This window comes from Trichosurus vulpecula, chromosome 1 (genome assembly GCF_011100635.1).
Source record: "Trichosurus vulpecula isolate mTriVul1 chromosome 1, mTriVul1.pri, whole genome shotgun sequence".
NCBI classification, from domain to species: Eukaryota; Metazoa; Chordata; class Mammalia; order Diprotodontia; family Phalangeridae; genus Trichosurus; species Trichosurus vulpecula.
In genome coordinates, this window is record NC_050573.1 from 452,395,161 (window position 1) to 452,467,249 (window position 72,089).

The 72,089-nt window shown below is 36.7% G+C and overlaps 1 pseudogene; it reads right to left on the minus strand.

Moving 5' to 3' along the window:
* Positions 1-8,048: 8,048 nt before the first annotated feature.
* On the minus strand, positions 8,049-36,891 carry LOC118839743 (annotated as a pseudogene).
* Positions 36,892-72,089: the final 35,198 nt, after the last annotated feature.

Sequence of the window (72,089 nt, forward strand, 5' to 3'; positions counted from 1 at the left end):
TGAACTTGTAAGACAGTGTACTCCAGACAATTGAGGGAATGTTTTATTGAAAGTTTTTTTGGTACTATGTTACTTTGTTTTAATTTCTTGACCTCCTTAGTAATTACAATTTATAAAAGGTAAATCCAAAGATCCACTTCACAATTTAGAATGGTGGATTTTTTTTAACATTAGTAGTATTTATAGCTGCTATATCAGGGTACCTAGAAAACTAAATTAGGAATTAGATTAATTGAGCATAGAAGATGAGCTAATAAAATGAAATAATCTTATAGATTATTTAATTGAGTTTATGATGATATCTAGCAATTTATCTTTATTGCACAATAGAATACACATTTCTAGTAAGTACAATACTTCTGTCTTTCAAATAAAGTTTCTCTTCCTTTCTTGGATGTGGCTAGAAACTTACTAACCATGTTTTTAAAAATTATATATTTCCCTTACCACCACTCTGGGAAACAGGGATTAGATATATTATGATACCCATAGTAAGGCAGTGAAGTTCTGGGTGGACAAATAACTTGACTCTTTGAAATAGGGAAAATCATTATTTGTATCTTAGAAACATAGCACAGGCCCTGTAATATCGTAGGAGCTAAACAAATGCTTGCTGATTGATTTATTGATTGATGCTCCTGGTCACACAACTAAGTATTAAGAAGAATTTAAAAGCAAATCACCTGAGCCCATGCCAAATGCACTTTTCCTACTCCACAGTGCTTTTGATACCATATTTTGCTGCTTCTGATATATTCTTTATTAAATGCCTTTTAAAAATGTATTCCTTGTCATTCTCCTCAAATGTCTTTGTTATAAAAGTAAAACCAAATGCTACATTTTCCATGATAATAACATATCTCACCTTAATTTCATTTTAAATGAATTTCTTTCTTTTTAGGGAAGCACCCAAGACTACAATTAATGAATTATCTTAACAGCAATAGATTATCATTCATCTCTAAACTGGGAGACTCCTCCCTGGGAATAATTCACAGATAGGCTGAATAGGTTAATTAGAAATAAGTGGTTTGGGCAAAGTGATAATACATGTTTATATAGTCAACGCAAAATCCAAATACAATATATCCCACATAGTAAGACATAGAGTTAAAAAAGTCACTTCCTTTAAAAAAAAGTAGTGAGAATCAAAACAAAAGCATAGGATTAGTTATCTTTGAATAAAGAAATTACATTATTCAAAAAAATGAAACTCATACTATAATTAGTAAGAAACAAAAAAGAATTAACACAGAGAAAATACAAATGAGCAGAACATGAATTCCTGCTAGAGATACATTGCAAAAAAGATAACACATGTATGAAAGACCTAATAGGACCAGCAACAATTCATAGAAAATACTAATATTGCATTGGGATACCCTTTGTGTTTAAGCCAACCAATTCTTTTTAATTTTGCATTTTCTAATTACATGTAAAAATTATTTTAACATTTGTTTTTTAAATGTTGATTTCCAAATTCTTTTCCTCCCTTCACTTCCCCCTTTTTGAAAAGGGAAGCAATTTGATATGTACTATGCATAGCAGTCATGCAAAATATATTTCAATGTTAGCCATGTAGTAAAAGAAAACAAAAAAAAATAAAAGTATGCTTCAATTTGCATTCAGACTCTATCAGTTCTTTGTTTGAATGTAGATAGCAAATTTCTTCATAATAAGTTCTTCAAAATTGTCGTTAATAATTATAGCCCAAATTGCTTTCCAGAATGGTTAGACCATTCTCCATTCTACCAACAACGTATTAGTGTTTCATTATTTCCACATCCTTTGCAACATTTATAATTTTCTTTTTCTGTCATATCAGTTTGATAGGTGTGATGTGGTACCTAAGATTTATTTTAATTTGAATATTCTAATCAATAGTAATTTAGAACATTTTTCATATGACTATAGATAGCTTTGATTTCTCCTTCTAAAAACTGCCTCTTCACATCTTTTGAAGAGTTGTCAATTGTGGAATAACTTATATTCTTATAAATTTGACTCAGTTCTCTATATATTTGAAAAAAGAGTCCTTTATCAGAGAAACTTGCTGTAAATTTTCCCCCAGATTTCTATTTGCCTACTAATCTTGGCTGCATTGGTTTTATTTGTGCAAAAACTTTTTTTAACTAAATGTAATCAAAACTATTTTACTATCTATTTTATCTATTAACGTAATGCTATCTATCTCTTGCTTGATAAAAAAAATTATTTCTTTAGGCACAGATATAAAAGGTAAAGTATTACAAATTTCCTGATGGTACCACCCTTTTCTAAAATTCCATTCAACTTATTAATTTCTTTCTTGTTTGTGCCGAGTCAAGATTGTGGAGAAAAGGCAGGGACTTGTCTAAGCTTTCCCCAATTCCTCTCCAAAGAACTTTAAAATAATGCCTCAAAATGAAATCTGAAGTGGCAAAACCTACAAAAGTACAGGGTAAACCATTTTTGCAGACCACAATAACTTAGGAGTTCAGGAGGAAAAATTTTCCCACCTGCACGAAAACAGAGTGCAGTCCAGTGTAGGCCAAGATAGCACCAGTCAGCAGCTCAGAAATCCAACAGCAGGCCTTAGAGGCAACTGAATCAGGAGCAGCAGTTTCAAGAACTCTCAGAATACAGATGATAAGGAGGTTAAACTCACCAAAAGGACATTAAAAGGGTCCCTTTTCTGGCACTGGGCATAGGAATTTGTTTCATTGTCCATGCTCAGATCCAGGTCACAATCCTAGGTCACAGTTCCAGAGTGAGGAGGAGCTCTAACACACCAAAGCTTATAGGTGCAAGAGAACCGGCGATCCTGGTTATAATTCCAAGGTGGAAAATAGTGTTTGTTGATGCTCACAGACAAGAGCACAGGCAAGTAGATTAATAAGCACAATTATCTTTATATCTTATGACTTTAGAAGAACTGAAAACATACAGACCACACAGAATTAGCTCTGAAAACAATTGCACACACACACACACACACACACAAATCTCTAAAGCTTGGAACAGTATTGCCTCCTCCTCAGAGCACAGCTCATATTTGTCATAAAGTTAAAAGTCCAGAGATAGGTGGAAAAAATGAGCAATCAATGAAACAGACCTTTCACATAGAAAGTTAGTATAATGATAGGGGAAATCAAAACATAAACTTAGAAGATAACGAAGTCAAAGCTGCTGCATCCAAAACCTAACAGAAAAATATGAATTGGTCTTAATCCCAAAAAGAATTTGTGGAGGAGCTCAAAAAGAATTTCAAAAGTCAAATAAGAGAGGTAGAGGGAAAAAGGTAAAAGAAATGAGAATGATGCAAGAAAAAACATGAAAAAAGTCAACCACTTAGTGAAGGAAGAATGAAAAATACTAAAGAAAATAACACCTTAAGAACCAGAATAGGCAAAAAAAAAATTAAAAAGGCACAACAATCCACTGAAGAGAAAAACTCATTAAAAAGTAGAATTGTACAAATGGGGAAAAAAGATATAGAAAAGTTCACTGAAGAAAATAATTCCTTAAAAATCAGAATTAGCAAGTTGAAGCAAATGACTCCATGAGACTTCAAGAAAAAATAAAACAAAGTTTAAACATGGGAAAAAAACAATTGAAAGAAATGTGAAATATTTCAAAAACAACTGACCTGGAAAAATAGATTTAGGAGAGGTAATATAAGAATATTGAAAGCCACGATTAAAAAAAAAAAAGCCTAGATGTCACCTTTCAAGAAATTATTGCGAAAAACTGTCCAGGTACCCTAGAAGCAGAGGTTTAAATAGAAATTTAATGATTTCACTTATCATCTTCTTAAAGAGATTCCAGATAAAAAGATAAAGCCTATGGGGGGTGGAGCCAAAATGGAGGCTGGAAAGCAGGGACTGGCCTAAAGCTCTCCCCCAGGACCCTCCGAACACCTATAAAAATGGCTCTGAACAAATTTTACAACTGAGGAACCCACAAAATAGCAGAGGGAAGCAGGGCTGCAGCCCAGGACAGCCTGGATGGTCGCTGGGTAAGGTCTATCACACAGAGCTGGGAGCAGAGCTGAGCAGAGCCCAGAGTGGGCTGCACCCAGACCAACCAGACCAGGAGCTGGGCAGAACAGGCTCTAGCACCCTGAATCAGTGAGCTGTGGCAGTTACCAGTCTTCTTAACACACAAACACCAAAGACAACAGAGAAGGTTAGTGGGAAAAAAACTGCAGGGACAGAGTGAAAGGAGTTCTCGGTTTGGACACTGCCCCAGGGGTGGCAGGGGTGGTGCAGCTACAGAACTACAGCTGCAGTTGCTTCTGGCCCCAGGCACACCTGGTGGGAGGAATTAAGTGGCAGATCAGAGTGGGAGTGCAGGGCCTGCTCAGATCTCAGTCTTGGTCCTGGTTGGCAGTTCTTGGGGGAGGAGGAGCAATGGTGTGGCAGAGTTTGCTGTGTAGAAATAGCTCTGAAAACAGCGGCGCAACCCCTCAAGCTTGGGACAAAGTACTCTCTATTCTACAAGCAATCACACTCCAACAAAAATCTCAAGGGTCAAGCAGTGGGCTGGGAACATGGCCAGGCAGCAAAAATGGACTCAGATTCAGACTCAGACTTTGGAATCATTCTTTGGTGACAAAGAAGACCAAAACATACAGCCAGAAGAAGTCAACAAAGTCAAAGAGCCTACATCAAAAGCCTCCAAGAAAAACATGAATTGGTCTCAGGCCACGGACAACCTCAAAAGGATTTGGAAAAGCAAGTTTGAGAAGTAAAGGAAAAATTGGGATGAGAAATGAGAATGATGCAAGAAAACCATGAAAAACAAGTCAATGACTTGCTAAAGGAGACCCAAAAAATACTGAAAAAAATATATTGAAGAAAACAACACTTTAAAAAACAGACTAACTCAAATGGCAAAAGAGCTCCAAAAAGCCGATGAGGAAAAGAATGCCTTGAAAGGCAGAATTAGCCAAATGGAAAAGGAGGTCCAAAAGACCACTGAAGAAAATATCACCTAAAAATGAGATTGGAGCAAGTGGAAGCTAGTTACTTTAGGAGACGTCGAGATATTATAAAACGGAACCAAAGGAATGAAAAAATGGAAGACAATGTAAAATATCTCATTGGAAAAACCACTGACCTGGAGAATAGATCCAGGAGAGATAATTTAAAAATTATTGGACTACCTGAAAGCCATGATCAAAAAAAGAGCCTAGACATAACCTTTCAAGAAATTAGGGCACAGGGTGGGTTTTATATGAAGGGGTGATATCTAAAAAAATAAAATAAATTTAAGGGGTGAGAGAGGAATATATTGAGAAAGGGAGAAAGGGAGAGATAGAATGGGGTAAATTATCTAACATAAAAGTTGCAAGAAAAAGCAGTTCTGTAGGAAGGGAAGAGGGGGCAGGTGAGGGGGAATGTGTGAGTCTTGCTCTCAGCAGATTTGACCTGAGGGGGGAATAACATACACACTGAATTGGGTATCTTACCCCACAGGAAAGAAGGAGGAAGGAGATAAAAAAGGGGGGATGATAGAAGTGAGGGCAGATGGGGGAGGAGGTAATAAAAAGCAAACACTTTTGAAAAGGGATAGGGTCAAGGGAGAAAATTGAACAAAGGGGGATAGGATAGGAGGGAGCAAAATATAGTTAGTTTTTCACAGCATGCATATTGTGGAAGGGTTTTACATAATGATACACAGGTGGCCTGTGTTTAATTGCTTTCCTTCTTAGGGAGGGTGGGTGGGGAGGGAAGAGGGGAAAGAATTTGGAACTCAAAGTTTTAAAAGCAGATGTTCAAAAAAAATTTTGCATGCAACTAGGAAATAAGATATACAGGCAATGGGGCATAGAAGTCTATCTTGCCTTACAAAAAGTAAGGGAAAAGGGGATGGGGGGAGTGGGGTGACAGAAGGGAGGGCTGACTGGGGAATGGGGAAACCAGAATATATGCCATTTTGGAGTGGGGTGGAGGGTAGAAATGGGGAAAAAAAATTTGTAATTCAACTCTTGTGGAAATCAATGTTGAAAACTAAAAATATTAAATAATTTTAAAAAAGAGATTCCAAAATGAAAATTTTCAGGAATATTATAGCCAAATTTCAGAGTTTCCAGGTCACAGAGAAAATATTGCAAGCAGCCGGAAATAAACAATTCAGCTGTCATGAAGCCACAGTCATGATAACACAAGATTTTGCAACTTCTATGTTAAAGGATCAGAGGACTTGGAATATGATATTCTGGTGGGCAAATGAGCTAGAAGCATAACCAAGAATCACCAACAAAATTGCACGTAATCCTTTGGGGGAAATAGGGGGCTTTCAAGCATTCCTAAAATGAGCAGAGTTGCATAGAAATTTTGACTTTCAAATATTAGACTCAAGAGAAACATAAAAAGGTAAACAGGAAAGAGATAAGGGATTCAATAAGGAATTCAATAAGGTTGAAGTATTTACACTCCTATATGGGAAGATGATACTTGTAACTCCTAAGAACTTTATCATTATTAGGGCAGTTAAAATAGTATACATAGACAGAAGGCACAGGTGTGATTTGAATATGATGGGATGATATCTAAAAAAATAAAATTAAGGGGGAAAATAGAGGAATTCACTGGGAGAAAGGGAAAAGGTGAAGTAGTGGGACTAATTATCTCTTGAGAGTTGTGAAAGAATTTTACCCTATAGGAAAGTAAGAGGGGAAGGAGATGGAAAAAGAGATGCTGCTAAAAGGGAAGGTGGATTGTGGGAAGTGGTAGTCAGAAACAAAACACTTTGAAAATGAAGTGTCAAAAAAAAGATTGCAGGATAGATGGGGAAACAAGATAGAGGGAAATACATAATAATCATACTATGAAAAAAAATTACATCAACTTTCCCTAATAAAGGCTTCATTTCTCAAATAAATAGAGAATAGAGTCAAATTTATAAGAATACATGCCATTCCCCAATTAATAAATAGTCAAAGGATATGAGCAAATAGTTTGCAGATGAAGCAATCAAGGCTATCTATAGTCATATGAAAAAACTCTTCTAAAACACTATTGACTGGAGAAATACAAATTAAAAAAAAAACCTCAGAGGTTCTACACCACAGTTATCAGATTGGCTGACATGACAGAAACAGAAAATTACAAATATTGGAGATGATGTGGGGAAATTGAAATACTGATGCATTGTTGATGGGTTTGTAAAGTATTTCAGCCATTTTGGAGAGAAATTTGGAACTACGCCCAAAAGGCTATAAAATCATTCATACTCTGACCCAGAAATGCTTCTATTAGGTCTGTATCCTGAAGAGATAAAAAAACAAAAAAAAAAGAAAGAAAAGGGACCTATACGCTGAGAAATATTTGTGGCAAAAAATTGGAAATTGAGGTGATGTCCATCAATTGGAAAATGGCTGAAAAAGTTGTGGCATATTATTGTGATGGAATACTATTGTGCTATAAGACTTGATGAGCAGGATGCTCTCAGAAAAACCTGGAAAGCCCTGCATGTTGTAATGTAAAGTGAAATGAGAACATAATGGGATATGAGAACACCCAGGAGATCATAGTACATGGTAACAGTGATATGTATGAATGACTTAGCTATTCTCAGCAATTCAATAATCCAAGACAATTCCAAAGCACTTTCTATGATGAAAAATGCTACCCACCTCCAGAGAAAGAACTGATGGAGTCTGAATGTAGATTGAAACATATTTTTGTGTGTGTGTGTGTTTCCAGAAGAGAAATTTAATCTAATTCACATACTTCTAGGTACATTAATAACCAGAATGTGGCCACTGAAAAAAGTTATAAGGTCAATTGCCTCCCAGCTTTACTTGGCCCAGGACTCCAAAATAAAAATCAATGCTCCTTATTCTCTACACAAAACTAGTTTTAAAAAGTGGAAGGTCTAGGAAGCTATACATAAAAAGCAATAGTGAAAGAGGGGATAAGATGTGGGAAAAACAGAATCCCATCCCAGAGTGGGGGAAGGGGAGGGGGCCTCTAAAGTACCCCCTGCTGATCTTTGGGGTCATGACTTGGAAGGAGAAAGCTGTCAGCTCTGAGCTTAATTCTTCTCAAAGAAAACCCCTCTCAGGGCCTCAGGCTGCTTGGGGGGCCACCGGTGATTTCCGTGGCTTTGGAGGCTGTCAGCCTGGGCATTGTGGAAGGCCTGAGGCCAACGCTGTCCCCACACCAGGCATCAGAGGGCCCTGGAGCAAGCACCGTGGGAATGATGCACTCGTTTGAGCAGGCATCTAGTAGGACAGAGAAGGAAAAAAGGAAGGAAGAAGGGAGGAGGGTAAGGAAGGGCAGATTCCCCCATGAAACAAGATGCCCTTGGGAGTGTGTGGAGGGTGGGTTGCGTCTGGGGGTTTGAGGAGAGGTCAGAAGTAGTGAGGACTATCATGCAGCCAACCTGGAGCAAAAGAGGAATCAGGTAACCACCTGGTTCCTGAGGCAGCAAACAGACAGGGGGTTTGGGATTCTACACACAATTAACTAGCGGACACTGACTGCCTTACTCTTGCTCCAGCCCTCGGGGTCCCAGCAGAGGAACTATTCTCCATGGCTCTCTGCAGATTTCTCATCTGCTTGGCCACAGACAGAAAGAAGCAAGCTCCCTCTCTCCCTCCCGGCATAAGCAAGACTCAAGGGCTCATGGGTATGAATTTTGCCCTAATACCTGTGGGGAGAAATGTCCTCTCTGCACTATCACACCCTGGTTAGGGTAGTTTCCAAGCCCAAGGAAGAGACGAAGGAAAGGAGTAAGGGAAGGCTAGGAAAATAACTCATCATCACCTGTAGTGTTCACACTTAGGGCACCAGGGCCTGGGCCGGAGTGTTGAGGTTGTGACTTGCTCCTTTGGAAACAGAACAGAGGAGGTTGGTGAAGAGAGAAAGGGCGAAACCAACAGACAGAGAAAGGAAGAGAGGTGGCTCTGGAATACTTCACACTGCCTCCCATTACTGAGCCTCTGCCACTGTCTGTGCTTGGGGGCCTCAGGCTCCGCTTTGGAGAAGTTCATTGCCAGGAAGTGCCTCTGGAGATACCGTACCCACTCCTCCTCGATGGAGAGGGGACCCTGGAACTCCACTTCGCAGAACCTGCACTTCAGAGTGTAGATGTTGCGCAAAAACTTCACCAAAGAGGTCCGGGGAGGGCGGGGGACCAGTGAGGACACAGGCGGCTGCCGCACTTCTTCCAGCTTCCGCTGAAACTGACTGGCTTCCTCACCCCGAGACGAGGCTGTATCCAGAGGTCCGGCTGGTCTGCGCTCACACTTATCCATATTCTACCGCTGGTGTTCCTCTGCCTTAACCCAAGCCGGGGGTGAGGAAGTCAGGGGTCGCTCCCCACCATCTCCAATCCGGCCGGCTTCCCCAGGTCCTAGCTCACCCCCCGCGTTCTCGTTCATCGGGGTGAGGCTGTTGGGAGCCAAGGTGAGGGGCACTCGTCCGTTCCCACCTCGCCCACGGCCTGAGTTACGGAACTTCTTGGTGAAGGGCCGGCCGCCCTGGATATAGCTTCGGTAGGCCCCCACCTTCTGGGGAGCCGTTGACACGCCATTCTGCCATTCTGTCAGCCCAAACTGTCACAGGTGAGCCCGAGCGTGGCTGGCCAGGGCCTTACGATTCTCAAAATAGAAGCCGCACAGCTCACAACAGGCCTCGCCGGAAGCATGTGATCTTTTGTCATGACCGGTCTTGGTCTTGAAGGGCAGCTCCCCAGAGAGAGGTCGCCCTTGGGGCAGCGGCCGCTCGGCCGTCATGGGGGTAGACGGCTCGGTGGCAAGAGGCGAGAGGCTCGTCTCCCGGGGCACGTGGGCAAGGCCAGGCCCGGATCTGCAGGACAAGCGGCCTGAAGCCCCTTCCCGGGAGCTCTGGGCCCGTCTCCACCCGGGGGTGAGGGCAGTCCACCCGCGGCAGTTTCCTTCTCGATGAGCCGCGGTTCGGCCGCCTTCTTCAGGACCTCTCGAAGAGTGTCGATGGGCGAACCATTAACTGACCACTGGGTCACCCCCATCTGCCGCAGGTGGGAGCGGGCGTGGCTAGACAGGCCCTTGCTGTTCTCAAAGACCTCGCCGCAGAACTCGCAGCGCGTGTCCCTGGCTGGCTCCGGGACGGCTGGGAGATGGAGAGGAGGAAGCTCCGTGTCCGGGGCCCGGAATGTGCCGGCGGTGGACGGATCCTGCTTCCCCCAAAGGCTGGCCTCGGCCGGCGCCCTCGCTCTGGGCTTCTTGGCGGGCGGTGGGGAGAGCAGGGAGAAGGCCACAGCCGAGGGCCGCAGACAGACAGTCTCTGCCAGCCCCTTGGGCTCCGCTGGGAGGCGGGCCAGGGAGCCGTCGCTCTGGAGGGGCTCGGGAAGCTCGTCTACGGGGGATCACTCGGCCTCCGGATCGCTCACTCCCACGTGGCGCAGGTGGGCCCCGGTGTGACTGGACAGGCCCTTTGTGGTCTCAAACCAGGCCCCGCACACTTGGCAATCAAGCCCTCCGTCCGAATCGCTATCTAGAATGAGGTTCAGGGGCCCCTCATCCTTTGACTGGAGCCACTGCGCCTGCGGGGGGCCTGACGCGGGGCTCGGGGGCAGCTCGGGGCTCTCGGGCTGGGGGGGACCCCCAAAGGGCAGGCGGCACCTTCTGGAGGAGAGGGGAGTCCGGTGGGTGGGAGAGGCCCCTAGATGAGAACCCGGGGGGCGACTCGGTGGCTTTGTCGATGGGGGGATCGGGGCCTCCGTCAGTCAGCAGACCTGGGCAGGGGGAGGCAGCGGCCGCCTCCTTGGAGAAGCCGGCTTTCTTGGCCCGGGGTGGGGGCGGGGGGCCGCAGTCCGGTCCTCCTTTCTGCTTCATCAGCGCGCACAGCAGGGTCATGGAAGCCCCGCTGCTATCAGACTCCGCCACGCCCAGCCGCCGCAGCTGGGAGCGCGCATGGTTAAAGAGGCCCTGCCGGGTCTCAAAACAAGCGCTCCACACCTCACACACTGTCTGATCCGGGGTCTTGGGAGCCGGGGCCCGTGTTTGCTCCCATGGGGGTTCCCTGGAGACACCTCGTTACCTAACCTGTTGGTGGTCTGCTCCAGCGGCCCGGGTGGAAGAGCGCCCTTCTTTGGGAGCGGGGGTGAGGTCTGCTCCACAGCCGCCATCTCTTCTTCCTCAGAGGCCAGAACCAGTGCGACCCCCGGGCCTGGGCCTGCTCCAGCTCCCGGCCCCGGCTTGGGCCTGTCCCTCGGTGGCAGGAGCGGTGGCTCGCGGGAGCAGCTGAAACATACTTTTTTAAAAGTTTATTTTTCTTGTTTATTTTGTCTGATTTTGTTCATTACATGACAAATATGGAAATATGTTTTGTGTATAACCTATGTCAGATTGCTTAGTGTCATACAAAGCAGTAAGGTAAGAGAGAGAATTTGGAATTCAAAATATTTTAAAAATGAGTGTTAAAAAATTTACATTTAATTGGGGGAAATTATTAAAATATACAAAAAAATACCCTCCTTATTTTTTTAAGTTAGATTTATCTAGTTCTGAGAGGGAAAATTGAGGTCTCCCATTAGTATACTTTTACTGTTTATTTCCTTGTGTAATTCATTTAACTTTTCATATAAGAATTTGGATGCTAAACCATTGGATACATATATTTTAGTATTGACATGACTTCATTGTCTATGGCATCTTTTAGCAAAATGTAGTTTCCCTGCTTATCTCTTTAAATTCGATCTATTTTTTTGCTTTTACTTTGTCTGAGATGATTATTACTACCCCTGCTTATTTTTTTCTTCAGCTTCAGCATAATAGATTCTGCTCCAGACATTTTACTCTGAGTGTCTCTCTGCTTCAAATGTGTTTTCTGCAAACAACATATTATAAAATTCTAGTGTGCCTCTGTTTTATGGGTGAGTCCATCCCATTCACATTCATAGTTATGATAACTTACTGTGTCTTTCCATCCTGTTTTTTTCTGCTTCCACCCATCTCTCTCTCTCTCTCTCTCTCTCTCTCTCTCTCTCTCTCTCTCTCTCTCGCTCTCAGTCTCTCCACTTTCACTTTGTCCCTCCTCAAAAGTGTTTTCCTTCTGACCATCACCCTCCCTCTATTAGTCCACCACCCTTATTTCATCTCCTATCTCTCTCATTTCCCTGTAGGATAAGATAAATTTCTATACTCAGATGAGTCTATATTTTATTCCCTCTTTAAGCCAATTCCAAGGAAAGTAAGGTTCAAGTGTTGCTACATTCCATCTTTCCCTCCACTATTAATGTTCTTTCATGCCTCTTTTGTGGGAAATAATTTACCCCATTCTTCCAATGCAACCCGTCATAGTCAACTCATACCTGTTTTTTCTGTCTATATATACTCTTTACTAATGATAAAGCTCTTAGGAGTTACATATATTAACTTCACCATTACTGAATCCCTTATGATTTCAGTTTTGCAATTACCTTTTTAATGCTTCTCTTGAGATTTGTATTTGCAAATCATCCAAGTGGAATATAATCGAAAACACTTCTATGAGCTGTCTCTTGAATATGTGTGCAAGCTTCAGGAAATCCAAGAAAGAAAAAAAGGTTGAGTTTGTGGAACCAATGCTATCATTCTTAGAGGGAACATTCACGTTCTATCAGCTCTAATGTTTTCATCAGGAATGCTTGAAAGTTCTCTGTTTCATTAAATATTCATTTCCCCCCAAAGGATTATAATCAATTTTTTGTTAGATCCTATGCCTGCCATAATATCATCCCAAGCCCTCTGATCTTTTCATGTAGAAGCTTCTAAATCTTGTGTGATCCAAAATGTAGCACCATGAATTGTTTCTCTCTGGCTGCTTGCAAAGTTTTCTCTGAGAGCACGGAGCTCTGGAATTGGGCTATAATTGTCCTGGGAGTTTTCATGTAGGGATCTATTTCAGTAGGTGATTTGGTGGATTCTTCTTGCCTGAAGTTTCTGTATTCTATTATTTAATATTTTTTAGTTTTCAGCATTGATTTCCACAAGATTTTGAGTTACAAATTTTCTCCCCATTCCTACCACCCACCCACTCCAAGTTAGCATATATTCTGATTTCCTCATACCCCAGTGGGCCCTCCCTTCTGTCACTACACCCCCCCCTATCCCTTTTCCCCTTACTTGTAGGGCAAGATAGACTTCTATGCCCCATTGCCTTTATATCTTATTTCCCAGTTGCATGCAAAAACAACTTTTTTTTTCCAACATCTGCTTTTAAAACTTTGAGTTCCAAGTTCTCTCCCCTCTTCCCTTCCTACCCACCCTCCCTAAAAAGGCAAACAGTTCAACATAGGCCACACATGTATCATTATGTGAAACACTTCCACAATACTCATATTGTGAAAGGCTAACTATATTTCCCTCCATTCTATCCTGTCCCCTTTACTCAATTTTATCCCTTGACCCTGTCCCTTTTCAAAAGTTTTTGCTTTTGTTTACCTCCTCCCCACATCTGCCCTCCCTTCTGTCATCCCCACTTTTTTATCTGCTTCCCCCTACTTTCCCGTGGGGTAAGATACCCAATTGAGTGTGTATGTTATTCGCTCCTCAAGTCAAATATGACGAGAGCAAGATTTACTCATTCCCTTTCACCTGCCCCCTCTTCCCTTTCAACAGAACTGCTTTCTCTTGCCACTTTTATGGGAGATAATTTACCCCATTCTGTCTCTCCTTTTCTTCCTCTCTCAATGTATTCCTCTCCCACCCCTTAATTTTATTTCATTTTCAGATATCATCCCTTCATATTCAATTCACATTGTACCCTCTGTAATAAACAAAATGTAAGCAAAATAGTTCAACTTTAGTAAGTCCCTTATGATTTCTCTTTCTTGTTTACCTTTTCATGCTTCTCTTGGTTCTTGTGTTTGAAAGTCAGATTTTCTATTCCGCTCTGGTCTTTTCACTGAGAAAGCTTGAAAGCCCTCTATTTTATTGAAAGTCTATATTTTGCCTTGGAGCATGATACTCAGTTTTGCTGGGTAGGTGATTCTTGCTTTTACTCCTAGCTCCATTGACCTCTGGAATATCGTATTCCAAGCCCTTCGATCTCTTAATGTAGAAGCTGCCAGATCTTGGGTTAGTCTGATTGGGTTTCCACAATACTCAAATTATTTCTTTCTGGCTGCTTGCAGTATTTTCTCCTTGATCTGGGAGCTCTGGAATTTGGTGACAATATTCCTCAGAGATTTCTTTTTGGGATCTTTTTCAAGAGGTGATCAGTGGATTCTTTCAATTTCTATTTTACCCTCTGGTTCTAGACTATCACGGCAATTTTCCTTGATAATTTCTTGAAAGTTGATGTCTAGGCTCTTTTTTTGAGATTTTTGATTTTTACTTTACAACACTCAGTTCCACATAATTTTGAGTTCAAGATTTTCTTCCCCCCTCCCCCTTTCCTCCCTCCCCAAGACAGCTTGGAATCCAGTATATCTTCTACAAATAACTTCGCATTGAACTTATTTACACAATAGTCAAGTTGTAAAGAATTATGACCAAGGGAATGAATCATGAGAAAGAAGTAACAAAACCAAAAGCCGAAAAACAAAAAACAAAAGAGAAAAAAAAAGAACAAAGAGGGGGAAAATGGGGAGCATAAAGTGTGCCTCAATCTGCATTCAGAATCCATAGTTCTTTCTCTGGATATAGATAGCTCTCTCCATCATGAGTCCTTTGGAGTTCTCTTTGCACCTTGTATTGCTGAGAAGAGTGAAGTCTATCAGGGTTAGTCATCACAGAATCCATATATCTGTGGTTGTGTATAATGTTTTCCTGGTTCTGCTCCACTCGCTCAGCACTATATTGGGTAGGTATTTCCAGGTTATTATGAAGTCCATATCATCCCCATTTCTCATAGCACAATAGTATACCTTTACATTCATATACCACAACTTGTTCAGCCATTCCTCAATTGATGAGCATCCCCTTGATTTCCAATTCGTTGCTACTACAAAAAGAACTGCTCTAAATATTTTTGTACATATGATTCCTTTTCCCACTTTGTGATCTCTTTGGGATACAACCCTAGATGTGGTATTGCTGGGTCAAAGGATATGAAGATGTATATAGCCCTTTGGGCATAGTTCCAAATTGCTCTCCAGAATGTCTGGATCAGTTCACATCTCCACCAGCATTATAACAGTGTTCCAATTTTTCCCACATCCTCTCCAGCATTTAGCATTTTCCTTTATTTTTCATTTTAGCCAATCTGACAGGAGAGATGTGGTAACTAAGAGATGTTTTGATTTGCATTTCTTTAATCAGTAGTGATTTAGAGCATTTTTTCATATGCCTATAGGTATCTTTCATTTATTCCTCTGAAAACTGACTGTTCATATCCTTTGACCATTTCTCAATTGGGGAATGACTTGTATTCCTATAAATTAGGCTCAGTTGCCTGTATATTTTAGAGATGTGGCCTTTATCAGAGACACTGCTTGTAAAGATTTTCACCATATTTTCTGCTTCCCTCCCAATCTTTGTTGCATTGCCTTTGTTAAACAAAAGCTTTTCAATTTAACATAATCAAACTTACCCATTTTGCATTTTGTAAAGCTCTCTGTCTCTTGTTGTGTCGTGAATTCTTTGCTTTTTCATAAATCTGATAGGTACACTATTCCTTGCTCTCCCAAATTGCTTACAGTATGAGCCTTTATTCCTAAATCATGAGACCATTTTGACTATTTTGGTATATGGTGTAAGATATTGGACTATGCCCAGTTTCTGCCCTACCATTTTCCAATTTTCCCAGCAATTTTTGTGTAATAGTGAATTCTTAGCCCAGAAGCTGGATTCTTTGGGTTTATCAAAGAGTATATTGCTATAGTCGTTGACTGCTGTGTCTTGTGTACCTATCCTATTCCACTGATCCATGACTCTGTTTCTTAGCCAGTACCAGGTAGTTTTGATGACTGCTGCTTTATAGTACAGTTTAGTATCTGGTATGGCTAGGCCACCTTCCCTAGCATTTCTTTTCATTAATTCCCTAGATATTCTAGACCTCTTGTTCTTCTAGATGAATTTTGTTATTATTTTATCCAGCTCTTTAAAATAATTTTCGGTAGTTTGATTGGTATGGCACTGAATAGATAAATTATTTTAGGTAAAATTGTCATTTTTATTATATTAGCTCAGCATAACCATGAGCAACTGATATTTTTCCATTTATTTAGATCTGACTTTATTCACGTGAAAACTGTTTCATAATTATGTTCACATAGGCCCTGGGTTTGTCTTGGCAGATAGGCACTCAAATGTTTTATAGTGTCTACAGTATCTTTGAATGGAATTTCTCTTTCTATCTCTTGCTGTTGAGCTTTGTTAATAATGTATAGGAATGCCAAGGATTTATGTGGGTTTATTTTATATCCTACAACTTTGCTAAAGTTTGCTGAAGGTTTTATTTTGCTAAAGGTTTTATTTATTAGGTTAATAGTTTTCTTGATTTCCATTTCATTAATCTCTCCTTTGATTTTCAGTATTTCTAATTTGGCTTTTTAATTAGGGATTTTCAATTTGTTCTTTTTGTAGCTTTTTCAGTTGCATGCCCAATTCATTGATCCCCTTTTTCTCTATTTTATTCATGTAAGCATTTAGAAATATAAAACTTCCCCTAAGAACTGCTTTTGCTGCATCCCATTAGTTTTGGTATGTTGTCTCATTATTATCATTCCAGTAGTTTTTTACTTGATTCTCTAGGATTCTCTAAGTAAATCATCATATCATCTACAAAAAGTGATAATTTAGTTTCTTCTTTGCCTATTCTAATTCCTTCATTTTCTTTTTCTTCTCTCATTGCTACAGCTAACATTTCTAGTAGCAAATTGAATAGTAGGGGTGATAATGGACATCCTTATTTCACCCCTGATCTTATTGGGAATGCATCTAGCTTATCCCCATTACAAGTAATGCTTGTTGATAATTTTAGGTAGGTGCTATTTATAATTTTAAGGAAGGCTCCATTTATTCCTATGCTTTCTAGTGTTTTTAATAGGAATGAACGTTGTATTTCATCAAAGGCTTTTTCTGTGTCTATTGAGACAATCATATGGTTTCTGCTAGTTTTGTTGTTGATATGATCAATTATTCTGATAGTTTTCCTGTTATTGAACCAGCCTTGCATTCCTGGAATAAATCCTGCCTGGTCATAGTGTATTATTCTCATGATATGCTGCTACAACCTTTTTGCTAATATTTTATTTAAAATTTTTGCATCGATATTCATTAGGGAAATTGGTCCATAAATTTCTTTCTCTATTTTGACTCTTTCTGGTTTAGGTATTAGTACCATATTTGTGTCATAAAAAGAATTTGGTTGGACTCCTTCAGCTATTTTCCCAAATAGTCTATAAAATATAGGAATTAATTGTTCTTTAAGTGTTTGATAAAATTCACATGTAAAACCATCTGGCCCTGGAGATTTTTTCCTAGGGAGTTTGTTGATGGCTTGCTCAATTTCTTTTTCTGAGAAGGGGTTATTGAGGAATTTATTGAACTGGGCAATTTATATTTTTGTAGATATTCATCCATATCGCTAAGGTTATCAAATTTATGGGCATAAAACTAAGCAAAATAATTCCTAATTATTTTTTTTATTTCCTCTTCATTGGAGGTGAATTCACCCTTTTCATTTTTAATACTGATAATTTGATTTTATTCTTTCTTTTTTTTAATTAACTTGACCAAAGGTTTTATCAATTTTATTTTTTTTCCCTAAAACCAGCTCTTGGTTTTATTTATTAGGTTAATAGTTTTCTTGATTTACATTTCATTAATCTCTCCTTTGATTTTCAGTATTTCTAATTTGGCTTTTTAATTAGGGATTTTCAATTTGTTCTTTTTGTAGCTTTTTCAGTTGCATGCCCAATTCATTGATCCCCTTTTTCTCTATTTTATTCATGTAAGCATTTAGAAATATAAAACTTCCCCTAAGAACTGCTTTTGCTGCATCCCATTAGTTTTGGTATGTTGTCTCATTATTATCATTCTCTTAAATGAAGTTATTACTTGTTTCTATGATTTGTTCTTTGGCCCACTCATTCCTTAGAATTAGATTATTTAGTTTCCAATTAAATTTTTAGCTTACTTTTCCATGGTTCTTTGTTACCAACAATTTTTATTGCATTGTGATCTGGAAAGTATGCTTTGACTACTTCTGCCTTTGTGAGGGTTTTATGTCCTAGGACATGGTTAGTTTTTGAGTATGTGCCATGTACCTCTGAGAAAAAAAAGTATATTCCTTTTTATCCCCATTCAGTTTTCTCCAGATGTCTATCATATCTGCCTTTCCTAAAATTCTGTTCACCTCCTTAACTTCTTTCTTGTTTATTTTGAGGTTAGATTTATCAAGTTCAGAGAGGGGGAGTTTGAGCTCTCCCCTTATTATAGTTTTGGTGTCTATTTCTTCCTGTAACTCCCTTAACCTCTCCTCTAAGAATGTGCACGCCATACCACTTGGTGCATATATGTTAAACAATGATATTGCTTCATTGTTTATGGTGCCTTTTAGCAGGATGTAGTGTCCTTCCTTATCTCTTTTAATTAGATCTATCTTTATTTTTGCTTTGTCTGAGATTAGGATTGCTACACCTGCTTTTTTTACTTTAGCTGAGGCACTATACATTTTACTCCAGCCTTTTACCTTTACCCTGTGTATATACCCCTGTTTCAAATGTGTTTCTTGTAAACAGCATATTGTAGGATTATGATTTCTAATCCATTCTGCTATCCACTTCTGTTTTATGGGAGAGTTCATCCCATTCACATTCACAGTTATAATTGTTATCTGTGCGTTTTTCTTCATCCTATTTCCCCCCATTTATGCTGTCTCTTCAACAGACTCCCATCCTGTGTTGGGAGGCCGGAGGATCTCTGCTGGTTTCGGGCACCCAGCTTTCTCCCAGCCTGGAACACTGGCTGATTTCTGCAGCTGCTTCTGCTTTGGTGCTGTCTTGTGCAGCTCTGCATGCTGAGTGCTCTCCCAGCTGACAGATCCATCCCAGCGATCTTTCGGAATCTCCTGGCTTGGAAATTTTCCCCATTCATACTGCTAGTAGTTTTTAACTGTCTCAAATCTGTTCAGATTCACTTTTTTGGAGGTATTTGACAAAACTTGTGAGAGAGCTCCAGTAAGATGCTGCTTTCACGTGGCCATCTTGGCTCCACCTAGTCTCTTTTTTTGATCATGGCTTTTAGGTATTCCAGTAATTTTTAAATTATCTCTCCTGTATCTATTCTCCAGGTCAGTGGTTTTTCCAATGAGATAATTCACATCGTCTTCCATTTTTCCATTTCTTTGTTTCTGTTTTATAATTTCTTGATTTCTCATAAAGTCACTAGCTTCCACTTGCTCCAATCTTATTTTTAAGGTGGTATTTTCTTCATTGTTCCTTTGACCCTCCTTTTCCATTTGGCTAATTCTGCCTTTCAAGGCTTTCTTCTCCTCATTGGCTTTTTGGAGCTCTTTTGCCATTTGAGTTAGTCTATTTTTTAAGGTGTTGTTTTCTTCAGTATTTTTCTGGGTCTCCTTTAGCAAGTCATTGAATTTTTTTTCATGATTTTGTTGCATCTTTCTCATTTCTCTTCCCAAATTTTTCCTCTACTTCTCTTACTTGCCTTTCCAAATCCTTTTTGAGCTCTTCCATGGCTTGAGACCAATTCATATTTTTCTTGGAGGCTTTTGATGTAGGCTCTCTGGATTTGTTGATTTCTTCTGGCTGTATGTTTTGATCTTCTTTGTCACCAAAAAAAGATTCTAGAGTCTGAGTCTGAGTCTGAGTTTGCATCCTTTTTTGCTGCCTGACCATGTTCCCAGCCAAATACTTGACAATTGAACTTTTGTCAGGGTATGGCTGCTTGTAGGGTAGAAAGTGCTTTGTCCCAAGCTTTAGAGGCTGTGCTGCTGTTTCCAGAGCTACTTCTACACAGCAAGTTCTGCCACAGCAGTGCTCTTCCTCCCCCTAGGACCACCAACCAGGATTTTGACCCAAATCCAAGGAGGGAAAAGCATGCTCTGCACTCCCACTCTGATCTGCCACTTAATTCCTCCCACCAGGTGGGCCTGGGCCTGGAAGCAACCACAGCTGGAGCTTGGGGAGCAGCTGCAGGACTGCACCACCTCCACTGCCCCACGACTGGGGCCAACTGTACACTCCTTTCAGTCTGTTCCAGCAATTTTTCCCACTAACCTTCTCTGTTGTCTTTGGCATTTGTGCCATTTTTTACAGCTGTTTGGAGGGACCTGGGGGAGAGCTTAATTGAGTCCTTGCTTTCCAGCCACCATCTTGACTCCCCCCCCCACCTTGATTTGGTGGATTCTTTCAATTTCTGTTTTACCTTCTTGTTTATCATGGTGGTTTTCCTTGAAAATTTCTCAAAATATTATGTATAGGCTCTTTGTTTTACCATGGCTTTCAGGTAGTTCGATAATTCTTAAATAATCTCTCCCCACTTTTTTTTCTAGGTCAGTTGTTTTCCCAATGAAATATGTCCCATTTTTCTACTTTTTCATTCCTTTGATTTTGTTTTATTATTCTTTGATTTCTCATGGAGTCATTAACTTCTACTCACCTGATTCTAATTTTTAAGGATTTCTTTTTTTTTTCAGTAAATTTTTGTACCTCTTCTTCCATTTGGCCAATTCTTCTTTTTAAGGAGTCCTCTACAGTGTTTTTGTACCTCTTTTTAGCATTTGGCCCATTCTATTTTTTAAGGTATTATTTTCTTCAGTATTTTTTGTTCCTATTTTACCAATATGTAGACTCTTTTTTTTCATGATTTTCTTGGATAACTTGGATAACTTTCATTTTTTCCCAATTTTTCCTCTATCTCTCTTATTTGATTTTTAAAGTTATTTTTGAGCTTTTCCAGTAATTTTTTTTGGAACTGAGACCAATTTAATTTTTTTTTTGCATCTTTGCATGTAGCTGCTGTGATTTTCTTTTCTTCAGAGTTTGCTTTATCTTCCCTATCATTATAGTAACTGTCTATGTCAAGTTCTTTTTTTTTTGTTTGCTCTTTTTTTTCTAGTGTATTTCTTGACTTCGAACTGTATGTTAACATTGCTCTTTATTTTCAGGGTGGAGGTGGCACTGCCAGCTTTTTCTTGCTGCTTTTTTCAGATCTAGTTCTATGGGTTTTCAGTTCTTATAAGGCAGTATGATTTGAGGAGAAATGTGGTCACTGCTCTCATGGAAATTGCTTTGCTTTGTGAGTGACCACAAGCACTTTCTTCCATCCAAGAATTGTAATCAGGTTCTCTGCTTCCTTGAAGCTACACATTCTAGTGTTTTAGGGCTCTGTCTCAGGCTAAGACTGCAAACTTGAACCACATATGGGCACGGAAAGAGACTCCTGCACTCAGTGTCAGCAAAAGGTCCCCTGTAATCTTCTTCTGACCAGTTGTCCCAACTTCTCAACATTTTTGGGCTGAGTAATCCAAACTCCATTTCTGCTGATTCAGTCACCCCCAAGGCCTGTTGCTGGCTTGCTGGGGCAGGCCTGTGCTAGATTGTACACCATTCTCACTCCAGTGAGACAGACCTTTCCTGCCAAACTTTTAAGTTACCTTTGGCTGGATAATTGTTTCACCCTGTCTTTTTGTTGATTATATACCTCCAGAATTTTTTTAAGATGTTATTTTAAGGTTGTTTAAAGTGGAATTTGGGAAAGCTCAGACAGTCACCGTCTTACTCCACTATCTTGGTGCTGTCCCTTCAATCAATTGTTAAGGGGTCTCATCACTCATGTTGGTGAGGATTAATAAAAATAGTGAATGTATGTGAACATTTTAGTTTTCCATGGATCTTTAATACATGTTAATCTGATGATTCAATTAATAATAATTGATTGACTCTTCATGGATGTAAGGTATTCCATGAATGACTGAAAATATCCTCCAGAAGTTTGTCATCTCTTTGAGGAGATATAAGAGCTACATACCTCAGGTTCAAGAGGCGGTATGTAGTTATGAGCCAAACATTTTTTTAAAAAACTATCATTTTAGTGCCTGTTTATTTTCTCAATTCTCTCTCCATCTATTCCTTTAATAATTCAGTGCTCCTTTAAAGTAACTTATGTTGCTTAGGTTAAGCAATACAAATTCTATTTGGTTTCCATTTCTTGCCTCTGGCTTAGCTCAAAATATACCTCAGTATTTTCATCACTGAAATAGATTGAGGTATACATGTAGGATGTGGAGGCAGAATAATCCCTTTAAACACTATTCCTATACTTCAGGTCCAATCCTAGTATCCTTGACAGGACATATCTCTCCCATTGCTAGTAGGAATGACCTCATTTAGTATAATCCAATTATAGCCTTTGGCTGAATCTAAACCACAGCTATAAGGGCAACCACCTGCAAGCTTTTACCATGTGCTTTTTCCTCTAAGCAGCCACTAACAACATTTGAAGGGTGGGAGAATGGAGAGGAAGAGAAGCTCACTTCAATATGACAAGGAATAAAGTGCACGTTTAACTTTATAAGCATCAACGCTCATTATATTAAGCCATTAATAGATTTCAGAGTTTTTCAGACTAATGGTTGACTCCATCTACTAAAGCCCACTAATTTTACAAATAAGGTAATAGGTTAAGCAACTTGTAGAAATTCAAATGAAAAAGTTTTTTCAGACTTGGAACTGGAATCCATGTCTGAGCTCCAGTCCTCCTTGCATCCCACTATTTTTTCATTCTATACTAAGGTATTTTCAAATGCTGTCATACAAAGAGGTAAATTAGGTGAGTCAAATGTAGTTTGAGTAAAAGAAAGGGGCAGGGTAGCATAGATAAGCAGCCTATTAATTGACTCCTTTTTAAGTAAGCAAATCAAGGCTGCTCACTATCAAATGATGAACAGCGGGGCCTCATAAAATGAAAAGATGTATATGTGAAGTATAAAGTCTGAAAATTTCCCAGGAACAAAGGAGATGTTTTCACATTAAAGCCTGGGGAGATTTTCCTGAAAGCAGATGTTTGCAGGAATGAGGAACATCCTGTAGACATTTTCTTAGGTCATAGCTAATGTTGATAACATTTTTTTTTCCTTCCTTTGACTTCTCACTTTATTTTCTTCTGTTTTCTTTTTCCTCTGTTTCCTTATCCTCTCAGGCTTGCTTCATGTTAGAAAATAAAGTTTAAGCAATATTAAGCAGAAGTACCTTTGTAATAACACCCACACCTTGGGGATGATCTGCTATGAGGACACTAGATTATGCTGCCAGCCTCAATTATGTTTCTGGTCCCCTTGGGCTAAATCTCCTTACAGCAAAGCATCAATATTGACCTTTTTTCTGTTATGTCCATTATGAATATAACAATGAAATGCTTCAAGCATAGTCACATGAAAAAGCTTTTTGGTGAGGACACAGAGGAAAAATAGGAAACACTGAAAGGTAAAACCATGCATGTTCTAGAATTGCATTTATTACTCAGAAATAAAAATCATGTCTCCAGCTCATAGTATCAGTCACTTGCTGACTAGTAATCATTCCTATCTAATGAAATGAGCTCTACTGAGAGTATTTAAGTATTCATTGCATAAAGAGTGGAGGGGGATACACATTTATTATATACCTATTATAGACTAGGCACTTTCCAAACATTATCTTATTTCATTTTCACCACAACCCTATGAGGGAGTTTCTATTATTATTCCTGTGAGAAAATGGGGGCACCTAGAGGTCACGTGGGTTGTGCAAGGTCGCATAGCTAAAAGCCGTCTAAGGCTGGATTTGAATTCAGGTCTTCCTGATTCCAAGCCCAGCATTTTATGTACTCTTCCACCTAATTTCTCTATTTCAAAGTTGCTTTAGTGTTTCATCTATCTATACCATAGCAATTCTGAGGAGATATGTAAGTAGAAATAGAATACTTAATCCTGGAAGTTCTAGCAATTATCACCTTGTTTTTCTGCTCTGTCTATAACTAGAACAGGAAGCTCAAGGAGCAGCCAAATGATTGATCTATTAATGGCCTTTCTGACTACTTAAGGAAGAAGATTCTGTGAGATAATGTTTGTTTTATTTTTTCTTTTTATAGTTTCACTCTAGCTACTTTGATTCAGTTCAAATACTTATTCAATGTCGATTATTTACAACATTGTGGATAATTTTCCTGAAAAGTTTCTACCCTTTTGTGACTTTCCTTTAGAATTATGGAGTTTTTGATCCAGAAGAGACTCATTATCTGTCATGCATAATAATGTTTGCTATGGTCTGTTATATTTCCACCTTGTTAGAACACCTATGTTGGAGCCCAGCCAACCTACTGAGTAGAGCATTGGCCTTCACTCTGACCTTGATTTATATAGTTCATATTTGAAACAATGATCTTCTCATTTATGTACTTTGATGTTTTAAACTGAAACCTTGCATGAATCTTCCTTTGTTCTCATGGACTTTTTGTTGTATATTTGAAAGAAATAGCAAGTTATGCAAAGCACATTTGCAATTTCATGTACAATCATTTTTTATTGTACTATGTTGTGGGAGTGCTTTATTCCATAAATTAAAAATTAAAATTAAAAATAATTGTACTTCATTTTAACAATTATTTATTAAAATTTTGATTTGAAGATATTCTTCATCATTCCAACACTCCTCCTTACATTTTGTAGACAAGTAATATGATATCAATTATACATGGATAATTTTAATTACATTAAATTAAAAAGGTTTTTTGTACAAATAAAGCAAACATACCCGAGGTCAGAAGGAAAACAGAAAATTAGGAAAAGAAATTATAGTCAGTTTCTCAGATAGAGGTCTCATATCTCAAATATATAAAGAATTTTGTTAAATCTATAAGAATATGAGTCATTTCCCAATTGATAAATGTTCAAAGGGCATGAACAGGCAGTTTTCAGACTTAGAAATCAAAACAATTTTGGCCATATAAAAATGCTCTAAATCATTATTGTTTAGATAAATGCAGATTAAAACAACCCTAAGATATCATTTTACACCTATCAGATTGGTTAAGATGATTGAAGGGGAAAGTGGCAATTGTTAGAGGGGATGTGGAAAAAATGGAACACTATTCATTGTTGGTGGAATTGTAAATTGATCAAACTATTGTGGAGAGCAATCTGGAATTATGCTCAAAGAGTTATTAAGTGGCTTATACCCTTTGACCAGCAATACCACTAGTAGGTCTATTTCCAAAAATAAATAGGAGAAAAGGAAAGGAACCTATATATTCTAAAATATTTATGACAGCTGTTTTGTGGTGGCGAAGAACTGAAAGTTGCGAGGACGCTTGTCAATTGAAAAATGGCTGAATAAGTTGTGGTCTATGATTGTGATGGAATATTACTGTACTATGAGAAATAATGAGCCTAATGATCTTAGAAAAACATGGATAGACTTGCATTAAATAATGAAGAGTGAAATGAACAGAACCAAGAGAACATTATATACAGTGATATAAATATTGTTTTAAGAAAATTTTGAGTGACTAAATTATTTTGACTATTATAAATATCCAAATTAACTACAAAGGATTCATAAAGGAAATGCTATTGACATGCAGAGAAACAACTGATAAATAGAAACATGCATAGAATGATTATATATACATATATGGTTCTATGTAATAATAGTTGTCTCTAAGGTAAGGGGGGATGGAAGAAAAAAGGAAAACTAAATTTACATGATAACTATTATATATTTAAACATAATAGCATGGTGTACATAATACATTTTCTGTATCATGTGCAATCATATTTTAAAATTATACCATGTTGTGGTAATGCTTGTTTTATTCTATAAATTAAAAATAAAATTTTAAAAAGTTACACATGTGAAATTATGCAAAATATTTCCATATTAATCATGCTACCAAAAACGAGCAAGAAAATTAAAGTGAAAAATGTTTGCTTCAATCTGAACTCGGATGGCACAAATTCTTTCTCTGGAGGTGGATAGCATTTTTTTTATTATGCATTGTTTAGAATTGTCTTGGATTGTTTTATTTAATACAGTAGCTAGATTTTTCACAGTTGATCATTATTACAATATTGTAGTTACTGTATACAATATTTTCCTGTTTCTATTCACTTCACTTTGCATCAGTTCATGTAAGGCTTCCTGAAACCATCCTCCTCATCCTTTCCTTTAGCACAACAGTATTCCAACACAATGTTATGCCAGGACTTCTTTCAGCCATTTCCCAACTGGGCATGCTCTCAAATTCCAATTTTTTGGCATCCCTATCACCAAGAAGAACTGCTATAAATATTTTGTATATATCAGGTTTTTCTTCTTTTGATATTTTTGGAATACAGACTTAATGGGTGTATTTCTGAATACAAGGGAATGAACAGTTTGATAGCCCTTTGGGCATAGTTCAGAATTGTTCTCCAGAACTGTTGAACCAGCTCAAAACTCCACCAACAGTGTGGGAATGTACCACATTCCACTTTCCCTCCTGCAATTGTTATTTTCTGGTTTTGTCAGGTTGGATGATCTGATAGGTTTGAAGTGATAACTCAGAGTTGTTATAATGTGCATCTCTCTAATCAGTGGTGATTTAAAATATTTTTATATGACTATTGATAGCTTTGATCTCTTCTTCTGAATGTGGTCTGTTTATATCCTCTGAATATATTCCAACTGGGGAATAGATCTTATTTTTTATAAATTTGACCCTTTCCCTTATATGTTAGAGAAATGTGGCTTTTGTGAGAGAAATTTGCTCATAAAAATTTTTGGTATTGCTTCATCATCTGTGGTACCTTTTAGCAAAATGTAGTTTTCTTGGCTGTGCCTTCATAAGATCTATTTTTGACTTTCCTTTGTCTGAGATCATGATTGCAGAATTTTCTCCTAATGGAACAGCTCTTTTGCACCTGTTTTAAGTGAAATATTTTCCCCATCCTACCCTTTCCTTCCCCATTCTCCCAGGGTATCCCTAGTCCACACCCCTTTATATTTTATAACATTGCATTATAGACAACTTACACCTGTGCCCTCTATCTATGTACATTCCTCCTAACTACATTAATAATGATTAAGTAATTTGTAGGTACATGTATTAACTTTCCATATAGGAACGTAAACACTTAAACCTTATTGAATCTCTTATAGTTTCTCTTTCCTGTTTACCTTTTTATCATTTGAGTCTTGTATTCGAAAGTCAAACTTTCTATTCAGCTCTGGTGTTTTCATCAAGAATGCTTGAAAGCAATTTATTTCATTAAATATCTGTTTTTCCCCCTAAGGATTATACTTAGTTTTGCTATGTAGGTGACTACGGGCTCTGGAATTTTGCCTTTGGCATCTCTTTCAGGAGGGGATTGGTGGATTTTTTCAATGCAGATTTTATTCTCATTCTAGGATATCAGGGCAATTTTCCCTGAAAATTTCTTGAAAGATGATGTCTAGGGTCTTTCTTTTAATCATGGCTTTCAGGTTGTTAAATAATTCTTAAATTTTCTCTCCTAGATCTATTTTCCAGGTTGGTTGTTTTTCCAATAAGATATTTCACATTTTCTTCTAGTTTTTCATTCTTTTGATTTTCTTTTCTTGTTTCTTGATTCATGGAGTAATTAAGGTTCACTTGTCCAATTCTAATTTTTGAGGAATTATTTTATTCAGTGAGTTTTGTACCTCTTTTTCCAGTTGGTCAATTCTGCTTTTTAAGGAGTTCTTATCTTCAGTGGATTGTTGTGCCTCTTTTAATATTTAACCAATTCTGTTTTTAAGGTATTGCTTTTTTCAGTGTTGTGTGTGTGTGTGTGTGTGTGTGACTCCTTTACCAAATTATTGACTATTTTTTCAGGATCATTTTTGCATCATTCTCATTTATTTTCTCAATTTGTCTTCCACTTCTCTTATTTGATTTTTGAAATCCTTTTTGAGCTCTTCTAGGAATTCCTTTTTGGGCCTGTGACCAATTCACACTCTTTTTTGTGGCCTTGCATGTACCTTTTTTGACTTCACCATCTTCTATTTGTGTCTTCATCTTCCCTGTCAAGATAATAACTTTGATCAGTTTCTATCTTTTATTGTTGCTGGCTCTTTTTATTCCAGTTTATTTCTTGACTTTTAATTTATGTCAGAAGTTGGGCTCTGTTCCCAGAGTAGAGAGAACATCATTCCAAATTTTAGCTCTTTTGCTCTTTTTCAGAGTTAGCTCTGGGAGGTCTTTAAGTTTTTTTTTTTTTTTCCCAAGTGAGTATGACCTAAGGAGAGATGTGGTCACTGCTCTCCTGGCCTGTGATTTTTTTTCTGTAAGCAAGCACATGCATTCTTTGCTGTCCTGTAGCTGTGTTGAGGGTCTCTCTTCCCCTGTGGCCATAAGCTCTTGTGTGTTAGTGTTATTCCTCACCCTGAGATTGCTGTCCTAAATCTTCATAAGCGCAATGAAACAGAGTACTGGACCCAATGCTATCAAAGGTTCTTTTGTAGTCTCTTTCTGATCACTTGCTCTGTTTTGGCTAAGAGCTCCAGAAGACACCAGCACATATGTGTTCACCCCCAAGGCTTACCGTAGGCTTTCTGAGGCATGACCTGTGCTACAGTATGCTCTACTCTCTTCCTGGTAAGACAGATTTTACCTGCCAACTTTCTTGTTGTCTCTGTAATCTCCTTCTGTCCATTTATTTGATCCCTTTACTGTGTTGGGGATGAGAACTCCTGAAGCTGCCACTGCTGATGTTGCAGCCACCTACAAGGTCCACAGCTAGTGTTTCTGCCTTATGTGCTACAGGCCAGCCCCTACTACAGTGTTACAGACCTCTCTTTTGGAACTCCTAAGTTGTCTTAGCCTGGAAAAATGTCTCACCCTGATTTTTTTTTTTTTTTTTGCTATGTCACTTCAGAATTCAATTTGAGGCATTATACTAGAGTTGCTTGGAGATGAATGTTGGGAAAGCTCTGCTGTAGTGCTTCTTCTACTCGACCATCTTCCCCCTACTGCCCTTCTCACATACTTTCTATGAATTTTAACAAACTTTTATACCTTTTCCTTTTAAATGGAATGAATTCTCAACCATTATCTTTAAATTGGACTTAAGAAAGATCTAATTCCTCTTTTACTTTTATGTTAATTAACTGATTTAGAATCTCTACATCTGTAATTAGTTCTCAGTTATTAGATGTTAATGAATTCTTAATAGTTCAAGTGCTAACTTTAATGAAGACAATTCTGTCCTTATGACTTCAGTCAATAATTTCTATATTTAAAATCTTTACTCAAGTATTTATTCAAAGTCGTATCTAGGTGTGGAAGTGACCCTCAGTCATAGAACACAAATACTAGAGTATCTTACCTGCTAGAAAGCCAAGAGTAGGGTCACTGTGACTGACAGGATGTTTCACATTATTTAAGGACAAGACTAGCTAAGTTTGGAGAAGTTGACAGCTGGGGCACAAGATGATGAGGTTTTAGCCACAGGAATTTTTGAAAACCATTTACTAGATAGTAGAGAGGTTACAATCTGTGTAGGCAGTATGAATAACAACACTAACAAAATCACAGATTGTTGAAATAATGAAATATTTACTTGGTACTCTAATCCGTGATCCTGTGTCTACCTCCAAATACTATGTAGCTGCCATATTGTTTAGCTGACAGAATAACTAGTTTATTCACGAGACTGAATTCTAATTTTAGCTTTACCACTAATTATCTTCAGATGTAAAATAAGTTTTGACTTGTTGAATTCTAAGGTCCTTCATTCATCTATCAGATTCCAATTTCTTATCCATATATTCTAAATATTTAGTATCATGAATATCATTGTAATCACTGTTGTGAACCTTTCAATAAAAAATAATACCTTGTATTTACATAGCACTTTTTTAGACATTTAAAAAGTGCTTATACAAAGGTAGTGTAATATAAATTGTTTGTATAAAACAATTAAAAGGGGAAAACAAAACTTAGGGCACAGTTACCTCCTGAACACATAAGGTCCCTGGGGAGAGTGGATTCAAATTTAGAGTATGATATTGTTCAGGTGCACATGTAGGAAACAATTATAAACAAAAGGTAAACCCGAAACTTCTGGCCATCTATAATAATTTAATGTTTATGAAATGTCCATAAATGCTATTCCATTTGATACTCACAACAATGTTGGCTGAAATATTCTATAGATAACATTGCCCCATCTTACAGAGGAGGCACCTGATGCTAAGCGAGTGTAAGTGACTTGCATCCAAACCATATAACTATCATATGCAAATGGCAAGATTGAAAATAAGCCTAAAACTAGTCCACGTTTCATCATATGAATCTGCTAAAGGAATAATATTCTGCCCCCTATATAGATAGATGCCATCAGGCCTCATTCTTGAAATATTTTAATTGCTTCTGTATTTATTCCTTAGATAAAAAACAAAAGAGAAAAACACCAAATAAAAAAACCCCTTTGCACTCAGTTACACTGAATGAGAATCCAGTCATGGAAATTTCCATTTTCTGCCATCAGGCAGGCTCCATAAACAAGCATTAAATTTAGTTTTGAAAATGCAGAAATGTGGTAGAAGCTATAATGCCTAATGCAGAGGATGGCAATATAACAATAACCAAGAATAATTGCTTATGTATGATGCATTTTATTTCATATGCCAAGAAACTGGAAACAATTACTAAATGTTAAATAAATTGGAAAATTGAAAGGATGATTGCCAACAAGAAAAAGTTTAGGAAAAATAGAGTTTGAAGGGAAAAAAGGATAATTGAGGCTTAAAAATCAATAGACTAAGACAAGTGAAGTATTATTCTCTTATAGAAGTTATAGAGATTAATCTAAAGAATCTGTTTTAGCCTTGTTCAAGCCAAGCTGTTTTTGAAATTGTGTGAGTTTTTTTTTTTCTCTAGGATTTTCAAGACCCACGTAATGAAACAAAGAAAGCCAGCAAGGTGTAGCACAGAAAGCAATAGATTCAGAGAGAGAGGACTCTAGCTCTACTACTTACTTATTTATGACCTTGGGATAGTCATTTCACTTTTTTGTCTCTCAGTGTCCTAGTAAACAAAATGAGAAGTTGCATTAGATGATCTCCAAGGACTTTTCCAGTGCTGATAATCATGATCTATGCTTCCTGGACTTTCTCAGTGATTAATATGTATCATGGTTTATTTCTTTTACACAAATGAGTAAATCAGCTGTTCAGGGAATATTATTCTATGATTAAGATGTTTGAAAATGCCAGATGGACTTTTTTGAGCCAGTTCTCCTTGGATAGACATAGTCAGCTCTTAAAAGTCCAAATCAAGCAGCACTTGGCTGTTCAGGTAAAAAGAAATACCAATTGACCAAGATAAAAAGAAGGTTTAATGAATTTCAACATATTTTTGACTCTGTAAAAAAATTGTCTGTAAAAAAATAAAGGTAATAAATAAATCATTTAAATTTTTTCCTATTTATATCTACTTTGAATTTATAAACTTTGAATTGGCTGATATTTGAGGTACTAAATCTCTCAGTTGAGTGGGAAGTTTCTTAATCCAACTCTTCTATGATCTCAAAAGGTTAAACCACTTGACCAAAGTCACACAATTAGTTGATGATAAAGCAGATAAAAATTAAAAATCCTTCAGACACACTTATATAAATATAATCAAATGCTTTAGCTGAATTCTCTCCCTATTCTCAGGTACACAATTGTTTTAAGTGAAGGCAAAGTTTTAAATATTATTGATGGGGTGCTTGGGTGCCTGTTCTTGGATCACAATTCTAAAATCACATTTCTCCTTTGGGTTTCTGTGCTTGGATCCCAGTTCCAAAATCATCTCTCTCCCTAGTCTCTGAATACTGTCCCTAACAGTTTCTCTCTAGCAAAGCAGGACAGCATGCTGTAGCAAAATGTTTATCTCTCTTCTTATAGAGTAGTCAGCTGTACCTATAGAATTTATTCATTTGAGCTAGCTGTGTATATGCTGAACTCTCTGTGTGCTGGATCATAGGAATATTTACTACTCACAGACCTATCAAATACATGCTAGACCTAGACATATGTATATACCCTTACATTTATCTTGTCTAACAAGACATTGATGGAAGCAGCCTGGGCATTTCCGAGTCAGCCTTGACTGTTAGTTGACTCAGTGATGTTTCAGGCCTAAAACCACACCTCCATGTAGCCCCTCCTTCAGCTATTTCCTAGTGAACTCTGGATAAGATAACTGAGCAGTAGATAAAAAAGTGTATGTTCCTTTAAGAACTCCTTAACCACTCCCTAATCCCACCCTGAGTCACCTAATTAAAATATTTGGCACATGTTTTACTAAAGTTTAACCTATGTAAACTTTACCTGCACCCCTGTAAGGTTGCAGGTTCCCTAAGAACTCTTGCCTACTGAATAGTGTAATAAATCTTTGTCACCTTGACTTAAAGAATGCTCAAGATCATGAATTCATTCCAGACAGCTCCGACCCTGTCCAGTACTCTTGTCCTTGAAGTGTACCCCTCCCAACGAACCTGCCTGAGAACTCCAGTTTTGGGGTGCCTGGACTTCATCTCACCCTCAACAGTCTGATGATTGTAATAAAATCTCCACCTTATTACAAAAAGGATTTTCCAGCCATGGAACACAGCTATAGCTATGTTTGTGTAATGAAGTTCTGTTTCTAAACATATCTTTTAGTTAGTGTAGATTTGACCCATGTCATACTTGAATTAAGCATGTAAACAACTGCGTGTCCAGACCTCATCAATTGATATCAGGTGGTATGGTAAGTATAAAAGAATCCAGAGGAAATAATCCTTTGGTATGTTAGTAGAAAACTAATGAATTTAAATGGGACATAGTAGGTGATTAAGAAGTGCTTGATAATTGATTGGTAATGTCAGTACGTCTATGTTGAGTTATATATGGTTCCTACTTCCTAATTTCTTGGATTGTGTTCATGAAACACCTCTCAGTCCTTCCCCACATTACAGTCAACAATGACATTGCACTTATTTTCCATCAATTGCTGCTTCCCTCATGGTTCTCTTTTCCCTCTGTCATGTAACTAATGCTCATCAATGGGCATTGCTCCTGTAAGGAATACATTTTCTTGATAAAATCTGAAGAAGCCTTAAGGGGGGATCTCAAACAGTTGCTTCTACTGCCTTGTCCAATTCCAGAGCACTTTGTGTGTACCCCCTGGAATATCACGTTCCTAGACTTTATAGCAGCAGAGATGCCTCCCCCTACTTCCCAATTAGATTAGCTGCCTCCCACAAATGTTCTAGTAGGAAGTGCCAACACAATCAGAAACAGTCAAGTCACCAATTTCCTACAGGTCAGACAACACAATAACAAATCAAGGGAATCATCTGCCTTTTGTTCTGGATAGCAACAACACCCTCATTGACCTTTTAAGGCCCTCTTAGTTGTTTGAAACCAAGCCCTTAGCTTACTTTCTTGATCATGACATGACATCTTATTAACAATTAATTTTTTAGTTCCTCCCACCCATACCTTTTCTACATACTGTTACCTCCTGCAACTTCCCCATTCTAGATATGGGATATAATGATGATGATAGTGGTGGTGGTCATCGTGATGACAGCAATGTAACTAGTGTCTATTTAGTACTTAAAAGTTTGTAGAAGGGTTTTACATGTATCCTTTCATTTGAGCCTCATAGTAGTCCTCTCAGACAGGAGCAACAGTGCCATTATTCATATTTTACAAACTAGGAATCAGAAATCTATCTGTGGTCTTACGCTCACTATCTGAGACAGAGTTTAGACCCAATGCTTCCTGACTCCAATTTCACCAAACTATCTATTATGTTCAGTAACAGTATGCTTGGCCTTTTAAAAACCACAGTTCAATACATTTGAACTTTTAAAAACCAGAATGTTGGCTATGGAAATGTATTAAAGTGGCTAGACTAAAACATTTCCACTGCAACTATTGTGAAATACATGTCAAAGCCCATTGCAATTAATCAAAGTTTGAATCATGTTAATATTTGTTTCTTAAATACTTCTTAAAGTAGTGGACCAATGACTGGTAGTTGAAAAGAGTGTTTTTTTTTTTCCCTTGGAGAGATTTTGTTTTAAAACAAGCTTGGTTTGACCTGTAGATGTTAAGAATACAAAGAAGATTAAGGTATTTGATGCTCATGCAATGGCTTATAAACATATTCTACAACTATGAACATATACTTTAAGGTCTTTAATTAAATTGTGAAAGTATAATTTATTGAAATTGAAGGAGGGAGGAAGTTGAGTTTGAATTCACTGTAGTCATTAAAACTACTTGCAAGAAAACAAAAAACAACAATAATAGTGTTGAGGGAGAAATGAACCCAGGGATGTAGAAATCGCAAACCAAAGCCGCCTGGAATTAATTTGCATACCCAAGCATTCTTTAAGTCAAGGAAGCAAAGATTTATGTAAATAAAGTGGGCAAGAGTTCTTAGGGAACCTGCAACCATACAGGGCTACAGGGAAAGTTTAAATACAAAATTTAGGGATGAAACTTGTCAATTAGGTTTTTTGGGGTGGGATTAGAAAGTGGTTTAGGTGTGATTAAGGGGTGGTCAGTTCTTAAAGGAACATGCACTTTTTTGTATCTGCTGCACAGGTATCTTACCCAGAGTTCCCTGGAAAATGGCCCACAGGAGGGCTAGCTGGGGGTGTGGTTTTTGCCAGTGAAATGTCACTAAGTCACGAAAAGTTCACTGCTGACTGGGAATATCCAGGTGGATTCCATCACATGTCTTGTTAGACAAGATTAATGTAAGGGAGTATATATTTGACTATGTCTAGGATACATGTTAGACTCAGTGTAGAGTCAGTTATCAGCATCCTGAATCAATCTATAATCGGGCATAGCTGCTTACTGAGGAAGAAGGAGAGATAATTTTGGGGCACACTGCCCTTTAGCTAGAGAAAGGCTGCCTGGAAAAGAATATGTTTTGAGAACTAGTTGTTTTGGTAAGGCATGCTGCCCTTGAACTAGAGAGAGGCTGCTAGGGCCAATGCTTTGAAGCTTGGGAGAGATGTGATTTTAGAACTGGAGTTCAGGCACATGTACTCAGACAGAGGCTAAAGAGAAATGTGATGTTAGAATTAGGGTACAAGCACAAGCACCCCATCAATAGCCTTCAAGGTTCAAAATATCTGAGATATATATGTGTGTATGATATATATGTTCAAATATATACACATATACATATATATCTACATATATATATACATACATATTTATCCTCACACTCACACAAACACACATATTCTTAGGTGGCTTTGTCCATGATTTTCTCAGCCTGTTTCTCCCCTTTGCATCTGCAGTATGAAATGAGTAATAACAAGCCTTTCATATCCAGACAAAAGAGAGTACCACTTCACAATTCTTGTAATGGGAGACAGACTTGTCTACTCTGATATCTGAATTACAAAGGGTTTCCTTCTGTGAGTTGACAGACAGTCCAAGGTCTGATCTTTATCTATTCAAGATTAGCTTTGTCTCATTTCCAGAAACCAGGACAGTAGAGACAACATTATATAATGAAAAAAAGTGTAGGAATTGAATCCAAGAAACTTGAGTTTCAACCCTGAAACTACCTCACTTTGTGACCAAGAGGAAATCTTTTACCTTCTGTAATTCAATCGATTCACAAACATTTATGAAAAGTTATGTGCCAACCTCTGCCCTCAGAGAGTGTACATTTGAGTGGGGGAGACTATATATGTATATGTGTGTGTGTGTGTGTGTGTGTGTGTGTGTGTGTGTGTGTGTGTCTCCATGCCAGTTACTTACAAAGAAGATACAGATATAAGGTAACTTTACAGGGAAACAGAGCAGCAGCTGGGGGTGGGGTGGCAGCAATTAGATGCAGTGAAGGAACCAAGGAAAGCCTTGTTCAGAAGGCAATATTAGAGTCTTTCCAGATTTATTTTTGAATTTTTATTTAATTTTATTTTTCAATAACAAATACGTATTTTTTCATTAACTTCCTCCATTAGAAAAGAAAAAGAAAAAGAAAATGCTGGTGGCTGATACAAATAGCCAAGCAAAACAAATCCCTCCATTGGCCATTGGCCACATATATCATTCTATATCATGAGACAGTCACATGTCAGGATGAAAGATGCATTTTTTTCCTACCTCAATTTGATTGTGTTTTGACAGAATAGACCTAGGAAGGTGGACAATGAAATAAATGATGCCACTTTTTACTCTCTTCCACAATAGATGACTTTTATACAGGTTAAGATTACAAAGCATTTTACATACGTAAAGGGGGGAGGGAATGTGATAACCCCCAGATCATTTTATGCACTCACTGCATTTGATCAAAGATGAAGAAATTTTAATATGATAACTAGGTGTTACATTAACTGCAAAATTGTGACCATGCTTATATGATGACTGACTAAGATCTTTGAATAAATCACAAGGGATGATGTAATTGACTGAGTGGTAAAACAACTGACCATCTCTGAGGACCATTAATTTTTGAGTCATCACTTCCTATACAAAGAGTTCCAAAGTGGGGTGGGGGGGACTATGTGGAGAATAAATATTCAGTAGGGAGAAAGAATTTCTCTCTTCTCCCCTAGTAACTATCATCATATCTAGGAGCAACTTGTTCAGGAGATACCCCATCCAGCAGTGCAACTGTTTGTCAGTGTGAGAGAGTCAAAAGTACAGTTGAGGGAGCAAAGGTACAATTCCAGATAGACAATATTGAATGTTACTCCAGAAATAGTGTGGAGGAAGAGGAAGCGTGGGTAGTAACTATGGGCCCAAGGGTGAGTGGACCCTGATGGTGAAGATTTGATCTATGTAGAGGAGCAAACCCGGGGAGTCTACCTGAGTAAATCACTCAGCAGAGGAATTGAACCCAAGAGAAGCTTCCTGAGAACTCCACAAAAAAGAAAGAACTTCCAGGCCCTGAAGTACCTAAAATTGAGAATTGCCTTGACCAAATATCATCACCATCATCACCATCATCATCATCGTCGTCATCGTTACCGTCATTGTCGTCATTATCAACATCATCATCAATTATACTAACATTTATGTAGTGCTTACTATTAGGCACTGTGCTAAGCACTTTTTAATTATTATTGTATTTGATTCTCACATGTCTGGGAAACAAGTGGTATTATTATACACACTTTATAGATGAGAAAATTAAAGCAAATATAAGCAAAGTAACTTGCCTGGAGTCAAACAGCTAGTTAGTGCCAGAGGTCAAATTTAGAATCAGGTTTTCCTGACTCCAGGCCCAATGCTCTATCCACTGGACAACCTAGCTGCCCACAAATACTCATTACATGTCTGTCTCACTACAAATTTGTAATGTGTACCTACTGTACCCACAGATGTATATATTTGTAGGAATTTTGTGGGGGAAAGTTTTGTGGCCACTATTCTTATTAAGATATCTTAAATGCCTTTGCTAAGATCTAATTGTATCAATTTACTGTTAATAGAAACACTGGTGGGAGCTGAGGAATTGTATTGTTATGCATAAATCCCAAAGGGTACCCATAGAATCCAAAGTTATTTGACTCCCTGGCAACCAAGGCTGCAAACCTGTGAAGGCAATCTGAAGTAATAGACCAGAAATGGTACTACTCTGTGGGAGCTTCATAATCAAATGTTTGGCTTATATGACTTGTATCTAAATAGGAGCTCCAAACTTATCCCAGGTGAAGTCTGTACATTATAATATAACCTCTGGGGTATTGTCCCAGAGATAGTAATTAAAAATCTCACATGATTCCAAATCAAGCACTCCTTTCCCTACATAATGCTGCCTCTCACAGATATAGAAAACATGTTTCTTACCTAAAAATGGTAATTCATGTCATTTATCCTCTCCTGCTTCCCCAGGATAACAGACACTGTTTTTTTTTAATATTGTTTTAAAATTTATTTATTTTTAGTTTTCAACATTCACTTCTATAAGATTTTGAGTTCCAAATTTTCTCCCCATTTCTCCCTTCCCCCCACCCATGCTAAGATGGGATGTAAATTGATGTAGTCTCTTCATATACATTCACATTGAACCTATTTTCACATTATTTATGTTGTAAAGAAGAATTAGAAGCAATGGGAGAAACCATGAGAAAGAAGAAATAAAGAAAGAAAAAAAGAGAGCAAATAATATACTTCAATCTGCATTCAGACTCTATAGTTCTTTTTCTGGATGTAGACAGCATTTTCCATCATGAGTCCTTTGGAATTGTCTTGGATCCTTGCATTACAAAGAAGAGATAAGTATATCAAAGTTAGTCATTGCATATTATGGCTATTACTGTGTACAATGTTCTCCTGGTTATGCTCATTTCACTGAGCATCAGTTCATATATGTCTCTCCAGGTTTTTCTGAAGTCAATGTGCTCATTATGACTTACAGTGCATAGTGTTCATTACATTCGTATACCACAACTTTTTCAGCCATTCCCCAACTGATGGAAATGCCCTCAATTTCCAATTCATTGCCACCACAAAAAGAGCTGACTTAAATATTTTTACACGTAATGGTCCTTTTCCCATTTGTATGATCTCTTTGGGATACAGACTTAGAAGTGGTATTGCTGGGACAAAGTGCATACACATTTTATCGTCCTTTGGGCGTAGTTCCAAATTCCTCTTCAGAATGGTTGGATCAGTTCACAACTCCACCAACAATGCATCAGTGATCCAATTTTCCCACATCTTCTCCAGAATTTATCATTTTCCTGTTTTGTCATGTTAGCCAATCCGATAGATGTAATGTGCTACCTCAAAGTTGTTTTCATTTGCATGTCTCTAATCAATAGTGATTTAGAATATTTTTATATAGCTATAGATAGCTTTAATTTCTTCATCTTAAAACTGCTCTCTGACCATTTACCAATTGAGAAATGATTTGTATTCTTATAAATTTGACTCAGTTATGTATATATTTTAGAAATGAGGCTTTTATCGGAGACCCTAGTTGTAAAAATTCCCAGTTTTCTGCTTCCCTCCTAATCTTGGTTGCATTGACTTTGTGCAAAAACTTTTTGATTTAATGTAATCAAAATTATCCATTTTGCATTTCATAATGTTCTCTATTTCTTGTTTGGTCATAAATTCTTCCATTTTCTGTAAATCTGACAGGTGAACTATTCCTTGCTCTCCCAGTTTGCTTATAATATCAGCCTTTACATCTAAGTCTTGAACCCATTTTGATTTTATCTTAGTATACAGGGTAAGATGTTGGGCTATGCCTATTTTCTGCCATACTGTTTTCCAGTTTTCCCAGAAATTTTTGTCAAATAGTGAATTCATATCCCAGAAGTTGGAATCTTTGGGTTTTTCAAACAGTAGATTACCATAGTCATTGACTACTGTGTCTTGTGTACCTAACCTATTTCACTGATCCACCATTCTATTTCTTAGCCAGTGCCAAGTGGTTTTGATGATTGCTGCATTATAATGTAATTTAAGATCTGGTATGCGTAGGCCACCTTCCCCAGCATTTCTTTTTATCAATTCTCTTGATATTCTGGAACTTTGTTCTTCCAGATGAATTTTGATATTATTTTTTCTAGCTCTATAAAATAATTTTTGGTAGTTTGATTGGTATGGTACTGAATATGTAAATTAATTTAGATTGAACTGTCATTTTTTTTATATTAGCTTAGCCTACTGATGAGAAACTAATGGTTTTTTTTCAAATTATTTAGAGGTGATTTTATTTGTGTGAAAAGTGTTTTATGTTTGTGTTCATATAGTTCCTGGGTTTGTTTCGGCAGATAGACTTCCAAATATTTTATAACGTCTACAGTAACTTTAAATGGAAGTTCTCTTTCTATCTCTTGTTGTTGGGCTTTGTTAGCAATATATAGAAATGCCACAGATTTATGTGAATTTATTTTATATCTTGCAACTTTGCTAAAGTTTTTATTTCAAATTGTTTTTCTTCATGCTCTAGGATTCTCTATCATCATATCATCTGCAAAGAGGGATAACTTAGTTTCTTCTTTGCCTGTTCTAATTCCTTCAATTTCTTTTTCTTCCCTTATTGCTAAAGCTAACATTTCTGGTATGTTATTGAATTATAGTGGTGAAATGAACATCCTTGCTTCACCCCTGATCTTATTGGAAATGCTTCTAGCTTATCCCCATTATATAAAATGCTTACTGATGCTTTTAGGTAGATGCTACTTATTGTGTTAAGAAAGAATCAATTTATTCCTATGATCTCTAGTGCTTTTAGTAGGAATGAGTGTTGTATTTTTTCAAAAGCTTTTTCTGCATTTATTGAAATAATCATACACTTTCTGTTAGTTTTGTTGCTAATATGGTCAATTATGTCAATAGTTTTCCTTATAGTGAAACAGCACTGCATTCCTGGTATAAATCCTACCTGTTCATTGTGTATTATTCTCTTGATAAGTTACTATAATCTTTTTGGTAATATTTTATTTAAATTCTTTATATCTATATTCACTAGGGAAATTGGTCTATAATTTTCCTTCTCCATTTTGACTCTTCCTGGTCTATGCATTACTACCATATTTATATCATCAAAAGAATTTGATAGGTCTCCTTTTTCACCTATGTTCCCAAATACTCTATATAGTATTGGAATTAATTGTTCTTTAATTGTTTGATGGAATTCACTTGTATATCCATCTGACCCTCGAGATTTTTTTCCTAGGGCATTCATAGCTGGTTTGTTCAATTTCTTTTTCTGAAATGGGTTATTTAAGTATTTCATTTTCTCTTCTGTTAATCTGGGCAATTTATATTTTTGTAAATATTGATACATTTCACTAAGACTGTCAAATGTATTGGCATACAATTGAGCAAAATACCTAATATTTTTTGTTTTAATTTCCTCTTCTTTGGGGGTGAATTCACCCTTTACATCTTTGATACTGGTTATTAGTTTTTCTTCTTTCTTTATTTTAATCAAATTAAGCAAAGGTTTATCTATTTTGTTAGTTTTATTTATTGGTTCAATAGTTTTCTTTATTTCAATTTTATTACTCTCTCCTTTGGTTTTCAGTATTTCTAATTTGGGATTTTTTAATTTGCTCTTTTTCTAGCTTTTTCAGTTTCATGTCCAATTAATTGATCTCTTCTTTATCTATTTTATTCATGCAAGCATTCAGAGATATAAAACTGCCCCTAAAAACTGCTTTTGCTGTATTCCATAAGTTTTAGTATGTTATCTCATTATTGTAATTCTCTTAGATGAAGTTATTGATTGTTTCTATGATTTGTTGTTTGACTGACTCATTCTCTAGGATTAGATTATTTAGTTTCCAATTAATTCCTAGTCTATCTTTCCATGGCCCTTTATTACAAGAAATTTTTATTGCATTGTGATATGAAGATGATGCATTTAATATTTCTGCCTTTCTGCATTGGATTGTGAGAGTTTTATGTCCTAGTGCATGATCAATTTTTGTGTAGGTAACATGTACCACTGAGAAAAAAAAACACATATTCCTTTTTCTCCCCATTCAGTTTTCTCCAGGGTTCTATCATATCTACCTTTTCCAAAATTCTATTCACCTCCTTTAACTTCTTTCTTGTTTATTTTTGTGATTGAATTTATCTGGTTCAGAGAGGGGGAAGTTGAGGTCCCCCACTAGTATAGTTGTGCTTTCTACTTCTTCCTGTAACTCCTTTAACTTCTCTAAGAATTTTGATGCTATACCACTTGGTGCATATATATCCAGCAATGATATTACTTCATTGTCTATGGTGCCTTTTAGTAGGATGTAGTTTCCTTCTTATCTCTTTTAATTAGATCTATTTTGCTTTTGTCTGAGATCAGGATTGCTATCCTTGCTTTTTCTTCTTTTTTTTTTTTTTACTTCACCTGAAGCATAATATATTCTACTCCAGTCTTTTACCTTTACCCTGTGTGTATCCCTATGTTTTAAATATGTTTCTTGTAAACAAAATATTGTAGGATTACTGTTTTTTAATCCATTCTACTATCTGTTTCTGTTTTATGGGAGAGTTCATCCCATTCACATTCACCATTATGATTAGTAACTGTGTCTTCTTTTCATCCTATCCTCCCCCCTCATTTATACTCTTCTTTTTCCCTTCTCCCTTTCCTTCCTCACTAGAGTTTTGCTTTTGACCACTGCCTCCCTCATTTTGCCCTCCCTTCTATCCCCCTCCCTTTTCTTTTTCCTTTCCCCTCCCACTGCCTATAGGGCAAGTTAGATTTCTGTACTTAAGTATGTGTGTTATTCCCTACTTGAGCCAAATCTGATGAGAGTAAAGTTCAAACAATACCCATCTCCGGTCTCTTCTTTCCCTCTACTCTAAGATGTCTTTGTGCCTCTTCATGTGATCTAATTTACCCTTTTCTGCCTCCTCCTTTCTTCTTATCCCATAACAATCCCTTTTTACCACTTAATTAGTTTTTTTGTCATCACATCAAAGTCACCTCAAACTCACCCCTTCTGTCTATGTATATCCCTTCTAAATGTCATAATAAAGATACAGTTCTCAAGAATTATGAATATCATCTTCCTGTGTAGGGATGCAAACAGTTTTCCCTTATTGAATAACATATTACTGTTTGTTTTTTTTTTTCCTGCTTACCTTTTTATGCTTCTCTTGAGTCTTGTATTTGAAGATCAAATTTTCTCTTGAGCTCTGGTCTTTTCATCAGGAAGATCTGAAAGTCCCCTATTTCACTGAATTTCCATCTCCTCCCCTGAAAGATTACACTTCATTTTGCTGGGTAGTTGATCCTTGGCTGTAATCCAAGCTCCTTTACCTTATGGAATATCATATTCCAAGTCCTCTGGTCTTTTAGTGTAGGAGCTGCAAGGTCCTGCATAATCCTAACTGTGGTTCCATGATACTCGAATTGTTTTTTTCTGACTGCTTTTCTCCTTCACCTGATAATTCTGGAATTTGGGTAAAATTTTCCTTGGTGTTTTCAATTTCGGATCTCTTTCAGGAGATGATCCATGGATTCTTTCAATTACTATTTTAGCCTCTGGTTCTAGGACCTCAGCATGGTTTTCCTTAATGATTTCTTGAAAGGTACTGTCCAGTCTCTTTTCTTGACCATGGCTTTCATGTAGGCGAATAATTCTTAAATTATCTCTCCTGGATCTATTTTCCAGGTGAGTTGTTTTTCCAATGAGGTATTTTATGTTTTCTTCTATTTTTTTCATTGTTTTGATTTTGTTTAACAGATTCTTGATGTCTCATACAGTAATTAGTTTCCACTTGCTGAATTCTAATTTTTAATGAATCGTGTTCTTCAGTTAGCTCTTCTACCTACTTTTCCATTTGGCCAATTCAACTTTTTAAGGAGTTGTTTTCTTCAGTGCACTTTTTTTTCCATTTTGTCAATTGTATTTTTAAAGGAACTGTTTAGTTTTTCTTCCACCTCTTTTATTTGACTTTTAAAATCCTTCTTGAGCTCTTCCAACAAGACTTGTTTTGTGTGTTGGGCCCTCAGATCCTGGCAGCTGGAGGCTGGAGGCTTACCTGGTGCTGAGCTGGAGCTGAGTGTGGCAGCTGGTGTGTGCCTGGTGCTGGTGCTTGACTGTTCCACCACCCTGGGGCTCAAGATCTCCCACTGATTTGCTGAGGTGGGGCTTACCACTGGCTTTCTGTGACTTTTCCTGTCCTGTACTGGTCTCCTTCAGCCATAACAAGAGGGACCCTTCCTTTAATCCCTCTAGCCTCCTGAGCTTAAAGACTGCTACACCTCATCTTTCTGCTGACTCAGCTATTTCAGGATTTTTCCTGGGGCAGCATTGTCTAGGTTTTTGAAAGTTGATGAGGGAGGGTGAGAATGACTTGCTACTTACTCCACTATCTTGGCTCCTGGAAGTCAAAATAGGTTACTCTCACACATTCTGTCTGCTTCCCCTGCTGCTGCTGCTGCTGATTCAGTCACTCCTAAGGCTTGCTGCTGGTTTGCTGGGCCCAGGGCTGTACTGGCACTCCTTGTGCTGGACTTCAGTTCTTTCTCATCTAGTTCCAACAGACCCTTCCCACTAACCTTCTAAATTGTCTTTGGAGTCTGTGGGCTGAGAAGTCTGGAAATCATCACTGCTGCCAGTGATTCAGTCCCCCGAGGTCTGCTCCAGCTTTGCTGGGGCCAGGTCTGCACTGGTGCAGCTTGTGCTAGACTTCCCTCCTCTCTCAGCCTGGTGCAACAGACCCTTCCTGTGGACCTTCTAGGTTATCTTGGGCTGGACATCTGCCTTGCTCTCTCTCTCTTTGCAGGTTCTGCCACTATAAAAGTTGTTCAGTCACTTATTAAAACTATTTGAAGGGGTTTGGGGAGAGCTCAGGTGAGTCCCTGCTTTCACTCTGCCATCTTGGCTCTGCCTCACTCACAGTCACTGTTTTATCTATAGAAAATGTAAAATTAAATCATAGATTTAATTACGGGTATGTAGATTTTATAACACATATATGAACATATGACATCCAATGAGCCTCTTGAATAAATCTGACCCTAGTGCTTCAGTAAACACTAATCTGTCCATCAAAAATGATTGGAATAATTAGAGAATGTCTATGTGCCCTACTGCCCAATCCTCACTTTTCTCCTCTTTTTAAAGAGTGCGGGAGAAGAATACAGGAACGAATACAGAGAAAATAAAGTGGATAAAGTAATAAAATAAAAATAAAGAAGTTTAGCAATTGCTAAAAAGTCATGTGGATTTTCCATTTATGTTTGCCATGCTGTCTTATTCATGCAAGAAAACCTCAGATAGTTAATAAATAAACAGACAGAGTCCCTTTCAAGCTGTAGAGTTGTTTCCATATTCTCAGCCCCTTTCTTTATCTAGCTGTAACTTCAGGGTATAGGTTGATTTCAATGATCTTTTATTAGCCTATGAATTTTAGACATTGGTTTAATTTCTGTGAAATCTTTCCTTTTTCTCTCAGTCAAAAACAGTACTAAGCTCATCCAATTGTTTACTTATTCAAAACGTGACCATCCACATATTCAATGTTAAGATTCTTCTCTAGACTTTGTGTAAAATTTTCTTCACTTTACTAATTTCTACTTATAAGTAGATTCAGACTTTGAATATTTTATAAGTATGTAATGCAAAATGCTGAAACATGGGGCAATAAAATATATGTTAGCAACTGTTAATCATGGCAAGAATGATTTCCAATAAAATAGTTTGCTTGGAAATACACTATTTATGTTTTCTCTGTAACTTCAGTCTATTCTATAAATTAATTTAAAACACATTTGCTATTGAGCTAAGTCAAATTATATTTCAGGCAGGCATTGGCAGACTAGACTAATTCTGTGTGGCTTGAATTTCTGATCCTGAGTCAGGTATTACTTTTTGTTAAATGAACATACTAAGAGAAAATTTTAAGAAAAAAATTTTTGAATATATGTAAATTATGAAGGATTTTAAAATAATGATGTGAAAAATATTCAAGAAATGTAATTGTTTTCTGATCAGTAGAAAAAGCAATTGATCATTCTCTTTATTCTATGTCCTTCCCTTTGGACTGTTAAACTTTTCCAGAATATAGTAGTACCTAGAGGATATTTGAAATTCATGTTTCTACAACTTGGACTTATTATGATTTGCTAATACATTGGTGCTTTATTACTCTTGTAAACAACTTCAACATTGCTTTTAAAATAGTCTTTTAGAGCCAAGATGGTGGACTATGCAGTATCTGACAATCTAAGCAATATCACTGGATAATTATGAAAAGTAAATTACCCATATTATCAGAAAATAGGATGTCTAAATAACCCTATCTTGGAAAAAGAAATTAAATAAGCCATTAATGAACTACCTAAGAATAAATCCCCAGGACCAGATGGGTTCACAAGTGAATTCTAGCAAACATTTAAAGAACAATTCATTTCAATACTATATGAATATACTATACTATACTATATATACTACAATACTATATAGGTCTTACATTTGTGTTGCAAGGTAGACCAATTGTTTTATATTGTTTTCAGTTATTTTAAATGGAATTTCTCTTTCTATCTCTTGCTGCTGGGCTTTGTTGGTCATATAAAGAAATGTTGATGATTTATGTAGGTTTATCTTATATTCTACAATTTTGCTAAAGTTGTTAATTATGCCAAGTAGCTTTCTAGACCTATAGGAACACAATTACAAAACACTTTTCACACAAATAAAGTTAGATCTAACCAACTGGAAAAATATCAATTGCTCATGGGTAGGCAAAGCCAATATAGTAAACATGACAATTCTGCCTTAACTAATTTGCTTATTCAGTGCCATATCAATCTAACTATCAAACTATACACCCATATATAAAGCTAGAGAAAATAATAAAATTCACCTGGAAGAACAAAAGGTCAAGAATATCAAGGGAATTAATTTTTAAAAATACAAAGAAGGTTGGCCTAGAAATAGTAGATCTGAAATTACATTATAAATTAGTAATCAACAGAACTATTTGGTACTGGCTAGGAAATAGGATGGTGGATCAGTGGAATAGATTAGGTGCACTAGACACAGTAGTCAATGACCACAGTAACCTAATGTTTGATAAACCCAAAGACCCCAGCCTTTATGATAAGAACTCACTATTTAACAAAAACTCCTCAGAAAACTGTAACACAATAGGGAACAAACTAGGTATAGACCAACAGCTCACACTGTATACCAAGATCAGGTCAAAAGTGGTGTATAATTTAGACATAAAGAGAGACACCATAAGCATATTAGAACGGGGGAACAGTCTACCTGTCAAATCTATGGGGAAGGGAAGAATTTGTGACCAAAAAGGAGAGAGAATAATGAAATGTAAAATAGATAATTTTGATTGTATTAAAATAAAAAGTGTTAGTACATAAAAAATAAATGCAACCAAGATTTTAAGGAAAGCAGAAAACTAGGAAACAATTTTTTACAATGTGTTTCTGATAAAAGCTTCCTTTTTCAAATGTATAGAGAACTGAGTCAAATTTATAAGAATACAAGCCATTCCTCAGTTTATAAATGGTCAAAGGGTATGAATAGGCAATTTTCAATAGAAATAAATAGGCATAGGAAGAAGTACTCTAAATAACTTTTGATTAGAGAAATGAAAATTAAAATAACTCTGAGGTACCATCTCATACCCGTCAGATTGGTTAATATGACAAAAAAAAGGAAAATGATAAATGTTGGATATAATGTTGGAAAATTTGGACACTAATGCACCATTGGTAGAATTGTGGACTGATCCAACCATCCTGGAGAATAATTTTGTACTATGCCCAAAGGGCCACCAAATTGTAAATACCCTTTGATCTAGCAATACCATTACCAGGTCTATATCCCAAAGAGATAAAAAAAGGAAACAGACATACATGTGTCAAAATATTTATAGCAGCCCTTTCCATGATGGCAAAATATTGGAAATAAAGAGAATGCCCCTCAGTTCGGGAATGGCTGAACAAGCTTTGGCATATGATTGTAATGAAATACTATTGTGCTATAAGAAATGATGAACAGGGAGAATTCATAAATTGTGGAAAGTTGCATGAACTGATGCAAAGTGAAATGTGCAGAACCAAGAAAACATTGTACATAGTATCAGCAACATTGTATGATGATCAACTATGAATGACTCAGCTCTTCTCAGCAACACAATGACCCAAGACAAGTAGAAAGGACCCATGAAGGAAAATGCTTCTTCTGTGTGACAGCAATATAAGTACATGAAGAGAGTTTTCATTTCCAATTAAATCTTATCTTCTCCAGGCTAAAAACTTGCATGTACCATGGTCTGCATTCCTTTTGGAAAATAGTGTTCTAGGGGGTGGAGCCAAGATGGTGTCAGGAAAGCAAGGATTTGCTTAAGCTCCGCCTCCCCACCAAATTCCTCCAAACACTTGTAAAAATAGCTCTGAACAAATTCTAGAGCTGTGGAACCCACAAAATAGAAGAACGAAACAGATCTCCAGCCCAGGAGAGCCTGGATGGTCGCCAGGAAGGGTCTATTGCATGGTGCTGAGAGTACAGGGCAGCCCAGCATGGGCCACACTGGGACAGACCAGACCCAGAGTCAGCCAGCTGGAAGAGGCCTTGGGGCCATGAAACAGTGAGCTATGGCAGTTACCAGACTTCTCAACCCACAAACGCTAAAGAGCAGGTTAGGGGGAAACTACAGGATCGAGTTCAGAGCTGTTGGGCCACCAGCTTTGGGGGTGAAGGAGGTCATGCAGCAGTGGTGGTAGCAGCAGCAAGATGTTCCTCAGGCTTGCTCCAGAGTGCCAACATCAATGGCTTCCTGAGTCCCTGGCTCACACTATGGGAGGAATCTAGCAGCAGATCAGAGCGGGAATGCCAGGAGCACTTTGTGGGCACAAAGGCAGATTCTCTTGCTGTGTCCTGCTTGGATCTGAACTGCAGTCCTGGTTGGTGGTTCTTTGGGTAGGAGGATCACTGCTGTGACAGAGCCTGGGGTGACAGTGGAGTAGAAGTAGCTCTGAAAACAGCAGTGCTTGGACCCTAAAGCTTGGGACAAAGTACTCTCTACCCTACAAGCAGTCATATCCTGACAAAAGCTCAAGGGTCAAGTAGTTGGCTGCGAACATGAACAGGCACTCAGACTCAGACTCAAACTCTAGATTCCTTTTTTGTTGACAAAGATCAAATCATAGAGCCAGAAGAAGTCAATAAAGTCAAAGAGCCTACATCAAAAGCCTCCAAGAAAGATATGAATTGGGCTCAGGCCATGGAAGAGCTCAAAAAGCATTTGGAAAAGCAAGTAAGAAAGTAGAGGAAAAATTGGGAAGAGAAATGATAGTGATGCAAGAAAACAATGAAAAACAAGTCAATTACTTGCTAAATGAGAACCAAACAAATATTGAAGAAAGTAACACCTTAAAGAATAGATTAACCCAAATGGCAAAAGAGCTCAAAAAAGCCAATGAGGAGAAGAACGCCTTGAAAGGCAGAATTAGCCAAATGGAAAAGGAGGTCCAAAAGACCACTGAAGAAAATACTACCTAAAAATGAGATTGGAGCAAGTGGAAGCTAGTGACTTTAGGAGAAGTCAAGATATTATAAAACAGAACCGAAGGAATGAAAAAAAGGAAGACAATGTGAAATATCCCATTGGAAAAACCACTGACCTGGAGAATAGATCCAGGAGAGATAATTTAAAAATTATTGGACTACCTGAAAGCCATGATCAAAAAAAGAGCCTAGACATAATCTTTCAAGATACTATCAAGGAAAACTGCCCTGATATTCTAGAGCCAGAGGGTAAAATAGAAATGAAAGAATCTATCGATTGCCTCTTGAAAAAGATCCCAAAAAGAAAATGCTTATGAATATTGTCACCAAATTCCAGAGTATCCAGGTCAAGGAGAAAATATTGTAAGCAGTGAGAAAGAAAATATTTGAATTTTGTGGAAACATAATCAGAATAATACAAGATCTAGCAACTTCTACATTAAGGGATTGAAGGGCTTGGAATATGATATTCCGGAGGTCAACAGAGCTTGGATTAAAACCGAGAATCACCTACACAGCAAAACTGAGTATAATGCTCCAAGGCAAAATATGGATTTTAATAAAATAGAGGACTTTCAAGCTTCCTCAATGAAAGACCAGAACTGAATAGAAAATTTGACTTTCAAATATAAGAATCAAGAGAAGCATGAAAAGGTAAACAAGAAAGAGAACTCATAAGGGACTTACTAAAGTTGAACGATTCTGTTCACATTCCTACATGGAAAGATGATGTGTGTAATTCAGGAAACCTTTATCAGTATTAGGGTAGTTGAACGGAATATAGACAGAGGGCACAGGGTGAGCTGAATATGAAGGGATGATATCTAAAAAAATGAAATAAATTTAAGGGGTGAGAGAGGAATATATTGAGAGAGGGAGAAAGAGAGAGGTAGAATGGGGTAAATTATCTCACATAAAAGTGGCAAGAAAAAGGAGTTTTGTGGGAAGAGAGGGCAGGTGAGGGGGAATGAGTGAATCTTACTCTCATTGGATTCAACACGAGGAGGGAATAACATACACACTCAATTGTGTATCTTACTCCACAGGAAATAAGAGAAGGGGATTAGAAAGGGGGAATGATAGAAGAGATAGCAGATGGGGGAGGAGGTAATCAAAAGCAAACACATTTGAAAAGGGACAGGGTCAAGGGAGAAAACTGAATAAAGGGGGACAAGATAGGATGGAAGGAAATATAGTTAGCCTATCACAAAATGAGCATTGTGGAAGTGTTTTGCATAACGATACATGTGTGATCTATGTTGAATTGCTTGCCTTTCTAGGGAGGGTGGGTGGGAAGGGAAGAGGAGAGAGAATTTGGAACTCAAAGTTTTAAAAGCAGATGCCTAAAAAAATTATTTTTTGCATGCAGCTGGGAAACAAAATACATAGGGAATGGGGCATAGAAATCTATCCCATCCTACAAGAAAGTAAGGGGACAGGGGATGGGGGGGAATGGGGTAAAAGAGGGGAGGGCTGACTGGGGAACAAGGAAATCATAATATATGCTATCTTGGAATGGCGAGAGGGTAGAAATGGGGAGAAAATTTGTAACTCAAAATCTTGTGGAAATCAATGTTGAAAACTAAAATATTAAATAAAATATATACAAAAAAAAAACCCAAAAAACAAACAAAAAAAAAAGAAAATAGTGTTCTAGTCAAAGTGTGGTTAATTACAACCCACCTTGGCTCCCTCATCCTGGCATAGTCTGCCATAATAATTGATAAAAGTTCCCGAAATCCTTTTTAAAGTCTACTGATCACTGAATTGTTAGATCAATGGATTTAGAGCTGGAATACCCCTTATAGATCATTTACTCTAAACTCATTTAAGAGATGTGAAAACAGAAACTTAGAGAAGTTTCATGACTTGCCCAAAGTTACCAAAGAAGGAAATAGTGGAGAGATTTGGCTCAAAAGCTCTATTCATTCCTTTACATTTGTAAATAAGCAGAACAAAAACAAAATTCAAACTATTAGAAGGCATTAATGACTTTGGGTTAGAGGTAAGGGGAATATTTCCTAAGCAACTGAAATTACCTTTGAAAATGATAAAAAGCCATTATTAGTGCATCAATATCAGAATTCAGATATACCCTTAATCCATCTTTCTACATTTTTCATTAATGTAATAAGCACTATAAGAACAAAAGGGGAAAGAAAAGGAGAGATCTTTAAAAACAAAACAAAAAAAGTATGCTCATTTTTTCAAATCGTTTGAATGGCTATATCCATATAAAAGATTGAGGATTAAAATGACCCAAAAAGTTTCTGTTAATCCTAACCTCTAACAAACCTTTAATTGTGTGTTTCCCACTCTTTCCTTCTCCCTCCCCACAAAATTGTGATACATAAATGATCTAGCCTGGCTGTTTCTCCGAATGAAAGCAAATTTCAAATGACTACCTGATCAGGTGGTGGAGTCAATTGCAAATCAAAGGCTTGGGCCCATTCTCTCAACCCTCACTTTCACTGGAAGGCCAGGTACTTAAAGAGGCACTGACTATTTCTTCTCTTAGGGTTCAGAGATAACAATGAGAGGTTAGAAATGATTTTCTATTTGTTTAGGAAAATAAAGAAATCAATCAAATTAAGACCAATGTTCCTGTATGACCTTGGTGTCTGGGCAAATTTATTCAAATTTCAAGTGTTAGTTACAAAACATTCTCCTACCAAGTACTCTTCTGGATGTGGCATAGCAGATTGCTTGCTTTTCAGGGTTGACTAGTCACAGAATTCAGCTATTGCTAGCACCATGAGCTTTAGTTCCTGAAAGGGATGCTTCCTGGTTGTTCTGACCTTTCAAAGTTCACAATGAGAGCTTTTCACATGATCCATTTACTCTATGATACTCATTAACCTAAGATTAGCAAAGAATAAAACATGCACGTGCACACACACACACACACACACACACACACAGAAGAAAGAGACCTACATGTAATAGCAATTTAGATTTGAAGATCTTTCTCACCCATTAATAGGCCATGTGACTTGCTTACATCACAGGAAGCCTAAGTCACATGTAGTGGGAGGAGCTTGCTGAGAGGAAAAGGCAGTTGTATCACAGGAAATGCTGTTATGACTGTTAATGGCTTTTGTGATAGATAGAGCTGAGGTAACGAAAGTCTGGTAGCTGAGCAGACTGTGACAGCTGTACTGTGAGTTTGTTTTTGGGAAGACCCCAGCAGAGAGTCGGAGAGGTTTTGGGATGGCAAGACTCCATGTTGTGATATTATATATATTGAATGTTTGCTGCTGTGATGGATTGGGCAGATGACTTATGGGATATGGTTCTCTGGTATCTGAATAAATGGTTTACTTCTTCTGCCTTCTATGTGGAGAGTCTTGCATACTTTGCGATACAGAACCATATAGGCATTTTGACAATAATCATCTATATTTTTATTATTGCCTTACTGATACACTACCACATATCTAAAAAATCTTTTCTATTTCTTTGAACTCTTTTAGTTATAATTCTAACATTGATAAAGCTAAGTGAATGACTCATTCAAAAGGGGCATCCATCAATTGGGAGTGATTGACAAAATTATGGTTTATAAATATAATGTAAAATGATAGTGCCATAAGAAATGATAAAATTGGGGTAGCTAGGTGGTACAATGAGTAGAGCACCGGCCCTGGAGTCAGCAGAACCTGAGTTCAAATCTGGCCTCAGACACTTGACACACTTACTAGCTGTGTGACATTGGGGAAGTTGGTTAAACCCAATTGCCCTGCCTTCCCCCTTGCAAAAAAAATGATAAAATTGGCATTTTGAGTTAGTCAATAAGAATTTAAGTACCCACTATGTGCCAGGCACTGTGCTAAGTACTAGAGAATACAAAAAGAAATACAAGATAGTCCCTGTTCTCAAGGAGCTCATAATCTAATGGAACTTTCACAGAAATCTGGGATAACCTTTCTGAACTGATGCACAGGGAAATGAATAGAACCAGGAGAACTCTTGACCTGGTAACTATAACACTGGGAAAATGCACAACTTTGAAAGACTTAAGAAACCAGATCAATATGAGGACCCACCAGAATTCCTGAATATTGGTCTGAGGCATCATACTCACCTCTTGACACAAATAGTGCCAAATTGGTGCCAAATAAGACATATATCGATATATTGATTTTTTTTGGCATGGTTATGGGTATTTATTACAATGATCTTGTGTTTTTTTCCCCTTTTTTCTATCAGGGGCAGAGTTATATAAGAAAGATAATAGATTTTTATTAAATTAAAAAATTAAAATGTTATGAGATATAGAACAATGTAGAGGCATATGATAATTTTAAACTGGCTAGAATGAATGACAAGGAACTTTGAAGAACTTAAGTAAAGTATATCATCAGGGAAATATGAGTGAAAAAGAAAGGGACCTCATATGTAGCAAGGGGCCAAGTTTTCTACCTGTATCATCAAAATGTCAGGAGAAAGTAAGGAAGGCTATCATGATGTTAGGCCAACCATCTGCGACTAACGTGGTATATTGGAAAGAGGCCTCAAAAATCACCTACTTTAGGACCTTATTAAACAGAGAATTTGCATTAAAAGGCAATCATTGGCCTAGAAGATGCAATGAAAGGACATCCTGAAGTCCTTCCTCACCTTCTGCTGAGTGGGTATAATGATAATTTTCGGGAAGAGGGACAAAGGGAAAAGTAAAAGAAATTACTAACACTGGCTTTTTCTCTCAAGTAAATTCAAAATCCTTATTTTTCCTATTTAATTCACTAGTGAAAATCTGGGTGAGCTTCATTTTCAGATCCTCTACACTGAGAATATGATTTCTACATTCCTCTAATCTGAGACAGCCAAGCCCTGACCACACTTTTCCTGGATTTTTTTTTTATTTGGTTGTTTGGGAATTTGGTTGGGTTCCATTGGGAGTGGTGGGAGATTATGGGCCTTAGGGAGGAGAGAAGAAAATACATACACTGACAAATTCCTTCTACCCCTCCCCGACACATAAGTTATGTTCTTTCAAATGACATTTAATTTGACATTTTTATTCCCAATCGACTCTGAGAATTCTGACACACGAATGCCATTGTTTACTATACTCATTTTGCCTCTGCCTTCCCTTGCTTAGCTTGGAAAACTGGGATTGACAAGTTTTTCATTTTACATTTGGTATGGAAGTTGACCCTTGTTTGGGAGCAGCTATTTTTAAGCATAAAAGGTTCACTTATACACCATGGAATAAAGTGTTTTTACTGCTGTCAGGCCATTTTGTATCCAAGGAAACAAAGTACTTTATGGATTCTATGTCCTTTATTGTGGCTAGCCATCTTTATAACATTCATTTTAAATGAAACCAAATTTAACAAGAAGCAAGCACTACAAGGATCAACTACCCAGCAAAATTGAGCATAATTTTCCAGGCAAGGAGATAATTCAATTAAATAAGTGAATTCCAGACCTTCCTGATGAAAAGACCAGAGATCAATGGAAAATTTGATCTCCAAATACAAAACTCAAGAGAGACATTAAAAAGGTAAATGGGGGAAAAACCCCTGGTTAATCAATAAGGCTAAATAGTTACATCCTGATATAGGATTGTTTTGGTTTATATATGTTATATATATATATATTTATATACACACACATACACACACATATGTATATATATAACATATATGTATATATATACATGTCAATCTTGAGAATAGTATACTTATTATGACAATTGAAAGGGATATTCATAGACTGTAGGTATCAGTATAAAATAACCGATATAAGGATAAAAAATTTAATTAATAGATATAAAGGGATGGTTATGAGAGAAGAGGTAAGGAGGTAGCAGAAAAGGGTCAATTATATCACATGAAGAGTAACAAAAACATATTGTAGTAGAAGGAAAGAAGGGAGGGAGAAGAGCAGTATTAGAGCTTTACTCTGATCGGATTTGGCTCAAGAAGGGAATAACATACCCTGGTAAGTATAGAAGTCTAATTTGTCCTACAGGCAGGAGGAGGGGAAAGGGGAAAAATGAAGGGAGGTGGTCCAAAGGGAAGGAAGGAGTAGCAAGGGGAAAGGGGTAAGATAAGGGAGGGGAGTCGATAGGGAGGGTAAACTATGGAAGGCAGTGATCAAAAGCAAAAGCCTGTTGAGGAGTGGAAGTGGAAAGGGAGAAACAAAAGCATGAATGGGGGGGGGGGGGATAGGATGGAGAAAAAGACACAAATAGCAATCATAACTGTGAATGTGAATGGGATGAACTCTCCCATAAAATGGAAATGGATAGCAGAATGGATTAAAAACCATAATCCTACAATATGCTGCTTACAAGAAAAAACATTTGAAACAAGGGGATACACACAGGGTAAAGGTAAACAAGGCTGTATTAGAATATATTGTGCTTCAGCTAAAGTAAAAAACAAAGCAGGGTTAGCAATCTTAATCTCAGACAAAGCAAAAGCAAAGATATATCTAATTAAAAGAGATAAGCAAGGAAACTACATCCTTCTAAAAGGCACCATCGACAATGAAACAATATCATTATTTAACATATATGCACAAAGTAGTTACAGGAAGAAATCAACAGCAAAACTATACTGGTGGGGGACCTTAATCTCCCCCTCTCTGAACTTGATAAATATAACCTCAAAATTAACAAGAAAGAAGTTAAAGAGGTGAATACAATTTTAGAAAAGGCAGATATGATAGAACTCTGAAGAAAACTGAATGGGGATTAAAAGGAATATACTTTTTTCTCAGCGGTAATGGCACATACTCAAAAATTGACCATGTACTAGGGCATAAAGACCTCACAATCCAGTGCAGAAAGGCAGAAGTAGTCAAAGCATCCTTTTCAGTTCATGATGCAATAAAAATTATTTGTAACAAAGAACCATGGAAAAACAAATTAAAAATTAATTGGTAGCTAAATAATCTAATTCTAAAGAATGAGTGGGCCAAAGGACAAATCATAGAAACAATCAATAACTTCATTCAAGAGGATGACAATGATGAGACAACATACAAAAACTTATGGGATGCAGCAAAAGCAGTTCTTAGGGGAAGATTTATATCCCTGAATGCTTACATGAATAAAATAAAGAAGGAGATCAATGAATTGGGCATGCAACTGAAAAAGCTAGAAAAAGAACAAATTGAAAATCCCCAATAAAATACCAAGTTTGAAATACTAAAAATCAAAGGAGATATTAATAAAATTGAAATCAAGAAAACTATTAGCCTAATAAATAAAACCAAGAGCTGGTTTTATGAAAAAAAAACCAGTAAAATTGATAAACCTTTGGTTAATTTGATTAAAAAAAGAAGAAAATCAAATCACCAGAATCAAAAATGAAAAGGGTGAATTCACCTTCAATGAAGAGGAAATTAAAACAATAATTAGTAATTATTTTGCCCAATTGTATGCATATAAATTTGACAACCATAGGGATATCGATGAATATCTACAAAAATATAAATTGTCCAATTAACAGAAGAGGAAGTAAAATACCTTAATAACCCCACCTCAGAAAAAGAAATTGAGCAAGCCATCAATGAACTCCCTAGGAAAAAATCTCCTGGGCCAGATGGTTTTACATGTGAATTTTATCAAACATTCAAAGAACAATTAATTACTATACTTTATAGACCATTTGGGAAAATAGGTGAAGAAGGAGTCCTATCAAATTCTTTTTATGACACAAGTATGGTACTAATACCTAAACCAGGAAGAGTCAAAACAGAGAAAGAGAATTATAGACCAACTTCCCTAATGAACATAGATGTAAAAACTTTAAATAAAATATTAGCAAAAAGATTGCAGCAGCTAATCACGAGAATAATACACTATGACCAGGTAGGATTTATTCCAAGATTGCAAGGCTGGTTCAATATTAGGAAAACCATCAGTATAATTGATCATATCAACAACAAAACTAGCAGAAACTGTATGATAGTCTTAATAGATTCAGAAAAAGCCTTTGACAAAATACAACACCTATTTCTATTAAAAACACTAGGAAGCACAGAAATAAATAGAGCCTTCCTTAAAATTATAAATAGCATCTACCTAAAACCATCAACAAGCATTATTTGTAATGGGGATAAGCTAGATGCATTCCCAATAAAATCAGGGGTGAAACAAGCATGTCCATTATCACCCCTACTATTCAATTTGGTACCAGAAATGTCAGCTATAGAAATGAGAAGAAAAAGAAATTGAAGGAATTAGAATAAGCAAAGAAGGAACTAAATTATCATTTTTTGCAGATAATATGATGGTTTACTTAGAGAATCCTAGAGAATCAAGTAAAAAACTACTGGGAATAATAAATAACTTTAGCAAAGTTGCAGTATATAAAATAAACCCACATAAATCCTTGGCATTCCTATACATTACTGACAAAGCCCAACAGCAAGAGATAGAAAGAGAAATTCCATTTAAAGTTACTGTGGACACTCTAAAATATTTGGAAGTCTATCTGCCGAGACAAACCCAGGGCCTATATGAACATAAGTATGAAACACTTTTCACACAAATAAAGTCAGATCTGAATAAATGGAAAACTATCAGTTGCTTGTGGTTAGGCCAAGCTAATACAATGAAAATGACAATTTTGCCTAAGTTAATTTATTTATTCAGTGCCATACCTATCAAACTACCAAAAGATTATTTTACAGCACCAGATAAAAAATTAACAAAATTCATCTGGAAGAACAAGAGGTCTAGAATATCTAGGGAATTAATGAAAAGAAATGCTAGGGAAGGTGGCCTAGCCATACCAGATATTAAACTGTACTATAAAGCAGCAGTCATCAAAGCTACCTGGTACTGGCTAAGAAACAGAGTCGTGGATCAGTGGAATAGGTTAGGTACACAAGATGCAGTAGTTAACGACTATAGCAATCTACTCTTTGATAAACTCAAAGAATCTAGCTTCTGGGCTAAGAATTCACTATTTCACAAAAACTGCTGGGAAAATTGGAAAATGGTAGGGCAGAACCTGAGCATAGACCAATATCTTACACCATATCCCAAAAATAAAGTCCAAAATGGGTTCATGATTTAGGAATAAAGGCTGATACTGTAAGCAATTTAAGAGAACAAGGAATATATCAAAAAATGCTCAAAATCACTACTGATTAGAGATATGCAAATCAAAACAACTCTTGGGTACCACATCTCTCCTGTCAGATTGGCTAAAATTGGCTAAAATGACAAAATGGGAAAATGATAAATGCTGGAGAGGATGTGGGAAAATTGGCACACTGTTACATTGCTAGTGGAGTTGTGAACTGATCCAGCCTTTCTGGAGAGCAATTTTGAACTATGCCCAAAAGGCTATAAAAATGTTAATACCCTTTGACCCAGAAATACCACTTCTAGGGTTGTATCCCAAAGAGGTCACATCAGGGCAAAAAGGACCCCTATGTACAAAAATATTTATAGCGGCTCTTTTTGTAGTAGAAAAGAATTGGAAATCAAGGGGATGCCCATCAATTGGGGAATGGCTGAACAAGTTGTGGTATATGAATCTAACAGAAAACTATTGTGCTATCAGAAATGGGGAAGATACAGACTTCATAATAACCTGGAAAAACCTACATGATGCAATGCTGTGTGAGCGGAGCAGAACTAGGAGAACATTATACACTACCACAGACATATGGATTCTGTGATGACTAACCTTGATAGACTTAGCTCTTCTCAGCAATACAAGGTTCAAAGACCACTCCAAAGGACTCGTCAGGGAGAGAGATATCTACATCCCAGAGAAAGAATTATGGAGACTGATTGCAGATTGACACAAACTGTTTGCTCTTTTTTTTTTTCTTTTGTTTTTTTCCTCTGTTTTTTTTTTTTTTTTTGGTTTGTTTGTTTGGTTTTGTTTCTTCTTTCTCATGATTAATTCCTTCGGTAATAATTCTTCTTTACAACTTCACTATTGTGTAAATAAGTTTAATGCATGCTATCTTGGGGAGGGAGGTGGGAAGAGGGAGGAAGAAAATCTGGAACTCGGGACCATACGGAACTGAGTGTCATAAACTAAAAATAAAAAATCTTAATAAAAAAATTTTAAAAAAGTTCAAGCAACTCCTGCATAGAAGTAATTTGGTATTAATATAGATGGGAGGTTGAACTAAATCCCACTTCTAATGCTTTTCTGTTGTGACTTTGGACAAATCACTTGCCTTCATTGCCCTTCACTGGCCTTTGACTTTCTCATCTGTAAAATGTTGTGGTCAGATTAGAAGACTCTGAAGCCTATTTATACTTTAGTGAATACTCTATAATCTGATCAGTTTTCTCAAACTCAGATAGAAACAAGAGATGCTTAACTGTATGTAAGGATGTAGGGGTTGTATATTGACTTAGAAAACCACATATTTAACATCCATATTCTATTGTACTTTTATTTTGTTAAATATTTCCCAATTTCATTTTAATGATTGTGCCACAGGGAATGTTGTGGGTTTCATGTTAAAAACATGTTGTTATTATTGCTCAGTCATGTCCAACTCTTTGTGACCCCATTTGGGGTTTTCTTGGCAAGGATAGTGAAATGGTTCACCATTTCCTTCTCCAGCTCATTTTACAGATGAAGAACTAGGGCAAATAGGGCTAAGTGTTTTGCTCAGGGTCACAAAGCTAATGTGTCTGAGGCTGGATTTGAATTCAGGATGATGAGTTTTCCTGACTACAGGCCCAACACTATTTACTGTGCCATCTTGCTGCCTGTTAGAAACATCTGAAACTAAAATTCTATGATCCTTGAATATATTAAATTCAATAGACTAAGACTGTATCCATTTATACTACAGGAAAACAAAAATGAAAAATTATCTCTGCATGACAATCAATGATTTCTATTATTTATCCTCTGTCTATATAGTTCCATTTCCCACTGATTCCCAACCAAATACTGGATTTAATAAAGCAGATCTTCTCTTCTCTTACATATGATTTTTTTCAATCCCACCTCCAATCCTTTGTTCTGTCAAAATCTTAACTAACATACCAAGCCCAAATTAACTGCCACTTCCCTGGCCAATTCTGGACACATTATTCTCTGCTTTTTAAAAACAATTCAAGCATTTAAAATCAAAATTCCTTAAATTTGAGTGATAATATTTGAGACAATATAATTGCTTTCTGTTTTATATTTAAATAGATAACAAACTTCTTGAACACAAGGAAACTGAACTACCTGTGTCCTGACAATGACTCATAGCAGGTCATGTAGTAAAATGGACAAGAACAAGAGATTTCTAGGGTCAATTTGCTCCATGGTATACTTATCTCAGTTGGGCTAGAGCAATAAGAACTAGGTCATGATGGAATATGGATTAAGATAGAGGTCAAGAGAACATATAAGGAGGGTCAATGTTGTGATGAATGACATGACAATGGCCCCAAGCCCGGGCTGCTAAGCTAAAAAGCCATATGGATTAGGTGGACAAGAAAGTTTGGTCATTAGTGACTGAAATACTGATGTGGACAGATAGTTGAGTCATTAATACAGAGAGAACATAAGATAATAAAATGGAGTGAAGTTGTAGAGATGTAGTATAGATATGGCAAGTCTGATATAATATTAATCAAATCAGAGGAAGGAAATAATAAAAATTGCTTACATTCCTATTGAGCTTTAAAAAGAAAAAAAAACATTTTCCTCACAACAATCCTGTAAGGTAGGTATGAGAACACAATTTTATGGATGAGGAAACTAAGGTTCTTAGAGGCTGGATGACTTGTCCATGATTCCAAAGTTAATAAGAGTCTAAAGTGGCATTTGAATTCATGTCTCTTGAAAGAAAATGGCTTGATACATAGGGCACTGGATTTGGAGTGAGTAAGACTTGGGGTTGTATCTCATCTCAGGCACTTGCAAGCTATGAGAACTTGGGGAATTCATTTCAACTTTCTAGGTCTCAATCTTCATCTCTAAGAGTACAGGGTTGATCTTCTTGGCCTCTAAATTCTAGCTCTAAAGCTATCATCCCCTTGTTCTGAGTAAAGCACACCATCTGTTCTATAATTCTGTTTTGAGATGGCTTTAAAGGCCAGGTAGGTTAGTTTTCTGTTAGCAATACTAAGAGGCAAGAATTTCCCCTAGTGATGTTACCAGTAGGCAAATATGAGGTATTTTGAGAATTTTTTGGTCATTTTAATTCTTATTTTACTTTGTTAAATATTTTGCAATTAAATTTTTAAAATTCTTTAACAATCTTTTATTTTTTAAATATGAGCTCCCAATTCTCTCCATTCCTCCTGACCCTCTCCCCTTCTTATGAAGGTAAGCAATTTGATTCCAATTATGCATGTGAAGTCATGCCAAATGTATTTTCATCTTAGCAATGTTGCAAAAGAAAACACAAATAAAATGTTAAAAATAAAGAATGCTTAAAAATGTGCTTCAATCTGCATTCAGAATTTATCAATTCTCTTTCTGGAGGGGGATAGCATTTTTTAATCGGGGTGCTTTGAAACTGTTTTGGATTATTGTCTGGATCAGAGTAGCTAAGTGTTTCATCAGTGATCATCCTTACAATATTGCTATTACTTTGCACGATGTTCTCCTGGTTCTGCTTAACTTCACATTGAATGTAAGACTTATACAAGTCTTCCCACCTTTTTTCTGAGACCATCCTGCTTGTCATTTCTTACAGCATAATAGTATTCCATCACAATCACATATCAAAACATTTTTTAGCCATTCTCTAGTTGATGGATGTCCCTTAAATTTCCAATTCTGTGGGACCACCAAAAAACTGCTATAAATATTTTTGAACAAATAGGTCCTTTCCCCCTTTCTTTGATCTCTTCAGGACACAGACCTAGTAGTAGTATTTATGGGTCAAAAAGGTATCCAGAGTTTTGTAACCCTTTGGTTATGATTTCAGATTGTTCTTCAGAATGGTTGGATGAGTTTGGAACTCTACCAACAGTGAATCAATGTCCCAATTTTTCCACATCCCCTCCAGCATTTGTCATTTTTCTTTTCTGTCTTATTAGCCAATCTGATAGGTGTGATTTGGCATTTCAGAGTTATTTTAATTTGCATTTCCATAGTAGAATTTTTCTTATGACTATTAATAACTTTAATTTCTTCTTCTGAATATTGCCTGTTCATATCCTCTAACAATTTTTCAACTAGAGAATGGTCTTATTTTTATAAATTTGGTTCAGTGCTTTTTTATATTTGAGAAATGAGGACTTTATATGAGAAACTTCCTACAAAATGTTTCCCCCACTTTTCTGTTTTCATTATAATTTTAGCTATATTAGTTTTGTTTGAGCAAAAGCTTTTTAATTTTATTTAATCAAAATTATAAAATATACTTCTGTAATCCCCTCTATATCTCATTTGGTCATAAGCTCTTCCTTATCTATAGATCTAATAGGTACATTTTTTAATGTTCCCCTAATTCACTTATGATATTACTCTTTATGTCAAAATAGCTTATCTATTTTGACCTTATTTTGGTGGAGGGTATGAGGGGTTGATTCACACCTAGGTTTCGACAAATGGCTCTTTTCAGTTTTCCCAAATATTTTTTTCAAATGGTGAGTTCTTACCCTAAAACCTTGGATCTTTGGGTTTATCAAAAACTAAATTACTTGTGGTTACTTCCTACCATGTATGGTATTCCCCAATCCATTCCACTGATCCAATTTCTTAGATGGAAAGGAAAGAGACATGAATTCAAATGCCATTTGAGATTCTTATTAGCTTTGTAATCATGGTAAAGTCTTCTAGCCTCTAAGAATCTTAATTTCCTCATCCATAAAATTGTGTTCTTGTACCTACCTTACAGTCTTGTTGTGAGGAAACCTTTTTGTTCACTTTAAAGCTTGATAGAAACATAAGCGATTTTTGTCATTTCTTTCCTCATTTCATGATTACCACTTTGTAATAGAATTTGGAATCTGAAGTGCCAGGCCACCTTCCTTAACATCATAAAAAAGTTATTCTTCTAATATTCTTTTGTTCTTCCAGATGAATTTTGTTACTATTTAGTCTGGCTCTATAAAATAGTTCTTTCATAGTTTGATTGGTATGACATTGAATAAGTACAGTAATTTATATAGGATTGCCATTTTTATTATATTAGCTTGGTGTATCCATGAGCAATTAATATTTTTCCAGTTGTTTAGGTCTGCTTTTATTTGTATGAAAGGTGTTTTATTACTGTGTTCATATAAAGCCTGGTTTTGGCATGGCTGGTAGATTCCCAGCTATTTTATATTGTCTACTGTTATTTTAAAAAGAATTTATTTTTCTATCTCTTGTTGCTGGATTTTTGTTGATAGTATATAGAAATGCTGATGGTTTGTGTGGATTTATTTTATAGCTTGCAATGTTGCTGAAGTTGTTCTTTGTTTCATTTAGTTTTTTAGTTGATACTCTAGGGTTTTTGCTACATGTATGTGTTTGTGAGTGTGTGTACGTGTCTCATATGTATATATATATATATGTTATATTAATGTATTTGCATGTATATGTGTATATTTATCTACTTACCTACATATTTGGCTTTGAGTTTTTGAAACCCCATTACATATATTGTCTCATTTGATCCTTAAAATATTCATCTGTGGTAGAAACTATAAGGATTATTAATCACCTCCATTTTTTTTTTGCTTAAGGAATCTAAGGCTCAGAAAGATCAAATGACTTGCTCACAGTCACACAGCTTATGTGTATCTGAAGAATGACTTAACTCATATTTGTTCTGAATATACATTTCTTATTTTTTCCACTATTCCATGCTCTTTCTCTTTAAAATTCCATTCCATTTGATTTGTTTCAATTTAGTTCAGTAACCATTGTATGTGTCCTATGTTCAAAGCACTGTGTTAAGTGTTTAATGTATTTGCCCATCTCTTCCTTCTACAAGAAGGAAAAATTTATCTTCCTCTATACAAGTAATGTCAGTCATGAAGCCTACAAGTCATGCAGCCTACAAGACATATGTGGCTTTCAATACTCCCAACCATAATCTGAACCAGAGTAGAATCTAATTATGAAATATTTAAGAAAATAAATTCAAATACAACAAAACATTAAAAAGGTACATTTTAAAATGAAATTGATATGCATTCTACAGGAATCCTTATGTAAGGATTATTGACCTTCATTTTTATGTGAATTTTATACCACTTATCTACACCTCTATACTCCAAATTAAAGACTGGCAAAACAGACTCTGATGGGCTGAGGCTCAGAACCTGGCTAGATAATCTATGACAAGGGAAATGAAACTGGGCTAAGATCAGGTCCAAGCTCATATAGGAACCAAAACAGGAGAAAGTTCAAGCAGAGTCAGTCTATACCAGTAGTAGATATGAAATTAACAATAAAGAACTCTGTAAGCCATGTGCCCCTCTAGCATAACTCAAACTCAGTGTGTACAAAATTGGCCTATTTCCTCACCCCAATTCCCCAACTTGACTTCCTTTCACCTTCATTATTTCTGTTATGGCTTACTAGTCACCTGAGCTTAAAATTTCAATATTATCTTTCTTTTTTTCTTTCTCCTATTCTTTTATTTCCAGCAGTGTCAAGTCTATTGATTTGCCTTTCTCTCTAGGTATTAAACATTTATTTATTATCTGTTATGTATAGAAGACTGTTAGGCATAGGAGAAAACATAAAGGTTAGTTTAGAAATTGACTCTATACTTAAATAACTTATTCTAATGTGGAGACAAGCAGGAGTATGCTCATCCTGGATTGTCATAGCTGATTGTTAAATTTCCAATAGTGGCCATTTATGTTTATATACATATATACACATGTATATACACACACATATGTATATACATATATGTATATGTGTGTATACATACATATATATATATGTATGTATTCACTACCTAATCTAGGCTGACGTTTCTCATAACTCTTAAAATAATCTTCTTAAGACCTAGACCTTACTATGTCACCTCCTCAAAAGTATTTAACTTCTCCCTATGGCCCATAGCATAAAATACTAATTCCCTAGTCTGTCATGAAAGCTCCTAGTTGGAAATATCATGGTCTGGATGTTTTCATGGTATCATGAGGTACAGTATTGTGGTAAGTGTCAGCTATTCCCCTTGCCCCCTTTTCAGGTACAATCCCCATAGAAAGAGAGGAAAATATTCAGTTTACTTAATAAAGGAATGAATACATGGTGTTGAGTGTAATGGAACAAGCAGGAGACAGGAGACTTGGCTCTTTGTTCAGACATTGGCACTGTTAGCTGCATGACCTGGAACAAGTCATTTCACCACTATAGGCTTCAGTTTCTTTAACTGTAAATTAGGGTAAATACTGCCTGACCTACAAGAGGATCAAAAAAAGATCATTGATATCACAGCATAATATAAAGTTTTTTACAAACATATATTACTTTACATAAAACTGCCTCTATAATATTTGATATTAGAGAAAAATGATTTGGTGTCTGCTATACAGAACCACAGATGATAAAAATAAATGTTTAATAATTAAAATATAAAGATTGCTTACTTAATGATATTATACAATCACAGGAATCTGATACAACTACTTCATAGTAAAGAAGACAAAGCAAGTACATCAGGGAAGTTGACAAACTCGTCTAAATTTATCCAACTAATTAGTAGCTGAGCCAATATTAGTACATAGACCTCCCAATTCAAAGTCACTTTACAATATAATTAATTTGTTGTTGTCAGATCTCTTCTATTTACTTGATATATATCATTATTTAATTATAATTATTTGTGCATATACATTATTTACTTATATGTTATTTTATCCTCCTTGAAGGCAAAACATATCGAATTTCATCTTTTTATGCCAGTTACTTAGGACAGAGGATGAACAAAAGCTCTGTGAAGAATAGCCAACCTCATCTAATGCCTGAAACCCACCACCAAAACGTGGCCCCTCTTTGTAAGCCTAGCCCTTGCAGATATTGTCAAGAGGAGAAACCCTTATGAAGAAAGGTCTGCAAACCCACCAATAACAACACCAGTTCCACTCATTGACCAAATGATACACCTAGTCATGTTGTCCCAAGATCCCCAGCGATAGCAATGCTCTCCACAACCACTCATCCTGTTTACTTTGGCCCCACTGACCATTGTCCAAGGGGCCAAACTTTATGGAGATGTGAACTTCAGAGTTTTTCTACATGTGCTGTAATCCCTGTCTCCTCATCAGTCACAACTCTTAAAGATTCAGAAAAGAAAGTTCTTGACATCAAAGTCCTTAGTATTGTCAATTGTTCAATATAGGAAAAAAACCTGATCTTATCAATTGTGGTTGTGTGTCCTTCCTTCTAGAAGAGAACCATGACATCAGGGAAATTATGACATGACTTGCAGTTGACTTTGATTTGAGTGAGGGAGGGCTGTGCAAGGTCATCAGCCTCACATTCTCCTCCAGAGCCATCTGGGTTCAGTGGCCTGATATTCACCAAGATGAATGGGGATGGCCCAGGATTTATTGGGATACCCTGGCCCTTTCAAGCACAGGTCTTTTCAGGTTCTCACTTTGAGTGAGGAAATCCCTATTCAGTGAATAGGTCTCTTTAAGAACTTAATCAAGGGATGGCCCCTTTAATCAAAACTCAAAAAAAAAATCAAACTAGGAGGGGAAGTCTCTCAGGGTCTTTATCAATAGAAATGGCATTAAAGAAGATGAATTACCATCTGTTTTAGTGCATAACTCTAGTGCATAAGACCTTTTCATCAATCAGTTGGTATGTATTTAAAAAGCACCCACAATGTGCCAAGCACTGTGATAAATGCTGGGGATCCTTCCACTAAAAAGGTTAAATATAGTCTTTGCCACTCATGATCTAATGGCACAGACAGGCAAGCAAACATATAAAAATAAGCTGTATACAGGATAAATAGAAAATAATTAAAACAAGGAAGGCACTACAATTAAGACTTGTCTCTCAAAGCTCCTATATGTATTGTTTCTTCCTAGTGGAATGTGGATTCCATGAGAACAGGGACTGTCTTGTTTTTTTCAGCTTGCACCCCTAACAGTTAACACAGTGCTTGGCACATAATTGGCACTTTAAAATACTTTTTTTCACATATGGATTCATTAATCCATAGATTTTGTTTTTAGCAAGAGATTGTTGAATTGAACCACTACATTTTCATTGTGAGAATATTCATATTCTACACTAATTCCTCTGAAACATTAGGTTAGTATTCTATTGTATTTGTCAATTTGACATCAAATAACAAATCATATTGGATACTTCCTGGTTTCTCTTTCAGATGATAGATAAATTTAGACTATTTCTTTTGCACTTCATAGATATAGAAGGAAAGAGACAGAGACAGATAGAGACATCATCATCATCATCTCTCTCTCTCTCTCTCTCTCTCTCTCTCTCTCTCTCAGAGAGAGGGAGGTAGGCACTGGCGATATTGTGATATTGTGGCTAGGGTGCTGTTCTTACATCAGGAAGACCTGCATTCAAAGGCTGCTTCAGACACCTATTAGCTGTATGAACATAGTTAATCTGAGTATAATTTTCAGAGTATAATTGAGGAATCTTTCTAAGGCTATCATTGACATCCGTGCTGCCAATCTTCATCAACACAATGAATTTCCATGGTAAGACTTCCCTGCCTCAGTGAAATCAAAGGTCAGGTTCAACTGCATAGAATCTTTATGTTGTTCGCATTTGAGAAGCTTTTAATACTCCCATTCATTTCTTAGAGGAACACGTTTTACATGGCATTTCAGATATTTGATATTCAATCACATTTTCCAGCTCTATAACTTATTACTGTATACAACCTAGAAAGGTCAGCCTAATGTTTAGCTACTTGTTAGACTTTAGGCCAAAGGGATCATTTTTGCTTCACACCATCATATCCTGACAAAGACAATTCCATTTTTCTCCTTTGGATGATGAGATGATGATGATGATGATAATGATGATGATGATGATAATGATGATGATGATGATGATGATGATACTGAGTACATCATGGTACATGTGAAAGACAAGTAAGCATACCTACCTCACCCCACCCCACCCCACCTCCAGTTTGTAAGTTCTAATCTATTCTGCATATTTGCCCTAACAGCCAAGTGTTACCATTTCTCACATATTTTTGGACATAAAGAATGCTCTTTGTTTTATGGTACATTAGTCAAAGAAGAAAATAAATTAGAGCTCTTTTGAAACTGTAACCCAATAGAAAAATAAGTATGTGCCCTGCAAGCATTTAATGACAATTTGATCTGCAACATGTTATTAGCGAAACTTTGCCAGTATTCCCGTGTTTAGTTTTTACTAATAGCACCTAAAACATTTATATCAATGAACAATTTTTGATAATTATGTTTCCAAAATTTGGGTTTGAAGATAAAATGCTAGACTTGAGGTCAGAAAATAATGGTTCAAATCCTGACTCAGTTACTTTATAACCTTGCAGGCAAATTGTTCAACCTCTCGGGGCCTCAGGTTCCTCCTTTTTGGGTTTGACTTGAGAACTTCTAAGGTCCCAAGGAGCTAGGAGAATTTATGGAAATCTCAAAACTTATTAAATAAATATTGTATTGGAAAAGCAATGCAGCAAAAGACAAATAAGTTGGAGAACTTGGGTCAAATAAGATGTGTCAAAGCACTTTGTAAGCTAAAAAGTGCTATACAGATGTTATTTTAATAATATTGATAATAATTCAATTGGCAACATGTTTATTCTGGCTGTGGAACTCCCAATGTCCAATTAGAATTAGAATTAGAATCTTTGGGGATAGTTTTAATAATAGAACTTTTCTTAGATGAACTAATGTATAAATGAATGAATGAATATTTTTAGGTGCTTAAGATGTAGTGGGCACTGTTTTAGACAGCATAGTTTTCCCTATAATTTACTATACCATTTCTAAAAGGGAAAGAGGAAGCATGGGCAGTTGGGTGGCACAGTGGATAGAGCACTGTGCCTGTAGTCACGAAGACTCACCTTCATAAGTTCAAATCTGGTTTAACTGTGTGTTCCTACGCAAGTCACTTAACACTGTATTAGTTTCCCCATCTGTAAAATGAGTTGGAGAAGGAAGTGGCAAACCACTGCAGTATCTTTGACATGAAAACCCCAAATAGGGTCATGAAGAGTTGGACACAATTGAAACAACCGAGCAACAACAAAGAGGAAACACAGTGATCATGGTAGTTAGCACATAGAAGTATTAGGGTCAAAGTTTTAGGATCTAGACTTGTACAGGATCACTGAGGTCCCTGGATACAGACTACACATTTAACATTGATCAGGTACCTCATTAATTCATACCTCTGAATGCAAGGGGGATAATCTGTGAGGATGTAGATGGATCAGAGCGTGTCCACTAATGATTTCCCCCAAGTAGCTCTTATTCTTGATGTTTCAACCCATTTTAATAATAAAAAAGATAGCATTACTGTTTTTGAAATCTGATAATGTTATTAACAGAGGTAGCCATATTAGAATCTTTACTAATTCAAAATTCCTTAAAGTAGTCCTAAAAGTAGTGGCTGGTTGAAGTATTCTTATAGAGTGGTGTCAAACAAATAGAAATGTCTGTCACTAAACCTTCCATAATCACAAACCTAGGCTAGATAATGACTTAAATAACACGTAGCAACATTGTCTATGATTCCATTAAATTTTTATTTATTTTGTAAAATATCTTTCAATTACACTTTAATCTGACTTGGCCAGACTTGGGAGTATTTTGTGGCAGCATGTTTGATATGTCTGACCTAGTACCCACAAATATCTGCTCATATGATTTATTTAATCATAGACTGAAAACTAGAAGAGACCTAGGAGGCCATCAATTCTAATCGCATTTTATGGACAAGGAGGCTGAGTCCCAGAAAAGTTAAATTACTTGGCTAAGGTCCCAAAGACAGGATTTGAACCCAGGCCCTTTTATGCTACAGGCAGTACCACACTGCCTTTCTCCATGGCTTGTCGTTACTATACTTGCTGACTTAGCAAGTTCAAAGAATGAACTACTCTTTATCTATCTCACTTGTTTATCCAGGAGTGTGTTAGAGTTTAATTGCTATCCAAACAAAAAACTAACGAAAGTGTAAGCTAGACATACTTTTCAGTTTAGTCTGTACTATTAGCATTTTATCCACCATTTTCTCAAGTCTAGAAATCAACAAAAAGAAACAAAAAGTTGCCTTGTTTTTTAGGAGTTGCTTATTGCCCAGGTAAATGGTTACAAGTAATATCAAACGGTCAGCTCAGCTAGTACAAGTTGGTTCCAGCACAGCACTGGAGTTATGCCCCTGCTGTTATATATTATTTAATCCTGTGTATAAAAGAGTAAGTCTGTCTGGGGAATTGCAGGTATCCTGTGACAAAATATTACCATTCCAATGTTGATGCAGCATCTATCTCATCATTAATGGGTACATGTCAAAGGAGAGTATGCACTACGCAGGATTCAGTGAAAATGATTTGTCCTTTTGCAAGCCAATCACCTCATTTATTGACTTGAAATTTTGCTGCTTGCCATTGACTGAAATGCATAGTTTTCTGTTTCTGTACATAAGAAAATAAGTGGGAGAAGAGTGTGAATATTACATTTTTTTTGAAATTTAGGAGCACCAAATTTAGATTAATATAATGAACATCTAGTAGTAGGCATATAAATTTATTTATAAAATACATGCAACTACATTGCATGAAATTTTCCTAGATTTCATGAACTTGGTAATTTTATTTGCTAGGCCAGCCTTGAAAGTATGATTGAGTATAAGATTAATGTTATTTTGAACCAGTCTTGACTAAATTAAGAGAACCTCACAGTACTGCCATTTTTTGGTTTGTTTTTGAAACTGTAACAATGATGAAAATTGGCCTTGGTAAATCAGACACAATCTGGATTATTTTATTTCTTTCCTCACTATTATTGCCAAGTTGAGAAAATGTTATCACTTAAGTGAGTTGTCCCACAGCTTGATGCCTGCTTTGTAGAAATAATACAACTTCTTTTTTCATAAATCAACCAAATCATTTGGTTAAGGTAGCAGAATTTCCTCAAGAGAGAGCAACAATTTGGATTCTATTTCATGTAGAAACATAGATTATTCTTTTGTTAATTAGTAATTCTGATATCCTGTTGTTAGTTCTCTTGGCTGACTGCACTTGAGATCTTAACTTCTTTCCTTTAGTTAGACAAAGACATCACTAATCTAATGAGACAACTCTTCATTTGTCATAGAGACTGTGAAATATGTCATATGATTACAGCTAAAAGGAACTAGCCCTGGTTCCAGATAGCTGATTAACAACCAAGAAAGGGTTGTATGGACAGATCACTAATGTTTTTCCAGTGGTCAGAGGGAATGATGTCCCCTCTTTAAAAAAAATGGCAAAGTTGGATAATATAAACAGATAATTTGCAAGTACACTGCTTGTCATATTTAAGTATTAAACAATATTGAAGTATTCCAAACAAGCAATAGAGATTTTTCAGTGGGCAAATTTTCCCATCTTAGATGCCATTGCAGGAGACAGTTCACTAATTTACTAATTTCATATTGATACCTTGTATACAGATACCTACCTTTGGTAATTTTAAAGTTCATAGACTCTTAAGATATAGACTAGAAGGAAGTACTATCCAAAAATCAGATATTCTAAACCTCTCATTTTGCAATAGGTTAAATTATGTGATGCCAAATAGTCTAGTTCTAGCTTATCTGTCCAGGCTCAATGTACTTTTCTTACCCACAGGTAAACTGACTTTCTGTGCTTCACAAATAGCATTCCATCTTTTTTGGCCTCCATGCATTTGCACTGTCTACCCACCGTGCCTAGAATGTACTCCTTCCTCAGCTCAATTCCTGACTTTTTTCCAGACACTGCAAGCACCATCCTCTACATGAAGCCTTTTTTGATTCTTCCAATTGCTAGTGCTCTCCCTTCAAAGTTATATTACATTTATTTGCATGTATTCCATACATAGTATATATATATATATATATATATATATATATATGCACATGTCTCCTCCTATATACTGTAAGTTTCCTGAAAGCATATTTTTTCATTTCATTTGTCTTTTACATGTCCAGTGACTAATACAATGCTTGGCAGGTAGTAGTACTTAAAAATTGTTTGAATAATCAATTGAATTGAATGATTGTGTAGATGAAGAAATGGAGGCCCAGAGAAGTTGAGTGATTAGTTCAACTTCAGCTAAGTATTAAGTATGTGACCTTGTAGATTCCAAATCCAGAA